Below are 67250 nucleotides of genomic sequence, written 5' to 3'. Positions count from 1 at the left end.
TGCAAAGCAACCCGCGCCCACACACCTCTCCCCTGTAGAAACGGCGGAAGAGGGGAGCACCACCTCTCAGAACCAAAAGGTGGCTTAAGCTTTGCACCTAGAATAGACTAAACGATGTGTCGCCTGCCCTTGTGGCTGTGCTCTGCACAGAAAAAACAACAACCCTACCCCTGACTCTCCTCAACGAGTCTTGCAGCCCCTCGAGCATCCACCACGAACAACCAGCGACGATCGGGCATGCCATCGCCACTGCAGCACCTGTAGCATCCAGACACACACACACACAAAGTGCACAGGCTACTCCACGAAGGCATGCACGAAGAAAAAAAGAAAAAGCACGCAATACGAACAACCCCCTGCCCCTTATGATGCAGATTGTCGCACACCGGGGAGCACGACAGCTCCCGAACGACCCTTCAAGAACAGATGCCAAAAACAGAAGGGAGGGAGACACTCTGTTGCGCTTCAGTGATAAGGGCACACAGACACCGACAAGCCGACGTACAGCAAAAAATCGCCATTGAAATCCAAAGCAATAAAATTCGAGGCTTCCATGCTTCTCCACAACTTAGAAAAGTAACTTGCCTCGTAGCGCTCGTACATATCGCCTTCCCCTAACAAAACACCCCCAAAGCCACACAAAAACACAGGGTAAGCCCAGCAGGGAGGCAGCAGCAGCACCAGCATTTAGCAGCGCAAGCCGAATCTGCAGGAAGCGCGAGGTCAAGCGAATCGCGTTGGATTTTTTTCACTTTGCGTAAAACAACAGGCAACATGGCCTCGGCGGGTGTGTGGGCTATATATAGGCAGGGGAAGGGCATGTGTGTTATGTGTGTATATGTGTATATGTGTGTGTGTATATGTGTGTGTGTGTATGTGTGTGTGTATGTGTGTGTATATGTGTGTGTATGTGTGTGTATATGTGTGTGTATGTGAATATATATATATATATATGTCTCTGTGTGTGTGTGTATGTGTATGTATACATCTATTTATGTATGTGTCTGTGTGTGTGTGTGTATGTGTATGTATACATCTATATATGTATGTGTCTGTGTGTGTGTGTATGTATACATATATATATGCATGTATATATATATATGTATATATATATATATATATGTATATATGGATGTGCGTGTATGTGTGCGGGAGGGGGAACGGGGGGCAACAGCGTCTCTCTGTGCAGCCTCTTAAAACATCGTGCAGCGAGTGTGGTCGCTTATACGCTTACTCAGGTCCATAAGACACGCTGCACCTGTCCCTAAGAGGCATGCGCTATGACACCGCGGAAGCTGCTGCTGCTGCTGCTGCTGCTGCTTGTCGAGTGTACAGTGACCTGCGGCTAGCGCACAAGCCCACGCTTTCTGCAGGTGTTTCCTCGACTCCGTCATACGTTCAGATGCCATGGATAAAGACGCTTCTCTGTGAGGATGCTGCATCTTAAGAAGGATCATATTCGCTAAAGCCTTGCTGCAGTGCCTGTACATCAACTGTAGCTGCTTCGTATCCTCGCAGCGTCGCAAAAGCCGCATGCTAATGGCCACTGTGTTGAAGGAGCTCCGACCCGCGAACAGGGAGAGCTGCTCGCTCCCCATACACCGCAGAGACGGCAGCTTCCACTGCACAAGCTGCACCTCAAAAAATCAAACAAATCCCAAACTAAAGCCCCTTAAGAAACACGCTCTTTCCTGCTTTTTTTTCTAGCTTTCTCCCCTCCTTCCTCGCTTTCTCCCCTCCTACCCATGCGTTCAGAACACTGACGCAATTCACGCTCTAGCTTTCGCTAGTTGACTGCTTCTTCCCACAGGCCGACTGCTATTTCGAGATTAAGCGAAGACAAACTGGCAAGCTTTTTCGTGGCTTACATCAGACGCCCCCATAATTGCCGTGAGGTAGGAACTGTCCACCCAACATATAGCGACGCCATCATCGCTGTACGCCTGCGGCAGGAGCACCTGCCCTTTTATCGCTTCATTCTTCTGAGACTCTCCAAATAGATGCTGCTGTGGCAGCTGCACTGTGGCGGAAGAGTCGGTCCCGTAGAAAAGAGAAAGCCGGCCCAAATATGTGCCAGCAGCCACTCCAACTCTCCTATTAACACTTAGGCAGGCAAAGGGATCCCCTAGAAGGCAAGGCAGCAACAACTGGTGTTGTTCTGCCTTGCCATCGCTGCTGTTGCCGTCCCCTCTAGAAGCGGCGAAGATCCTGGATAAAATACGTGAGAATTTGCTGGTGCGTTGTTTTTCGGGAGCAGCCAGCGCTTCCGCTGCCATTCTATTGCTGCGCCTTCTCCGCACGCTCGTTTCTCCCTCTAGGGATGCAGAGAAGGGCGAATCAGGCCCGTTGGTGCTGCCGCTGCCTCTGCAGCGTGAGACGTAGCTGATGCGACTGCGCTCGCTGCTGCGGCTGCTGGCGCTGCACGCAACGTCGGCTATAGTGGTCGGCAGTGCAATAGCGGCGTCTTCCCCCACTGGTTGGCTCGGGACAGTCGAGGCAGCAAAAGGCAGCAAGATATCAGATGCAAGAGCTAATGCTGGTGGAGAAGTTGAATGCTGCTGAGGGAGAGGGTGCGTTGCTTTCGCAGCAGCACAGGGCAAAACCCCTCCATAGCCACACTGGAGCATCCCCTCCTCCACCGGCTCTTGATGGTCTTGCTGCTGTTTCTGCTCTAGCCGGCGGAGCTCTCATGCAAACAGACGTGACGTTCTGCATGGTTTAGCCACCACTAGGGTCCCCTTACTGGCATGACGGCTGGCATCAAGAGAGTTTTGCCGTTAGAGATGACTAGTTCAGCGTAATTTGTGGTATGGACTACCTATGAATCAGCATTTGTCCGCTGAGTTCGGCACAAACCGCATGACTCGCCAGGTAGACTTGTGCAAACTACGTGCGCCACTGACGAAACACGGGGCAAAAGGCGACTTCGCGTGACGCATTTGGATGCATGAGTCCGCCCATTTCCAAGTTTCCGGGGGATCTTCCGACGACAGTAGTCTCGGGGATTCATGCAATCTTGAGTTTGGGACGGAAGGGCTGTCGGCGCGCTGCGGCAACCAGAGGTTCTCCTGTTTAGGTTCTGGGCTAGGCGGGATGGTTATTTGCGTAAGACAAGGAGTTTATGTATTAGAACAGTGACATATACCATGGAAAAGGTGAAAGAAGTTCTGGCACCTGTGCTGAGGTGGAGGTTCAAACAAGGTGGGGGGTCTTGGAGGCCTCAGAGAGACCTGCTGCTCTTTTTCTATGAGAAATAATTTCTACCGCATCTCAATAAAACAAAGGAAAAAGCATTTCTGCGCTCCCTTCTTCATTGTCTGCACTCGTTCTCGTGCGCTGCAGTTGCGGCCATAACCCCCAATGCCTAGTGTGGCAGTTCGAGAAACTTGCACGCAGAAGGCTTTACACTTCATAGGGGCACCCAATCGACTAACTCTATACTCATGGGGCGTAGCACAAAAGTCTAGGGCTGAAACTGAATCCACACTATTCGTGTATCAAAGACATGGAGCCGTGGTGCGTGCACGGGATAAGTTTGCACTTTCATTCTTACTACAGAGGCCTTCATTACATGAATGCAAAACTCCTGTAATGTCACAAAAACCTGCCAGCGGTCGAATTGACCCCCCTTCCCAAAGCAGTCGTAAGCCAAAAATCTTCCCGGGCAACGAAACGGCCTATCAGATTGGGTTTCGTGCGTTACATTTGCTGCATACTAGGGTTAACTCATTACCGTCATCGTGGAGGCTGCCTGCGGAGAGATAATTTTACAACTGCATGCGAGTGCTTAAGGTGCTCCGCGATCAGGAACACGCGGTATGGCTGTTCCCTCTCAAATCATGCCGGAGCCATGACACGAGAGGAATCAAGGACCTCTTTGGAAGCAGAACTTGAGAGCTTTCCATTAGGTTTTGTGTCGAGCTTGTGACTAAGGGCCTTCGCATCAGGACTATCTCAGGAGTGCTCAATACTCTGCGAATGTCAGCTTTCCGCCCCTTGTGAATCGTCAGCACTTCGTGCAAATATAGCATTCTTCAGCCAAAGTTACATGTGCACTCCAGAGCCTTTTTCCCTATTTCCTATATATGTGGCTATGTATAATTCTTTTGAGTGATTTTACAACGAGCAGTGTAGCTCAGCCCGCTACATAGCACTTTCTAATACACTAGTTCTCTATAGCCGAGAATTAGTGTAAAATTGGCAGAGATTTGCCTGTCGGTGACCGTATTTATTGCAGGATGTTGTTCACTCGTACAAGACGCAATTTTCGCTAGGTGCCGTGTGTAACGAGCTGTGAGTGTTATGAACTGCTGACAGGGTGCTGAATTGTACACCCTAGCTGTCCTCCCTGCACGCCGGAGACCCTGAGGCAAACGGTCAGGGGAAGGAGGACGATCTTTCAGAAAAACTCAAGAACCTTCTATTGAGGGTTTGCATTTAGTCTGGCGTTTTTTGTCACCCCATCGAGACCCTAGATGAAGGGTTGCGAAGAGTTATTCAGATTTGTTGGGGGTTTTAAAAGGCTAATCAATGATTCTGCCGAAAGCGCACAAGCCACTAAAGTCACCCGGTCCATTTTTCTAACATACTAGGTTACACAATAGAAAAGCTTGAAACGGCTGGATCAGGGTGCCTAAATGAAGCATTAAGATTTCTTTACCATTGTGGGTTGGGGCCTCCAACACCAATTGCGTTCCCCACGCACCCGCAGCAATACATCTTGCTCATTTAGCAGAACCATTAGCTTATTTCGCGTGCTCAATCTTTCTACGAATGGCGAGAGTGCGTCTAAACGAACAATAATATACCTAACGAAATGGTCGAGTGACGTGAAAAATCAATGCCCGTATTATAGTCAATACTGGCAACACAGTGGCAAGCGAATAATTGAATGAAAGGCGAATTCTCGGTCTACAAAAGCACAAGCAGTCACAACCTTCTGGATCAACAAAAGCAATTACGACTTAGTTTTACTGCTTGCGTGACTGTGTGTGTGTGGCAAGCCTGATGCATTCAGCGCGCGGCAGTATGCAAGAACCAGTAACCAACGACAAGAATGAATTCGCTTCCTTTAGGGGATTCGGCAAATAAAAGACCTTAGCAGGGTGGTGAGGTAATCGATAGTCAAATTCATCCTGGGATAAGCTTTTATTGTGCTTTTGAAACTAAACAGGTTGTGCCGTGGGAGTTGTGATGCATCTTAGAATAGGATTGCGGTGCGGTGCAGCAATGGCTAGATTCCCTTATACAAAGTGGACACAGTACTAATAGTACAAACAATGGAACTTGCTGTCAGCTGCCTTTCGCACCAGTTAGCAATCACTAGGAGGCTTATTTTGGGCCTCAAAATCCAGTAAGATGTGTGGATATATCTTGAGGGCCTTGTGTTATGTTAAGTTCTTCAAACATTTTGATTGTTCACAGCACCCTTGCGCACGCCCCTGTAAAGACGCTGAAAGCGCTCATTGTTTCCAGGCCAAGATTCATTGTTGGCAATAGGGACTTACGGATAAAAAATTGAGCTCAATAAGAAAGCAAGTAATCCACGCAGTGGCTAAAAAGGAGTCCTAGGAACAGAAGGATCTACTCTCGGGCAGATAGAAGGAGGATATAAACTGTTTTACTATAGCAAGCCTCGTAATTACCACAACCATCATTCTTTGTTCCGTTTTTCCCTCCTTCAGGGCTGTTTCACAGGTTCACAATTTGTTCATTACCCCACAAGTACTGAGCAGCGAAATCTGGAAAGTTCTGCTTAGCTTGGGTGAAGCTATTGAGCCTTCTTTCTTCAGGCTTTCGTTTTGTTAGGCCCATTTGAGGTTTACCTATAGAAAGGATCTGGCCAGTAAGCTGCACTTACCCGATCACTTAAATAACAGAAATACATTTAATGATCCATAAATCTGATCATTAAAGCTTATATTTTTGTTTTGAAGGGGCCCTCAGCACGTGGTCTGCTGAGTCTCTGCGGTGCTCGCTATGGCGAAGTAGGGAAGGTCACCACCACTGAAGAGCGTAGCCTAGGTGGGGAATCTCTGGACGAAATATGTTGTTAAGGACTTGTGCTGTGAAATAAATTTGAGGTTTATGGGGTGACGTTTCCTTAAACTTTGGAAATGCCCCTTCATCCGTGGAACCTCCGTCGGTAACGCCGGGGGTCGCCGGTCCGTTCAGAAAGGGCACGCAAAATAAGTTCCTTCGTCCTTCCGCTAGTGCCTTTTCACAGAAAGCGTCCGATTGAACAGCATATAGTGCATTCACGAAGCCTCGCTGAGGCGAATTCAGTGATTTCGTAGCCGCTCAGGCCGACCTGCATAAAGAGCTGGCCCACGAAAAGGGTTCGCAGAGCTAACAGCTTGGTACTGTGCTTGGACTGATTGGAGCACACGGTCTATCCCGCGGTGGCGGTCATTCAACATGGTGGGCTGGATGAGAAGCTCTGCTATGCCTGGGATACGCCACCCCACGATAGCACCACTTACTGGCCCTGGGAGCCAGTCCTTCACAGGGGCAGCGGGAGCTCAGGCGGAGGCTGCGCAACTGCCACAAGCAGACAGCTACAAAAGCTGCGGAAGTGCGTCTGAGAGCTACTCGGCAGCGTATTGGACTCCCTGGGACTGCTGCCGGTGTGCGGCGGAGACTCGAGATGCCATGCTAGAGAAGGTTGCTTATGTTTTTGGACGATACGCGCTCCTTGTGTACCGACACCCCTTCAAGGTGCGCAGACGGATAAGCACATTGCACGCCTTTCTTTGCTGTGAAATCCCTTAAACAACCTCCTTGTGATTTCTCAGGTGATGGTGCTGCCTGTTTATTGCAGTTCATCGTCTTCAGCCTGCTGCTATCCCTCAGTCTCTCTTTTGGACTAATCTGCAAGCGAAGCACAACTGACGGAGTAGTTCAGTACACTATTCCCAACAGTCGAGCGCAGATGGTACGGGTCCACCCGGAGTCTTCGCTGCCACTTCCTCCCCGTTCCAGCTGTGTGCATTGCAGGGATTTCGGATCGTCACTACTTTACATCTTGCAACACAAAGGCCTGATAAACTGCCCCTCTTATTATAAGTTCCGTGTGTGTGCAGGACGCCGACGAATTTAGAATGCTATTTCAAGGGAATGTAACGCGTAGTGAGGTTATCCTAATCGCGGCGAACGATGGGCGCAGTAATTTGCTAGAGAAGACCTTCCTTGATGCGGTTTGGGACATGCATATGCGAATCTTAGATATCAGGGTAACCGAAGAAGACGACGGTGATATGCTTGCCAACGCAGCAGCCGATGTTGCAGCGGTCGGAGATACAATAGAACTGCCCAAGCGTCGGTTACAGCAGCACACACCGCGCTTGCAGCATGACGGGGAACTGGCCCCAGCCAGCGGCAGGCATATCCAAGATCTCGCAGGGTGGGAGAGCGAGCAGCAGACCCTACCCAGGCGACTGGCATGGGGAGACCCTGTTGCTGCTATGCAGCAACACTTTGTGCAGGAGCAACTCATGCAACAACAGAGGCAACAGCAAATCCAGCAGCAGTGGCGGCAGACGGGATGGCCAACGACGAGTGGCGGGCGCAGGCGCCGCGAGGCGATGGCTCCACCTGCACAATCAAGACGTCAGCCTCAAACGCAAAATCAGCCGTTCTCGATTCCTCCGTCTACACAAGAAGAAGTGTGCGACCCCGAGAAACAACTGCCTCGGCTTCGAATTACCGGATTGGGTTGTCTGCCTTCATTAGGTCCTGGAGAATATGGATTTCAAAATCTCTGTCTGAAGGATTCCACGGGGGCGTGCGAAGCCCCTGATGGTGTCATTTTTGTATACGGCCACAGACGGTACGAAAACGTATTCTGATTAGGGGTGTTGCAAACAACCACCGCGCGGTGTTAGCAGCAACGAGACCTCTGTCACAGGACATGCGATGCACTGTACTGCAGCTCCATTCTTCGAAAAGCCACATCGATGATTTGCTCTCAGAGAATTCGGCTCCATGGTTGAATACCCTTTACATACGTCGTTCGTGCTCGCTCGAGGGTTCCCCACAGACATGATGCTCTCTCCAAAAGGCCTGCGGTTGACGCCCTCTGGCAAATATGCGACGGGAACGGCTGCCTTATCAATAAGGCAAGGCGGCTGCGCGTGAAGGCTTGCTTTCCTGTTGTGACGGCTTAGTTCATGCAAAAAGCAAGCACATGGTCTTAAATAGAAGCGTGCTTGGTTACACGCTTCCTGCCTTCAGATCCTGGCCCCCCGCGGCCCTTCGAGATAAAAAGAGTTTTCCTTGCAAATGCTGGGGAGCTTGCCTTTCGCACAACTGATGTAGCTGATATCCGCACGATTAGTGTGTTTATTGCACTGTTGGCGGGAGTGTGTATCGCTATTGAGCTAGGAAGATTCGGGTATTCTTTACTGGACTGCACGATGTGGAATGCAGGTATCAGATATCGGACGATGCCAAACTGCGGCCATACGCGTTGCGTTGGGAGCGGCGGCTCTTGCATCTGCTAGAGCAAGAAACATTGCCGGGAGCTCACATAGGGCTTAAGACAGAAAGGAGCCTATGTAAGTTAGCATGCTGCCTTCTGAGTCTGTCCCTTGCCATGCGTGGCAAACTTGCTTTAGGGGGGGTTCGCAGACAAGCATCTGCTGTGCTAGGACTCAGTAAACAGTGAAAGTGCTTTGTGCGTGTGCTGCAGCTGACGAGCTGGCTGCGAGTTCCTCTGCAGGGCAGGGGGGGGAAGCCCTGATGGTGGCTGCTGCAGGGTGTTTGATTGGGGTGTACGTGTGGGTGGTGAATTTTTCCCGGTCTCATTTGCGATCTAAAGCAACCGTTTCTCTGACAGGTGCAGCGGCCGCTCTCTTGGGGTTTCTGGGGGGGGCAGGAGTCTGTTACATGTTTGGGGTGCTAAACACGGGAACTGTAGCAGCAGCACCGCTGCTTGTTGTTGGCATAGGCGTGGATGATACGCTGGTTATCCTGCATTCTTACAGTCTCACGGTGCACAAGCGGTCCGCAGCAGATAGATTGCAGCTCACGCTGCGGGATAGCGGCGTGGGGATCACAATAACGACCCTTACAAATATCACGACCTTTGGAATCGGGGCATTCAGTCCATACCTCGCAATTCAGAGTTTTTGCCTCATCTGTTTATGTGGGCTGTTCCTCGGGTATGTCATGTGTCTCACGTTTTTTCTGGGCTTCCTCGCGTTGGACGCAAAGGCAGAAGCAGCAGGCAAGGTAATGGGCGTCTACAAATGTTACCCCATGGAGGTGATGGCAGATTCTGCGAGGCCTAAAGCAGGAGACGCTTCGAACCCCGGGAATACCCAGCTGAACCAGCCAGTGAAGCAGCAACTCAAAATGCCACTGGGAACCTTGAAAGCGTTACCAACGCTGCAGTACCTCGATAAGACGAGGCTGCCCGGCGCGGACGCGTCAGCTTTGTCAGCTTGCGCCAGCGATATCTTCCAATGCATTACGATGCAGGTAGAGGCAGCACTACACCAGCAGCAGCAGCAGCGTCTTATCGAAGCAGAGACACGCCGCTTGCGGAAGCAGCAACCCTCGAAAAAGAAGCAGCCGAAAAAGGCTCCGAGAACGCGCAAGAAAGCCGCAGGAGGTACACGGGCTTCTGCTTCCAAAGGACGACGCAAAAAAGGGTGCAGATCCAGCGACTCGGAGGTTTCAGAACGGGTGCCTGCGAGAACAAGAAGACAGCCCGCGCGGAAGGTCAATCAAAAGAAGAAGTCTATGGAAACGTTTTGGTCGGCGAGGGCCTCTGCTAGCCAGAAAAGCGGCAAAAAACTCAATAGCCAGTATGGCACCAGTACTAGCAGCCGCAGCTCTATCAAAAAGGTACAGCAACGTCAAAAGCAAAAACGGGCGAAGGTCCTAAGGCCTGCGCTCAAGGGCCGAAAGCAGCAGATACAGCCTGAAGAACCCTCCGGGGAGGGCATAGGCTCGGTGCAGCAGATCGCATCCCAGCAAGTTGCAAAAGAAAGCGGCATAGTGCCCACTCCGCTGCCGTTGTTGCTTTTAGATGGCAAGGAGTCAAAAATAAATGCGGTGTCTGTACGACTGGCAAGGCCACGGGGCACCACCGTGCATTTCTACAGGAAGACCTCCTCCACGGCTGCTGCGCAGGCTCCAAGCTCCACATTGCCAAAGCCTCAGCTTTCGCAGCGAAGTAATCAACAAGGTAGCGACTGGAAAGACCGAATGGTGGTGAACCTTTGCTACGGCTCTGGGGCTGCTGTAGTCGCAGCAGCAGCTGAGGCAGCGGAAGCCGCCTTCAGCACGACAGGAAGGAGCTGGTCCGGAGAACGGATAGCGCGTCTTCAGCTACTGCAACGCCTTGGGAGGGATGGCCTTGTCGAGCCTCAGGGGAATGTTGGCAAAGGCCTCCGAAAAATACTTGTTCGATTTGGCGCACGACTCCTCATGAACCCCTTTTTCAAGTTGATGCTGCTCCTCCTCTTCGCAGGAGTGCTCATTACAGCGCTGATTGGATGCGCACAAATACAGACTGGACTTGATCCTCGAAGCCTTACCAAAGAGGGAACGATGCTCAAAGTAAGCCTGCATGACGCTGACGAAGTACACCCTGCATCTCCGTGAGTCGAAGCGAGATCTGGTAGGAGCGGGTAGGCGCATTTCACTGGACTTCTTCTCCCTTGGAAGGCCCTTTTGATGCTCTGATTTTGCAAAAATACTCATCAGCCTGGGTAAGCGCGTCTGATAGTGCTCCACCTTCTCACGTTCCGGGATGCTTATTTGCAGAGATTCTTCGATATGCAAGAAGAGTACTTTGGAGTGCACGGAGATCCAGTCATGGTGTACTTTAGCCATCCGGAAACCATTTGCGGGGCCGCTTTTCGTGTGAGACTTTAAAATTTGTCAATATTTTGACACATCGGGTTCTGAGGTCAGGCAATTTGGGCAATTCAGCGACTTGGCAACGCCGCGAGGGTCTTTTTAGTACTGTTTATCCTACTTCACGTTAGTGTGGCTGCGCGCCTCTTGGCTCTTGCATGATCAATTTGCAGGTTGAATATGGAAAGCTTCATGAACGCTTGAAATCACAGAAATACACGATGGAGGTTCACGACGGCCTGTCCATGTTTCTGCAGTCGCCGCTCGCCCGAAACGTCCCGGAACAGAGTACCATGACATGCATGCAAATGTGCGATGAACACATTATTAATATTATCGTTTTGTCGGGGATGAGCCACTTGGAATTGCCGCACTCGATGATCAGCTGCTGGGGTTCATGGGAAAATGTGATGCTCCGTGTTTTGTGGCATGCTACCTGCTTGTTGGAGTCTAATGAACAATGCTGTTTTAAGCCTATCCAAGGCATAGCTTGTCTAGTGTTAAGTATCCCCAATAAAGCCTTCACTCACACACGCGCAACTTGAAATTGTACGCCTTTAACCATGCCTAAAAAGCTGCTGTGCATGTAGACTACTTTTTTCCAAGGCCTTGACAACCTGACACCCAAGTTGCACTGGTCCCCCTGCCCCCTCCGATGTTCGTCAGGCTGTATGCGTGGCTTCAGACTCCCTTTGGCTCCAGTTTTGCCAGCTACTTTTCGTGGAGCAGTGGCTTCAGGCTACGTGCCTGGGCGCTTTTGCTGGTGCCCAAGTACTTTCCTAGCACGCAAGAAAACAGCAACTTCATGCACACACTCCGGTGGGGAACATAGAGTCCCCACGCACAGCTAGCGGATCACTGCTTATAAAAAGAGGCTGAAGCCTCCGCATCTTGTTAGTTAGCGCACGAAAAAGGCTCTTATCGTGCTATTTTCAATGCCTGCTGGTGCTGCTATTGGCACTGAACATGTGTGCGTGCTTGTTGGCCATGCGCTCCAACGAGAAGTCACAGTATTTCCCGGTGTTTATCTTTGCTGGCAGAGACGACTTGGCACAATTTCCTCTATTGAATGGGGCAGCGTATAACAGGAACTTTGTGTACTTTGAAAGCGACGATGCGATCTTGCCGCAGACAATTAGCAGCATGGCCAGTGCAGGATGCGCTGTTATTGTGGTAAGCTGCAAGAAAACTCCCCCACGAGGCAGGCATTTTGCTGACTGGCTGGAAATTTTTTTTAGCAAGATGAGGTCATATGCGCAGTCCTTTGGAATGTCAACATCGGAACTTCAGCTATACAATTTCGTTCCAAAAGCGCGAGGCTGTTATTCTTGTTGGTTTGCTTGTCAGGTGTCGTTGTTCTTGTTGCCCTCACTCTGGGGAGCGCTTCTTGTTGTTGCAGTGTTGTTACTCATCGACGTTGTGATTTTGGGCTTTATGGCTCTATGGGGCCTTCCCCTCAACTTACTGACGATGGTGAATCTCACCATTTCCATAGGTACGCGCACTCATATTTAGTCGCCACCGTTAGGCGTACGGCGCTCGTTCAACAAACAGCCCTATTTTCAGCATTCCTCGGAAGTGCTCATGTAAAGACTATAGAGTCTCTTCGTTCTGTTCAGGGTTTTCCGTGGACTATGCAACACATACAACCCACGCCTTCTGTCACTGCATGGGCCAGAAGAGGGGCATGCGGGCCTTTGAGGCGGTTTTGCTTGTCGGTAGTCCGTTGCTCCACGGTGCGATCTCCACCCAACTTGCTGTAGTGCCTTTGGCATTTATTGACAGTCCTGTTCTTGACGTGTTTTTTAAAATGACCACACTGGTGATTATCATTGGAGTTACACATGGGCTGATGCTCCTACCAGTGCTGCTGTCCCTACTCGGCCCCCTTCAGCAGTCGCAACAGAAATTCTTACAGCAACTAATGGTGTTGCAAAAGCAATACGAACAGCTAGAAGATCAGATCGTTGCACGTGGAGGCAGCAGAGCCAACCCAAAACTAAAACAACAACGTAGGGCCCTTCGGCGCCTCATTGAACAGCAGCAACAACCACCCGAGACCGTCAGGGATGCTTGTGTTGAATTCGCCAGGGGCCTGTGTCCAAATGATCCAAAGAACCCTTTTTTACGGAACAGCCGCATTCGCCTATGGGTGCAATCGCGGTGATGCACGCCTGAAGTGATTTCCATATGCCAGTTGTTTTTCTGGTACATATGCTTCCCTTTCAGATCAATCATGAGCTGGTTCTCGGCTGGTTGCATTTGATATTATTGCATTCTTGCTAAGGCTTGAGGGCTAAAACGTTTTCGCATGGGTATTTCACATGCTGTTTGCACTACTTCATCGTCCATATTACGACACAGCAGCCCTCACAGCGCAGGCTGCGACCTCCTTGAAAAGATTGCAAGTGCTGTCGTCTTTTGAATTTGGTACCTGCGCCTCAGACGTAATCTTCTAAAATGTTTCAACAAATTATGTTCTACATGGAGACTGCTCTGTGTGGTAAATGTCTGCAAAGTGTTGCTTTTTTCTTTCCCATTAAATACTGACGTGCAAACCGTTCCTCAAACTTGGGTATGGGAGCGAAAAACCAGTCGAAGCACCTAGTGGATGGTTTTCTTCCAAAGCATTGCAAACAGGTGCCATCTGAAAACAGGTGCCATCTGAAAACAGGTGTCATCTGAGGCCAGGCCAATGTCACACTATCAGAAGCCAGCTTACTTCTGCAGGCTTGTGCACCGAGAGATCCACCGTGCATAGGTTTTTAATATACTTTGCTACTAGCATGTACTCGGGTTTGCTGTAAATATACGTATACTTAGCTCTACTATCCTTCGGTGTATCTGGAAGAGACCTGGTGTGCAGGTCCTATGGCGTTCGCCATAAATTTTGTTGAATAAAAAGGGGTGAGCCTGCAGTATATTGAAACGCGGCTATATCAGTTCATTCAATCCTCTTGAAGGCTGTTCCCACACTTGGCACAGCCGACGCAGGTGTTGTAGCAGCTGCCAGAAATTCGTGTATCCATGTGTGGCGCTTCTGCTGCACCGACTTCGCCAGTCGCTTGAATACTCCCTTTTCTTTCTAGTTTATGAAGGTGACTCCAATACTCGTGTGTACTGCCAGCTAGCAAGTGTTTAAAAGTGCCTCATCGGCTTCTTGATGGCGAGGGGTGTCCACTACTTTCCGATCCAGTACATCCTGGAAGGCACGTGCCTATTCGCCTCGGCACTAAAAACATATTTGGTCAAACCGATACTAAAGCACCTTTATTTACACCCCTTTTAGATAGTTTCCACTTCCCCTTGAGGCCCACAAAACATGCGGGATCTGTTGGACCAGTTTGGTAAAGCTGCGCAGGACTACCTGTTCCAGCATTGTACTGGCAACGAAATAAAACATTTCTTTTAGGCTGGCTAGCGTATGCAAAGCGCAGTGCTTAGCCATCCTTGTGTTCAACGCGAATTCATGAGGAAAACTGGTGCTGCGAAATACAAATGCGCGCTACCTTCGGCAGCCACATTTTACAGAGCAACATAATTAATGCTGAAGAGCCCAAAATCCGGAAGTTTTTGCGCAAGCTTGTTAATTAGATAGAAATCTAACGTAATTCCTTTGAGGAAGGGTGGTCATCTGTAGTGTCCATGCCAGGTGACTGCCCTACACATAGTAGGGGAATGTAGTGAGCCATCTGAACAGCCACTCTTCTTCTCCTGCTTCTATCATTGCTTTTATATTGTCTGCAGGACAAAATGTTGCCATTTTCCAGGCGAATGCATGACCAAAAGGCATGAGCTGCACTTACCTCAACAAGAACTACCCCCATTGCTTCGAAGGAGTCCACCAGTAGCTTCTGCAGTCCAACACATTTGAAGCCGCAAATTCAATTAAATTCGCACAGACATATCGTTGCGTTGCCATCTGATTGCTAGCTAAGCCATAGAAAGGGAATTAGGATGCACCGAGTGCCCTTGCCTCGATCTTCAGTGTCCTGAGCTGCAGGAGCTGGCATCCGGCCTACTCCAGAATTATGCGCGAAGCTACGTGAGGTCTCTAAAGCCAGATAAATTCTATCACATGAGCATAAGCTACATTTTCGCTGACAGCCGGGCTGGATGATGTAGTGTGTGCTGAAAGGGTTGCTGATAAGGCGCCTGGTGGTCATCGGCACCCCTTGACCTCTCTTAGGTCGTTTACTAAAATGATTGTGGCCATGCGCACCTTATCAGACTATTGAAAAGCTGCTTTCATGGAAGTAAGCGCGCAGGAAATTGGTTATTCGAAGAGGAAAAGCCTATTTCTAGCAAATTCATTTCTCTCAGTAACATACGCTAGTAGTCGTACAGTTATAAAATACACTACGTGAATGGCCCAAGCAACAAACAGCGTACCATCAATTAAGCTACTCAGGTCGGCCGGAAGGTTTCTCTATCCACGTGCATATTTCCTTGAAAGTACCTGGTTCTGGGCCACTTCCGAAGCGAAAACGATCCCGCGGAGTTTACACTCCGTATTAGGGCCATGACGAGTGTTTTAAAGAAAGCGTGGTATTCCTTGATGCATTTAATATGAACACACGCTGCCAAATGATAAGGAGGCAGCACCTTATCCTGATAACGCTAGGTACACAGTGCACCTCGTGGAGGGAATTTTGGGAGGCTTTTGAGCCTCTTGGATACATATGTTTTGGGGCTTTACCGTGAAGGTAGTGTTCTGAATATGCCAGCCTTCCTGTGATCGCGGGTTTCAAGGTGGTAACGTCTCACGAGCATGAAAACGGAAAGCTCTTTTCCCTGGAGGATAGGCCAGAATCTCTCACTGGCGTGTTGACTCTACACTCGTCTACGTAAGCTTCAGAGCTTCGAAAAATGCCCGAACAAACTCGAGACATCCCTGCAGCACTAGATTCAAAACATGAATTTTCTTATGCACAATCTCCTTTGCTTCCATAGAGGTCCGGCTGCTGCGCTGCAAGCTCAAAAACGTCTTGATAAATTTGAATAAGTAAAGGCTTCTGCCTGATGATTCCTAGCACAGCGACAGGCAGGGCAGCAACGATGTCTCCTTTCTTATCAACACTCTCTTCCGTCGTTACAAGGCCTGAATCACATGCAAGCGAAGTACCGACCCTGCGTAATCCACTAATGCATAGAGCTGCGAACGATTCTAAAGCTTGCAAGCATTCTTCTTCTAATTAAGCAGAAGTCTCTGGAGAGAAGCCACTGCCATAATATATTCACCAAGCCCGGAGAGCCTTGTCCGAGTAAGAAGGAACAACATACATGCACGGTTGTACAACCTTGTAATCTTGCTCACAGCACCTTTGTTACCCAGCAAAGCAGGCTCTCTTAAGCGGATTCTCTCCGAATGGCAGCACGGTTTGAGCAATGCCTTTGCTCTGTAGCATCACTCCAAATAGGAAAGCCACGTCTGACAGAATAACTGGCGTCTGCCTTTTTCTGAGACAATTAAGGTTCTAAGGGCTATAGATGATTTTGTAGATTTGCTTGTGCCAGGAGATCTGTGACCTGGCCCCTAAAGAGCTTTCACTTGCCCTGTGACCCCAGACGATTACGAGAGGAATCCGCTGCAAAGGACGCTCTGGTGTTCAAATACTCGCAAGCTTCCCATCGAGAAAGAACAACCGATTGCTGCAAGCGCTTCTCTCTTCGGCGAAGCGGGGGCTCCAGTGCAGCACTTTTGTAAGGGCGTCTATAAAGTATCCTTTCTGCAGCAACACACGGGACAGACGACGCTGCCCCCTGTCCAGTCATCCACACCAATAACTGCTAATGCAGCCTCAACCTCATGGAGAATGGAGCCTAAAACCACTTGCTGCGTACTACCAAGCTTCGCAATAGAACACAAGGGGCTCCTGGGAAGGCACACGCCCTACGCCGTGAACATGACAACCACGACTTCGTGCCTACCCGAAGCAGCTAAAGAAGATCGGCGGGAGTCTTGCACTACCACTACAATGCGAAAATAGCCTATCTGCTTGCTGTCTTAAACTGGTATGCTCGCTGCTCTATCCTCAGTATCGCAGCTCGTAAACGAATTCCGATAGTCCATTGAACTGGTCTGCTGCTGCTCCTCAATTTGCACCCATTTGTAGCAGAAGCCCCGCCATTCTGTATCTGCTACGTGTGAGTGCACTGTGACTTACCTAATACCATATGTACTCCCGTGCAAGTAAATGCTGTGCAACAATGGTTCCGGTCTCTTTCACTGCCGTTTAGGGTGCATATGAAACCTTTGCTAGAGATCTGATCAGAGAAGGGTTCCCAGGTGGCTTGTTTTCGAGTTCCTTATCTCGTATCAGCGAATCCTATTGTAGTGGCTTTCTAGAGCTTTCCAGCCTTCCAGATTTGCCTGCTTGGTCTCTGTGTGACTTGCTGTCTCATGGCAGCGGGTTTCGTTGCAGCCGCAGTTTCGGATTACCAGCAAAATTTAGCGAGACAAAACAGTAAAGTGTATTCAGGTGCTGCACATGCAGCATCCTTATTACATAAAGCTCAGCGGAGCATTATTTCTTTTCTCTAAGCGGCAGAAGCGCCCTGTACAAATATGAAGGCCAGCTGGAAGCTAAATTTGCAATTGCGGCTGCTAAGTGTCGGACAGGTCCGGGCTTATGAGAAAACTAGAGCAATCATAGCTTCAGGAGGATATTTTTAGCATAGAGATCCATGTGCCCTCTAACCTACATCCTTCAGCAAGCCTCCATTTGACGCTCAGTAAGAGTGATGCACTTTACCTAAAGGTAACGCCGAAGCATCGAGAGCGTGACCGCTAAGCTATTAGATGATTGACGTCTCCAGCACGACGTAGCTTCTGTGTAATGCGTGTCGCAGTGCGTGCCTCCACACACCTACAAGCATTGCCTGCTGCACCCTAGAGATGCGAAAGAGGCTCAAGCAACCCGGTGATTTTATAGGGTGCAACACAATAATTCCGACTAATGCTCCTGGACAGAATGCAGGCATGAAGGGAGCAGCAATGTCTTACATGGACAGCTTTCCACCTACCAGCCTGAGTTTGTGGTTGCAGTAGATTCATGGTCAATGAAAACCTCGATAGTATTCTAGCAGGGGCCACTTTCGGCAAACGCACAAATGTAGCAAACGGCTGTGAACGCAAGCATGGGGGCTTTATTCGCTAAGTATCTATGCTAAACCTCAGAATACCGTAGATTGAGCTTCTTTGAGTGGCGGACAGCTTGCCTATTCTGTTTGAGGGTGGTGAGGCTCCTCAGCTACTGACTGCTTTCAAACCACCGGACACTATGAATAATGTAAAGAAGATGAGTGAAAAGGAAGTGCACTACCTGTTGTTACACTGGAAAAAGATTGCTTTTCACCTTGCCGACTAGACCTGTGGAGAAGACGTGCAATGGGCCATTTCCAGATTGATGTGTATGTAAGCCAGGGCTTCTTTTTTTCTATTTGAGAAAAGGCCTCTAACGGCCAAGATTCGCCTACTTCTACACAGTTTAAAGCAGTAGCAACTACGATAAACCTCCTGGAGAGGAGATCGGCGGAGGTAACACGTGGACAATCGGTTGGTCTGTCGTTGGTGCTGATAGGGCTGTAGCGCTTTTGGATGGTGTCGCACGGTGGGTTCACACTCTGTAAAAACGAGAAATTTTGTCTCAAGGTGTGTCAATGAAGATGTCCTGTCTACACTTGGATTCAACGGCTCTAAATCAGGGAGTGCTCGCTCCTATCGCGATCAATAACCACCGAATTCTGAAAAGCACAAGTAGAGAAACACGTAGAGCAGTCGGCAGAAGGAGACACCAATCATGCCCCATTTGCAATGTAATTACCTTTTTCAAATGCATTGCACATTAGTAGATACTGGGACACCAGTGGGTCTGGCGGAACTCTGTCACAAACCTGGCGGTCTTGGATATTGAAAAGAGCATTGTAGTGTTTCTGAGCTTGCCGAACAAACGTTGCAACGAAGACGGGAATGGAAGTCCTTGTGCATCTATGACTGGCCAATATCCTTAACAACGCTGGACCCACTGGAGCTGTTCATCCATGTTTAGGATGGCTGTTATGAAGTCAGCAGAGGGTTCACCATTCTCGAGTTAACACAGCTAATCGGTGTGTTCGAAAGTATTTAGAGTGTTCTGAATGAACTGAATGCCGGTTCTTGGTGACTAGAGAGAGGCAAGGAGCGTGGGGTAAGAAACATCGCGTACTTCATGACCGCAAATATTTCGAAGTGGTTCGCCGACAGAAAATTCATGGAATATAGGGCATTGTGCGTTGTGTCTACACTGATTGCGTAGCGTTTAGATCTACTACTTACACAATTTCGCTGTCATTACTAGTGCTAATGCAACGAAGTAAAAGGAAGCAAAGTGGAGATACTTGCATAACGGCGCCTGTCGACAGGCTGTCGACGATCCGAGGAACACCGGGCTCTTGAGCACGTTTTGTTTTGAATTTCTATGTGCTATGAGCTCTTGGTTAGCCAAAGCTACTAGGACTCTTTTAAGATCAGGAAATTCCACCCTCCCAGGCTCCGCTTCCTGTTCCGTTGTAGCTTTCCTCAGCAGCTACGCCGACCCCGTATTAGTCCGTTTCCCGTTTCCACTCCTGGGAAATTACTGCCAGTACAAACCAGACTAAATTACCATTTTAAAGCAAGGACACACACAATAACTCACTATACTGGACTGAACAAGCCCTAGATGAACGTTGTACACGATGGCTCTCGGCGCCTGGTGTGCTCTGTTTCTGCTAGGCTGGTTGACCGTGGGAAGCGTGCCTTCACACTGGAGTAACTAAGCTGCATAGCTACCGCACTCTCTTGTGTGGTTTGACGAATAACTAGGATAGAAAACAGTGTGTACCCATGAAGAGGGGTGACCGCGCTTTCTCAATCTGTTCGACTTTGATGCTGGTCGAAAGGATCACTAAGACATATAGGATTTTCAGGCAATTATTGTCCTATAAGTACAGCTATGAGTGTTTATAATACTTTTAGATCTAGTTAATATGACATTTGTAAATAGAGAGGTGAGGAAGCAACAACAGGTGCGTTTTCTGCTTTTTCGCTGGAAGCTGAACTGGCAATGCATCGGACGGCTGGTGTTGTCGGGGACACTGGAGTGAAATGAAGAAGAGATCGTTTCCTACTCTATTTTCCTAGCTGTGAGTGTATTTCAATTACGTTTTAGGATGTTTTGGGGGGCACAGTATCCCTGTATAGAAATGGCCCGTATCTGGGCTCTACAGGATCGACTTACAAGATTGCCGAGGGAGAGCGTGCCGCGGCAACAGACGAGTTCAAACTACTGCTTAGGTCGCCACTATATATGACCAGCTAGACATTTGGCTTGATTGTTGCCATGGGGTCACAGATGCTGAAGCCGCGATTGCACCAGCGGCTGCTGAGCAGTTGCATTATCTCTGTCTTGACCCTAGTTCTTTACCCCACAGCCTACCTCACCAAGCGGCATCAAGTGGAGCACTCGCTCGCTAGGAAAAAAGGATTTAATTCCAGTCATTCTTTGGGACCCCATTTAGGTTCTGGACCCCTGGATACGTCTGAACACGCCTTGGAGCTCAACACTGAGCACATGACACACGGAGGTTTTTCACGCATTCCTCTCGAAGCATCTTTGCACGATCAAGTATCTAATACAATAGAAACCGGTATCAAAGCACATGTCATAACTTCCCCACATAGCGAGCCTGCTACAGTGAACCAGCCCAGGCAAGCGCCACTTCCTTTAGCCCGTCAACAGCCACGCTTGTCTCATCCACCTTTCTCTTCACCATCCTCTCCTTGCTTTGTGCATGATGTGCCTATTGCAGTGCAAAAGACCTCAGACGTAACAACTGCGGCAACACAACGCTCTCGTGTTGTTTCAGCAACTCCTGTTGGACAATCTTCGGCAGAAGCTGCTCTTCCAGCCGTACCATTGGGATCTACGCTGTCCCCTACTTTCACTCAGACTGGTGCCCCTGGAAGCCGTCGAGGAGGGCTGGTCTCGGTTCAGCAAGGTGCCCCTGCTGGAAGTGCCCTAGGAATCGCAGCAAATGGAACGTTTACAGCCGATAGTGCAGTTGCAAGGCCTCTAGGGGTGCCTCAAACAACAGAAGTTTCACAGTCTTTTGCACCGAAATACGTAGGACATTATGAGGTCCCGAAAGCCTCTACAGCCCCTGGCGACGCCGATTATTCAGCAGTAGGCGCTGCGCTCAGTGTCCCACAAGATGTAGTGCAGCACAACGATGTGTCCACTGAGGATGAGGATCACACTTGGATAGTCATGCTGGTGTTGTCGGCTGTGGGCGCCCTTTGTTTGGCATCAGGCTTGATGTGCGTTATTGCTTGCCGAGGATCTGAGGGAAGCACGGAGACGATGAAAAGAGTCAGCTCCACTCTTAGTTCAGAGAGAAATCGTCAGCCCCGGAGCTTCGAACACATTCTCTATGCCCGTGACTCGGATGTAAGATCCAAGTCAATGCGGTCTCTAACCAGTTTATTCAGCAAGAGCCCCAGGAATACGAGTACCCCATTTGTGCCTATCAGTAACCTTCAGGAAACTGTTGATGCACCTGTCTCCACGTCGTTAAACCGATAAAGCTAAGTTTAGAAGATCTCCTGTCAGGCCCATCAGCACTTCAAGTGATATTTGGGGATAGCTTAGATCTGGAGCTCCTAGCAAAAACGAGCTTTGTATCTACGTGATAGATGTTCCTGTTTTCCATTATTGCAACGTCATGCCCTGGTACATTACGGGCCCGGTATGCAATTTTGTGTCAAGCGTAAAACAGACGTCAGGGTTTCACCGGTTGCGGTGGCTGTCGTGCACTAGGGTCAGACAGAAGAGCCAAATGTTAGATTTGGGCATTCTTTTTATTTGGGATAATCATACGCCAAATAAGAAATCAGGCATGTTGTAACTTGACACATGGCCAGCTACCAAATACCCTTGAATAATGTCAGATGAATCGCATACCCGGTGAATCGCATTAATCTGTCATGTTTGTCTGATACTCACTCGTGTAAATTTTTTAGCCATTGAGAAACAGTTCCTTTTAGTGCATAATTTGCTGCCGGATTTGAACAGTCCCCGACATGTTGTAACAAGAAGTCTCCCTCCATTTCGTTGCCCGGGGCTCGTGCCGGGCAATTCCGGGGTGTATACATAGGTCGCATATGTTACTGGAAAGCCACTCATCAGTAATTTCGTGAATGCCAAATAAAAAAGAATAATGGGGTGAAAGTAGGTAGATGTGGTACATCTGTTATGGGTTCGTCAGGTGTTGACATACATGGAGATTTGCCTGCAGTATGATAAGACTACTTTCATCCAACACATGCTGGAAGGGGGATTACAGATATTGCGGCTGAGTGGCTGATAGTGGAGCTTGCTTTGCCTAAAACAGACACTTGGCACGATATGTGTGTCAGACTTGCATGCAGGACTGTCTACACGGTGATGGCGCTTATATGGCACTACGGCCTCGTGGAAGAGTCCAGGCAACAGAATTGTAGAAACTCTGCGAGCTAGTTAGTGTATGACCCTTTCTCTGTACTCAGGGAATATTTGCTCTACCCGCCGTAGACGTGAGACCACGACTGTTCCCAGATGTGGAAGTAAGCGAGATCTACATCGATTTCCCGTTCGGTGCCCGTAATCAGAACCAGGGGAAGAGAGAAACGCGCAATTTCGCAATGCGAAACAGGAAAACCATAGAACGAGGGCAGTGCCGATCTTCCGCTAAGTGTAGTGTCCGAGTATTTGCGTGTTCAACTGGATAAATTTGGTCCAAGTGGATAGTCTTCCTCTTAATTTCCTCATAAATATTTGAGAGGAGCGTTTGGCTAAAAGTTTGACGCTATCTTTAGAGGCGTTTCATGCAAAGAGTTCTGGGCATGCGTTTGGTGCTCGGAGACAGCCGGGCTCTCGATATGGCGTAATGAACCAATGCACTCTGTTGCCGCCGCTCCACGTGTTCTGTCTATCGGCTTTTTCACCCCAGTCAAAGTATTCAAGCATTTTCATGCAATTTTAATGCATGCGCTTCTCCAGCGATAAGAAACCCTCAAGGAAGGAAGCCACGGGTCGAAGGCGCAAGCCGCAGGACTCGACGGCTTCTGCCTGCTCGCGGCCCCCATTATGCGCTTTTTCGAAGTGCCTCCAAACCGCTAACTTTTGGTGTATTTGTTTCCGTGGGCTACAGGCGTTGGCGAGGGCGCTAGTTCAGCCGGGACCGATCATTGCTGCAGCCGACACCTGACAGAACGAGGGTGCTGCTACAGCACTGGCCCACGGGAGACCGCAAACATAGTTTACCCCCTGTGCATTCGTGGACAAATCGCATTGATTCTTTGCCGTATTCTCTGGTCTTGTAGCCTTCTCGGCTGAGGACTGGGAAGAAGTCAAGGGAGGCATGTGGCTCAGCCGGTGTTTTTGCTGAGCGTGGTTGCCGCAAGAAAGAGCTCAAGATAAAGGGTCATACACAGCTATAGCTGAAACATTATCCACATGCAGCAATGACCGTGGCGGGCTGCTGTGGGTTGGGGGCAAATGCCCACCACAAGACATTCTGGTTGATGCTGGGTTTGGTGCTGCTGTCATCCTTGCTTTTGATTATTAAAGAAAGAAGCTTTGCACGGGAAGTCCATAAGCTGACGCCTATCCTGGCCTCGCTGGTGCCTTCTTCTTGTGTCCCAAATCCCCAAAATGACGGATTGTACGTCCATCTGGAGTGTCCAATTAGAAACTCTTCGACCTTCTACCCACCCTCAAATTTTGCAAAAAACATTTCTGCTTTCCGTGGAGTATTCTTTGAAATAAAGGCGGAGATGTTTCAGTTCACTAATACTCCAAAACTCCTCTCCACTAGCCGAACGGCGGAGTGGGTAGACCACCTCGTGAGTCAGTGCTGCGTACTCTGGGTCCAGGGGAAATAACTAAGTGCCATGCATTCTCTTCGACACAAGACGTTTGCTCGTTCTCGATAGGCAGCACCCTTCTAAGTCCTATTTCATACCTTACAGGAAAAAGGAGTACTTCAGCTTATTTGAACACGCCGAGTGCATGACCAGTCTTCCGCGCTGTGGTGTACGCAGGTTGCTGATTCATCGTGGATTTTACTTGGCAACCAACGCAATCCGGATTTCTTCCCTCAGATTCCCGGCATAGGTCGCCAGGCAGGTCTAAAGCTCTTAAGACCACGGCAGACAGGCCTGTTGCCCTTACAAACAAATACTTGTTTATTCTTCACTGAGCACAATCGGTGGCTTATGTAAACCCTTGTTGAGCGTTCGTTGGTTTTTTGCAGTTAGCTTCGGGGCTTCGTGCTGGCGGTTATACGCTTCCTGGTAGCTTTTCTGGCTTCTTTAGGGAGAAGCAGCAGCTCTCTTTAGAGGACGATGGGGTATTTGAGCCGGAGCAATCACGGCCACCCCGAAAGATAGACTCTCAGAGCACTCTGGTGTACAACAATCATCTATACACTGGCAGCCCTTTGCGGCCCCAAGTCGGTGATATCCGCATTTCATTTTGGGGAAACAAGTCTACTCACGTCAGTCTTATAGGCAAACAGCTAAAACCCTACTTCGGATCGGGAAGGACCATTCTGGATGCACCCACGGATGCAAGGAAGGTACGTGAGACGCTTGAAGCTACCTAGCCAAATAGTCCTTCTGTTGAGTAGAAGGCTCTCGGAAAGAGATGAAGTAAATAAACGTGGCTCTATGCATCGCTAGCTACGGCAATTAAAAGGGACAGCCAATGCACTGCATTGCATGCACCTGGCCAGCTGCGTCTCCCGGTTTTACGCACTTGTCACTATTTATTGTGGCATGCCTTCTTCCCCTTTGCTCGTAATTTGACTGAGCCATCTCGCACTTTCTATATGCCCTTTCACCAACATTTTTAATGTGCTTGCATTGTGGTCTCTCCAGCCAAATTTGTTCCCTTCCTGCTACCTGTGCTGCTTCATATTCTATCTGCTTGATATTCTGCTTTTTCACATATTGCTTTTACCCTGCCCAAATTTCTTGTGCTTGCCTCAATTTGACTGTGATTCAGGGGGAGCCAATAACTATACTTGCTGAGGGGGACTACAGTCCACAGAGCTTGATAGAGCACCGTCTGACGGAACTAGGGTTCCCAGCCTCTTCTGTGTGGACGTGGAGAGCCGTGGCGTTCCTGACTTTGTTTGCCTTCGTGTTATTCTTCAATGCATGGGTTGCCATGTGGTCTGAGGAGAATCCACTCGTAAGCCGCATGGCAAGCACTTCCAATGGAACATCCATCTGCTATATAGTCACTTAAATTCCACAAGTACCACGTGCAACAATAGTGGACGACGGCAGTTAGGCCTAGGCTTTTTATTGGCCAATGCAAATGCGTTAAAAGCTGCTTTATTGTGTAAAGGGGCAGACTTCGGGTTAACGTTCATGTTATAAACCTGAAAGGAGAAAGATTGGGCTCCCCCGGTTGGACTGTATTTCTGGTATCATGAACTGCAGCCTGTCTGGGCCCGTTGCTTCCTCTCTGCGCTCATAGCGCTCGCTACAGTGCTACTAGAACTGGCAGCCGGATGGTGGACGGTGGAGGCTACCGCGGCTCGTCGACTAGCGATGATATCTGGCGTTGTTATTGTCGCTGCAGGGCTCTTCAGGTGAGTTGTTTAGCACCTGGTGTGTTACACGAATGAGATCACTAGTAGAGAGAGCGCATTTCTTTTGTCTATTTGCCTTTTGTTGTTTAATTGTTATTTTCAGGCTATTGCTACCGCGAATCCTTCCACAAGTACCTAATGCGGGTTGTTCTCCTCCCGGGGCATATTACGACCTTGGAGTTTGCCTCCAGGCACCGAACCCGGGTTCCGGTTCCGGTATTCGATTACAGGAGACAAGTGCAAGTAGTACGATGCCTACAGAGACAAAGCAAGGGACCGTTATACGGTGGACAACCACGCCTGCACGGGCACACTCCTCTGCCGAAGATGCCCTGAGGAGGAGCACAGTTACCGGCACCGCCACCTACGTGCAGCCTTCTAGCAAAGACGAATCTTCTACAACTAGTTACAAGATGTACACAGCTTCGCCCATGCAGCCAGTAAGGGCATCAAGCCTAACCAACATGCACACTCATAAAAGCTCCTCCAATACTTCTCTCTAAGGCTTCTAGGGAAACGGGGTAAACGTTGGGCCAATAGGCTAAGCGTTTTAGCCACCCTAACATTCCCTCACAGCTTTTTACGTGCTGACATATATACGCAATAAAGAGGAGTGTTTTACTGGAGGAGAGCGAATAATCAGCGGCCAATTGAGTGCGTTTGCCTGGATGCGCTCCAGGCGCAGGGACCTTGATTTGTTGGAGATATGAACCCACTGAGTAGAGAAAAAGCTTCTTTCAAATGTTAAACTACATTATCCTGCAATAGTCTGCCATAAGGTCGGGCGCACCGCGTGGATTAATAGGGACAAATAAACAACAGGCACAAAGTGTATTTTGCTCTGGCTGCTAGCCTTGAGCAGCTGCAGAATACCGGGGAAAGAAGGATGCAGCTGAACCATTTTTCTGGCTTTCGTAATCAAAATTAGGCTCAGTGTTGTGGTGGTGGGGCTTATGCATTCCCAAGCGCTCATAAAGTCTCCACATATTGGTGAACAAAACGGCCTTAGAGTGTTGCGTCATCTAAACGAACATGCTCCCTTCTGTTCAACAAGTCTGTGGCCATTGATTGCTAGAAGTACATCCTGTAGAGTTTCGCAGTGTGTACGGAATGCCTTTAATCGTATTCTGAGCACAGCAGATTTCCGTTTGGTGTGCTTAGAGGGCTACGTGGAGTATACGTCTGAAAGTAGCCACAAACAGAAGCTAGGAATTCTTTTACTAGAGTGAGTTGCTTTGTCCACCATATTCTACATACATTATTAGACCTTTTTGTAATTCCACTAGCCACAAAGAAGTGGGTCACTAGAGGCCGAAGTTACGGTGAGCAAACGACGCAGTCAGCGTCAGTAGTAAAACAAAACAAAAGCGAAAAGCAAGGAGAAAAGTAGAGAATCCTGATTAAAGTGTCGGCGAATACACCCGTTGGTTTTTAAATTCGTCAGTTGACGAATCAGGCCTTGTAGAGTTAAGTGGCGCACATTAAAAAGCTAGACTAAAGCATATTTTATATTATAATACCTATAATAAAGAGTAGTTTATCTGCAGTGCTGGCTCAATGGCTGAAACTACGGAGCTTGGTACAGTGGCCCGAACACATCCTTCCATTTCTTTCTCGGCTCTCCTTTCCCAATCATAGCGTTTTTATTATCTGAAACTTTTTATTTGATTTAAGTTTTGTTATTTTGTTTGGTTTCAAACAGGAAGTTGACTGCTTCCAGCATTCAGAAGCAGTCCACTGGTCTGTCCGTCGGCTGTCATTCAGTAGAGAGAAGAAACACGCCCATAGCGGCAAAGAGGATAACCGAATACCTCATCAGAAAGCACTTCGTTAGCCGGGATGTTGCAAAACATCAAACGGAATCTATTTGGAGGAGATTCCTCAGACGCACTCTCAGGTGACCCCAAGTTTATTCTCTTAGTCACTGAGCATTGCAAGTGCATCAGATCCTTCATTATGTGTGTCCTCCGTAACTCGGACTCAATGCATTGTTTCCCAGATTTAAAGCTTATTGATGTGCTGATGCTGCGCCACATAGACTTAAAAACCACGCACCCTCAAAATTGTTTGCACACAGCACACTATTCACCTACTTACCCCGAAAGTGATGCTTGGTTTGATCCGAGCGCTTCTGCCTAGCTGTACCGTCCTTTACTTTCTCAATCTTAGCAAAGGTGCACACCTCTGCATCTCTGGCTGTCCTTTCCGTGCCCATTTATGTTGGATTGATATTCCCATCTGCGGCTTTCCCTGCTGAGCTCAGAGGCGGTGAAGGAGCAAAGGCGCCACATCGCAAGGTCAATCAGAGCTCTAGACAGGCAGCATCAAAAAGCAGAAGTGGAGGAGAGAAGGGTTTTCAACGAACTCAAGACCCAGGCCATGTCTGGGGTAACCGACATTCCTCAACAGTGATTCCTGCATTCTAAATCGAAGCTTTATGCAGTGAACCGTAAATCGAGGATGTTATATGTGTCCTTTCCTGCCACAGCGGATCGATAAACTGCAGGCGAAACAGCTCATTGTAGTCAGAAGGAGGAGGGGAGCAATTCTTCGCTGCAGAGCTCAGCTAGGGGCTGCAGACATACAGGCAACACCTAAATCCTGAAACACTCGAGCTTAGTTGTTGTTGTACTACAAAGCACTCTTGGTCAAAGCTTCGTAAAACTTGGAAGGGTGGCATCGTAACAACAGCATCTGCGATTTTCCTGGCGCCCAAGTGTTTTTTTATTCATCGTTATGAGCAATTGTTTGACGTGTGGTGCTTGCTGTCCGTCTACCAGGTCCAGCAGCAACAAGCGACTCAAGAACTCCACAGGCATTTCACCGGCTGCGCCAAGGTGCAGTTGCCCTATTGTATCATCGCTAGATGTTCGACAATCCGAATTAGACACAGATTAATCGGTAGATAATTATTGAGATTTTACGAGCTGTGCTGTTCGCTTCAGTTACTTTCACTGGCCAACAAAGCCGCAGATCTTCAAACAATGCAATTGGCTGTTAAAGGCTTCACGCGGGAGTCCCAGAAACTTGGCTTACTGGTAAGCAGCTCATATGTCTAAAGCCTACATGACAAACCATAGGCTTTATACTTTTGAATGTATTTTTGTGCAGGATGAAATGTTGAACGAAGTCCTCGAAGATGGAACCGCTCAGCTTGTCAGATCCACATGCACAAATAATTCTGGCCCGAATGCCCAAACTCTGAACTCATACAGTTGCTCACGTCTGCCTTTTGAGTTTGGGCTCCCCAGTACAATTCTAAATGGGGTATTACTGCTTCTGCATAAGCAGGTACAGTTTAGAGCGAACAGCGCCCTTTTTTGTTGTCAGGAAGACGAGGAGGAAACAGAAGAAGAAATAATTCAGGAAGTCATCGAATGTGCAACTGCAGAACTCGACAGACAGGTGAAATCTGAATCTGACCCGGTAATCTTAAGGCTACTCTTCGAGATGTGCCATACCCACGAACTGTAAATCGCAGGCCTAAAGTTTTTTTCGGCGACCTTCGCGCGCTGTGTCGCAGCTTTGAATACTTGTATCCAGCATAAGCACGCAGCAGTATTTTTCACCAACCATTCATCTGTTTATCCAATAATAAGGCAGAATCGCTACACCAGAACCAGAATGCTCTGCCTTACAGCATTGACCAGTGAAATGCCTCGCCAATAGCCCGTTAAAGACAGCGAAATTTCCGAAAGCTATCAAAGCATATTCTATTGTGGTACATGTGCATTGCAGCTAACGCAGCCAGAGAACTTCCGCTTGGTGGACCCTCCGAGAGAAGTATCTCTGCAGCGCCACGAGAATCAAGTGGATCACCACCAACAGCAACCAGTGCGGCACCAAAAGCAACAACCGCTATGCAATAGTCAGAAACAAGTACTACTACAGAAGCTCTCGGGCAGCGCACGAGCCACAAGAACACCATGGCTAAGTACTACAAACACAAAACTCTATCCATGACGTACAACATTTGAGATGTCAAAGTTGAACCTCATCCTAATTGAGTTTATTTGTTCTCCAGTGTCAACCGAGATTTCATGCCAGACAGTAGAAAATTAAAAAGGGTCGGAGTTTGCGGTTTGCACTGTATGGACTGCAGCAAAGGACGAAGCAGCAATTGCCGAGAGGCTGGACCAGCGTCTAGGATCTCTCCTTCGCTAAACTCAGAACGATTAGAAACGCCATATCTTCTGTTGTACACCTAGCATGTTCTCGTGGTCACCAGTATCGGTTGGAGGCCCTTTCACCTGCAGATGGCTCTCTCGACACATGATGAAATTGCTTCCTTTCCCAGATGATCCCACTGATTAAATAGCTCCTTTTCATGAGCAATATCTCCTTTGATTGACACTTTATATCTTAGCGACCAATCCCCTGCACAAGATCCTGCTTTTAGGCAGTGCACACTTTGGCTTAAGTGGAAACACTGTAGCTTCAGTATATTCTTTATGGTCTGCAAAGAAACGTTCATGCCCACCAAAGCTTGACTCCTTTGATTCGCTGTCGCCATAATGCGGAGGCTCTGACTCTAGGAGTTAGAGAATGGGGAACGCGCAAACTTTTGTGAGTCCCTAACTGCCCAAGGCTTCTCCACGCTTGTAGCAAATCTGAGGTCTAAAAGAGCAACTGGGCCTAAGGTTAAGGGGCTGTCAGCTGAGAGCTGGTTGGAGATTTAGGTAGGCATGCAGCCGTAGATAAAGAAGCGGGTCACATAGGAAAGGCAAGGGAAAAGTTGTAAAAGACAAGCAAAAAAGTGCATAAAGAGATCTATGGAAGGACACAGGAATATACTGGCAAACAAAGGGAAATACTGCAATGTGTGTTATGAAGCAGAAAATCAGACCTCCATCTACCATCTTTCGCCAGAGAGGCAAATGATTTCCTTGGTGCTATTCATCTGGTCATCTGCCCCTTGGCTTTTCGTGCCCGTTGCTGCAAGCTCTAAGATGGTACATTTTGTATTGCTGGCAGTAGTGGCAGCTCTAGTTGCTTGGTGGGCTAGGCGAAGAAAGGCCGAAAAGATAAGAGCAGTGGGGCGACGAGGAAGCAGGTGCACAGAAGGGAGTGACAGGTCAGAAGAACTCTCCATTAGGCGGAACAGCTGCTTTTTTCGTTCAGGTAGGTGAAGCCATCCTCGTTCCAGGTGAGCCATTATCCAATCACTTGCTTTGTGCGGAATCCATCTAGCAATTTCATGATGGAACCATAGCTTGATGCTGCTCACAAGTCGCATCCGCTTGGGAGAGCATATTCCACATTTGCGGCGTCTTCCCTTAGGACCTTCGCCGTCCGCCGTTCTCCACTTGGAGCCGAGAAATTGACGGCTGAGAAAGCGGACTGAGGAGCGATCGGGATTTCCCTGATGCCTGCAGGGCAGACGTAAACGGCCACAAGGCAAAGGAAGAGGAAATACGTGAGAGTACGCATGCAATATGCGCAAGATTCTGGTTACCGATGAGCAGGCAAGCCTATGTGCACGTTATTATGCTATAGGGTCATATTCCGGCCCTGCCTTCCCCTATTTTATACTGTTCCTCTCTGAGGCACTCTTCGTGGCTGCGAATGCATCGGTGTTCCTTCTCACCCTCGGGAGCGGTGTTGACATATCGCTGCATCATTTCCCTAGTAAGTTGCTGCTGCAGATCTTCAAACCATTTCTCTCCGACGACCCCGAGTTGTGCCGCAGCTACTGCAGCAGGTCCACCGCTGGGCCCAGCCAATGTTGCCAGTTCAGCCAGCTGAGGACGCAAGGGGGGGAGGGGGTTCTGCTGTGGTGGCTGCGGCTGATACTGCATAGACTGCTGCTGAAAAGGCGAGAAGGGCTGCTTTTCAGGCGTGGGCTTGACGACGTCTACAGAAGGTAGAAGCAGCAAGCCGACGGTACACAACAAGCTTTGCGTCCTGAACGCGCACTGTGGTGCTCCAGTTCAGAAGGTTCCCATACAGAGGTTTCAGCCCTCACAGCCGCCCCTAGCTAGAGCGCCCTTTCGTAATTATAGCTGCGTAGGGTGTATAGTGTCAGGATAGTGCGAGAATATTACCGTAGACAGGTCTAACGATGCCAGGAGCTCTGATGACATCGTAGGTGTTCGCTTGGGGTCTCGCGCCTATGAATCGTCCCTGCGCCGAACCCGGTAGAGCTCGTGCCGCCTTCGGAGGGCATATTCCAGGAGAGACTAGTGCACACTCAGGAATATCAAGCTCTTCCTCCTCCTGAACATTAAACCGTCAATCCAAAAGTGTCAGTCCTTAGACACTACACAAGCTGATGCCCTAAAGCGGATGCTGGGAACCACACATAACGATTCCCAGATCGCAGAAAAACTATCTCTCAGTAGAATTGCACAGCAGCCCCCTAATTCCTTGTACAGCGGTCTGAACGAGTCAAGAGTGACTCGAAGCCTGTTGACTGACTGTGGGATAAGTAGGCATGCGGCTTCCTGCTTCTTCGGGGAAGACGGCTTGGAAGGCTTCGGTTTGTGCTGCATTCCCTTCTGAGGTTTTGGTTTTCACCTTGAAGACCTCAACAGTTTGCGAGGTCTTTGAGACACGGGCCACGGATGCCAGCTGCACAATGCACATTGTTGGCTGTACGAATCGCAGTGGCTAATTACAGCAAGAGGAGATGGCGAGCGCACAACATTTGCTAGATACGGCCTGCTGAGCAGGGCTTTTCCCGAGACCAGATAAAGACTGAAGATGCGCTAATACAATAGACGGATCGTAGTATTTAAAGGAGGTTATGTGGGAATTAGGGCTAGGTTTTGGCCCTAAGGAACGAAAGAGGGCGGATTGTTTCCAAAACGCAGCACCAATGCCAGGAATACCAAAGAGGTATTCTACGTACACTTGGAAGGACGACGGTGTTGTGGGTTCTCGCAGATTCTGCCGCAGCCCTCTGTAACAACTCAGAGACTGTTGGGACAGGGTCTGCTCCTCTCATAGTGGAAGGCAGCTTCAGCTGTCCTTCATCGCGTTGCTGCTCTTGCTGTGGCTGTTGCTGGGGGAGCTGTTGATGCGGCAGGTTGACTGCGGTGCCTCCAACAATGAAGCGGCACTCTGAAGGGTGCGCCTCAACGTTTGCTCCGCTCTGAAAGGACATAACACCTCTACGTGGTGGTTGAATACATGTACCTGGCAATGGAATCTTGGCTCCAGTGAATTACGGAAGATTGAGGGCCCATAGCGCAGAAGTTCACTTAAACCGCCATACCTGCAGCCTAATAAGCAGATTGTTTGACTTTGTGATGGCAATGACGCGGCCGTGTCCGCCTCCTTGCAGCTGTACAGACACCTCCTCCTCGAAAGGGCCTTCTGTGGTCGCCTTGCTGGCAGTGCTGCTGCTTCTGTTCGGCTGCTGTGGGGTGCTACATTCCCTGTTGCTGCAGTTCATGCTACCTCGGTTTTCTCCTGCAGACACTGGCGTCACGCAGCCTCCCTGATCGGGGAAAAGCACCGGCAGCTTGATGGGGGGAAGCGTAGTTTGTTGGGGTTTCAGCCTGTAGCATAAGGAACGAACGGCAGCGCACGGGGCAGCCGCAAGAGTCGACACAGTCAGTCAGCTGCTGCACAGGGAGAAGTGGCACTTGCAAAAGAGCGAAGTAAGAGCTAAACTCCATCACGAGCAGAGTTTAATAACTATGATTTACGAGTTGCAGAGGGTTCGGATGCCTTCTTTGAGTGTCCAGTGTAAGGGATGCTTCCTCCTCTGTTGCTGCTGGAGCTGTTGCTGCAGCTGGAGCGCGGCAGCGGCAGGGCTAACAGCTTCTAGAGGGGCCTCTGCAAGTCTTTTGATCTCTGCAGCACTGTGAGCGAAGGCGGCAATGCGTTGGATATCCTGCAACTCCCCAATGTGTGGCAGCAGGGAGATCATGAACTGTGGCCATTGATGCCTCTCTGAGCCATCAGGATTAGCAATGGCTGGCGGCACAATCAAGCGGCCTTCACCCCCGTCCCGTTGTTGGCTCGTTTGTTGTCTTTCCTCGCTCTTCTGATGCAGATCGGGAGACTGAGATGCAGTGCTCTGTTGGCGAGCGGCCGCCTCGTCCTCATGAGGCTGCTGTTGCTGCTTCTCTTGCAGGACGGGCGGCGTGTGGCTGACCTGGCGCGAAGACACCTTGTCGGTGGCGAATTCTTCTACTCCCTGCTGGGGAAGCTCCTGCGGAGGGCTGAGTAGGTTACCACTGGCGCTTATCTCCTCTTCACTGCTGCCTCTAAGGGGCGAAGCGACACAGCTGTTGCTGCCGCCGCTGCTGCTCCCATCGGTGGAATGCAAAAGCAAGTAGTCGTCGAGGCAGCCGGAATAAGTGGTCACTGCAACAAGGCGACCTCCCTTTGCAGCTGCTGCGGCCGCTGCAGAGGCTGCAGAATCGGATCGACTGAGTGCGCTGTGTTCTGGAGACAATGCCCCCGCTATTTCATTCCGAGCTTGAATAAACAACCCCTGCTGATGCCGTTTGCTGTGGGTTTGCTTCGGCTGGTGCTGCTGCTTGGAGGGGCGCAGGCGTGCGGGCCTTACCCGCTGCGGGGTGTCGAACGAAACTCCGAACATTGTAAATATCTGAAGCTGCTCAGTTGCAAGTCGTATTTTTGGATCAGAGATGGCTGCAATTCTTCGTTCTTCCGTGGAGTGTCTGAGCAGGTAGCCAGAACCGTCGGCGACACCTGATGAGGCCTTCGATACGGTTGTGGTGTTGCTGCTCCCTCTTGGGTTTTTTTTCGTAGCTGTAAGGCTACCCTCAGAAAGAAGAGGATGGGTTTCCGATTTGTCGCGCTTGCATTCACCTTTGTGCGCTCAGTTGTACGGGCTGCAGGCAAATCGACCGCGCCGCCGCTGCCGCAGGCAGGGGCAGCCGCACTCTCTCAGATTTGCGGCAAGGGTTTAGGATTTATGGTTTAAGGAGCTGTAACAAATTCAAATAATTGGAAATACTCGGGTCAAAAGGAAGGAGAGCGAACCAAAACCGCAACCTACCACTGGCTAGTTGCTGCCGAGTCGTCCCTGCCGCTGCTGCTGTTGCAAGTGCTGCTGCTGCCGAGCCTTCTACTGCTGCCCCAGCTAGTGCGAGCACACTACCGACTAAAAAAATATACCAATTGATAGGGCTTGGTAAATTTGCTGCAGCGATAATCGCAACAGGTACTGCAACAGCTGTTGCCGTTGCCACCACACCCGTGCGTTAGAAGCAAATCACCCTGTCAAAAGGCGGGCGCTACTGTTGTCCCCATTTGATGTTCACAGAACCGAAACCATGTACTATAGCCTCTAAGTGGTTTTATTATAGCCACATCAAAGGACCAAGCGACATGTACTTGAGGTGTCTGAACACCCGCCGCGCTCATGCATGCTGAAGCGCAAATGCTGTACCAAAAGAAGGAACACAGCTTTGCGTCAGTCTGAAGGGTCTACAGGCCCCGGGCGCCACTCTGCACATACTCATCCTGGCTAATGGCCGCTCACGAGTCTCTAACCACCAAGAGAAGCCCGTGCAGCAGGAACAACAAAGGCCAGAAAGGACGACAAATCACTAGCAGTTGTTGCGTAGGAAACTAGCCCCATTCTCCGGGCTACTCTACAGCATCAGTGATAAATGTCGAAGCCTGGGGCCTTTGAGCTTCAATGCTTGGGCCGCAAAACCCAGCGTAGCCTGAAAAGGCATTTCAAAACGGCCGAAGGAAAACAGGACTAGAGAGGAAGCGAAAGGACACAGGGAAACAGAGAACCCACAAGGGTGAGGACTTGTACGCCTGCTACTTGTTGCATAAGCTTCTACTAGAGAAGCCGGTTTGGTGCAAAATACTGATTGAAGGTAAAGCTTCGTAACACTCGCACGCTGTACGCCGTTGCCAGCAACTTGACATCTCCGTAGTCAACAACGGTGCATATCACTAGGTATCCAAATAATTATCCGTAAAACATTTCATTAAGCGCCAACGCAGCTACTTAGCTCTGCATATAACCCGTGTGTCGTAGAGGGCTATGCTGCAATCCAGGCCTTTTCATAATGACTCGATGTCTAGCTAAGAAACAGCAACCAGTGGTCGAAGCGGTTTGTATGTTCGTATATCTTGCTTATTTCAGCCCACTGCAGCCTTCATACAAGTCGACTAAATGTTGTTTGGGTACGCAGTAGGCGTTAGGTGCAATCAATGAATGTGCGGTGTGCTCAGAAGATGCCGCTACGCGCATGCTAACTGCCTCTTTCCCCTAATGTCGGGGATTCTGAGGGCACAGGCAAGGGAAAAGGGAAGACTATGAAACTGTGCTCAATAGCGTGTAATGAATTTTGTATTCCGCCTGAGCTAAGATGCCTCTCCGCGGAGATCCTACGTCGAGCGTTACGGACTCTAGCTAGAGGGCTGCAGAAGGCACACCCCGTTTAAGTTCGTCCACGAAGGGACAGAAAGCCACCACAAAGAAAATACAAACAGCAACTATCACTAGGTCTCAGATATCTAGCCAGATTTGAGGGGGTCGGCGAGATGGTTGACAGCGTAAAGCAAAGATACGTGAGCAAGCCAGGCGCATGCGTGCAGCCAGCCAGCCCAGAAAGCGGCCCAGACATCAGAGGGCAGTTATCTGCATTCTGTGATGCGTGCACAATCGCCTATGCAACTTGACACCTAAGTATCTAGATGGATAACTAGCTAGTGGGGATGACGGCCTTCTGCAAGGGGGAAGAGTTGCAGGAGGCTGTAAGTGCAAGAGCCTCGAGAGAGCTGCTGCACAGGCCGTCACCGTTTATGCTGCTGCAATCCCGTATGCTCTTTCTGATGCAGTTTCTCCCGCTGCTGCTGCTTCTGCTGGCAGCAGAAGCCTCCGTAGAGGCCGTGAGGCCCCTCACTTCTGACACTGAGGGATTTCCTGCTGTTTCTGCAGGTGTCGACGTTGCGCTAGGACGCTGTTGTTGCCTTGTAAAAAAGGGTAGCAAGCTTTCTTCTCCCTCAGTATCGCTACAGCTTGGATCTGCGGCCTCGGGATCGCGAATGTCTGCTGCATCTGCTGTTGCTGCTGCGGCGACAGCAGCAGCTGTGCGTGCCAGCTGTGCAGCGCATTCAGCTGTCTCACGAGGAGTGCCACGCCCTGCCGCCTCAGCTGCTTCTGCAGCAGCAGCAGCAGCAGCCGCTGCAACGAGAGGCTGCACTGTTGCCGCTTGTTGGGCAGCAGCAACAGCGGCCGCTGCTGCTGCTGCCGCAAGTGGCTCATAACAGCTTATCTGCTCTCGTGAAGAGATCAGGCTAAAGCCTGCATGGGAAGCCTCGGCTGCGATTACCCATTCATCACCAGCAGACTCTGCGTCTTGCCTTGCAGTGCCGTCCGACAAAGACACAGAGTTCGCATCCGCTAGACTCGAAAAGGCGTGCTGTTTGGCCTTCTCCGTCCGCTGATGCCGCGACGACTCCTCTTTAGACTGCTGCCCTTTCTGCAGCGGCGTTTGGAGGGGGGGGCGCTCCTCAGCAGGCAACAGGATTTCTTTTGCCGTCACCCTACTGAGCACTTCTGATGTTGCCGCTGCCCTCGGCGATGTTTCAGTCTTTCTCCCCCCCTGATTCTGTTCCTGCTGAGCGCATGCGGCAGGCACAGCCGCTGCAGAGGGGGCCGGAGGGGGGCTGAAAAGCGGAGGTGTGGTGGCGCCTTGTTTCATGGCAAGCTGCTGCTTCTGCTGCTTCTGCTGCTGCTCGAGAGGCCCTCCGCGCATAAGAAGTCTTTGCCGCAGTTCCTCGTGGAAGGACAGCCCCTTTGTCGCGGTTCCTGCTGCTCCGGATTTCACTCCAGACGAGCTTGCAGGCGTTGATACTTTTGCTGCATTTGCCTGCGACTGCTTCTCTGCCTTTACTGAGAGCCTTGGACTACCGAAAGGAATTTTCGTACTTTGAAGAGGCTTTGCGGCTGCTGTGGCGGCTGTCGGTAGCTGCAAAGGCACCATGTCGGTGAGTTGCTGCTTTTCCGAAGGTCCATGGGGTCTTAGAGGGGGAGACAGAGCAGATGGTTCCTTGATGAGGCAGCACTGCACCGTTTTTTCTGGTTCTTGTGCTTCTTGCGCCGCCGGAGGCGATGTTTTTTCCCCTCTAGGCGTCAGCTGCTGCCCCCTCTGATGCTGCCGAAGTTGCAGCAGCGTCAAGTCTTCCTCGCATTCTCGTTGAATGGCAGCCAGAAGCTCTCCAGTGGGCCGCGTGCCTTTGCTGCTGGTGCCGCTGCCGCTAGTCTTGGGGCAGCTGATGCGAGTGCTGCCTCTGCTGTTCATTCTTGCATCTAGGAAGGACGGCTGTGATGGCTCATGGCATGGAGAGAAGGCGCGAGTCGCAGCAGTGCTGGCTAGGCGGTGCGTGCTGCTCTGGCTGCACGCGTGGCTCTCGACGCTGATTTCGCTGCTAATTTTGCTGGTGCTGTCGATCGTGTCTGCCCGTGTGGGCGCCGCGTCATTTCTGCTGCTGCTAACATGCTGGCTTGCAGCGGCAGCAGCAGCAGATGGTGGTGGCGCTGCTGCTGCAATTGTTGCAGCAGGAGAAGCGCCCTCCGTCATGCGACTCCTCCTCAGAAGAGGCTGTGGCTGGAAGACGGGGAGGTCGGGAAGGGCAAACCCGTTGCTGCTGCTGCTGCTGCTCTCCCTGGTGCACGTTGTAGTGGACGGTTGATGATCCTGTGAAGGCTCTCTAGATAAAGGCTTCTCAACAGAGGTCGCAACAGGTGCAGGTGCTGCCGAGGAGGCTGCTGCTGCTTCTGCGCGTCCAACTGCACTTCCTTGAGGAAGGGGCAGCAAGACAGGCACGCCGCTCGTCACAGAACCTGTAGCAGCAGCTCCTCCTCCTGCTGCTGTTGGCGCACAAAGTTTGGGCAAGAGATGCTCAGTGAGTCGAGAGGCCTCAACGGCTGTAGAGGTGCTGCAGTGGCTGTTGTTATTGCTGCGGCTGCTGCTGTTGGCGGTGGTGCTGCTGTTACTGCTGCTGCTGCTACTGCTGCTGCTATTGCTGCTGCTGCTGTTGCTGCTGCTGCTGTTGCTGCTGCTGCTGTTGCTGCTGCTAATCGATACACCTCGCGTGACAGAGTGCAGTCGTGGGAGACTTTGCTGCTGCGGCTCCTGCAAGCTGAAGGAAGTAAAGCTGCTGCTGCTGTGTGCCCTCAAAAGCAGCCGCCGCGAGGCTGCTGCCCCCTGTTGCGCGCTTCCCGCTGCAGCAGCTGTCGTTGTCGCAGTAACAGGGGACGCCGCAGTTCGCGAAAGACTCCCAACCACGCTCAACGAAGCAAGAGAATCTAGGGGAAGCAGCATAGACCGCCGCGTGCTACTTCCCCCGTGCTGCTGAGGCTCCTGCTGGTGCTGTTGCTGTTGCTGTTGCTGTTGCTGTTGCTGTTGCTGTTGCTCTTGCTGTTGTTTCTGCTGAGAAGCCTGCAGAGGAGCCAACCTTTGAATGGTCAAGCTCAGCGACGGGATGCCAGCTGTTTCGGGGGCAGCCGTTGTTGAGGCAACGGTCTGTGCATTCGCTCTGGTAAGCAGTCCTTCCTTGCTGAGGCTTTTACTCTTCATGCTGCAAGCTGCCGCAGGCAAAGACATAGGGGGGGCGTGCAGCACCGAGGCTGCCGCCTCGTCAGTTGCCTGCTGCTGCAGCTGTGGCGGCATCTGGTGGTACTGCGCTCCCTGCTGCAGCTGTGGCAGCTGCTGGACCAGCGGAAATTGCTGCTGCTGAGGGATCTGCGCTGGCGATATTGCATGCAGCAACTGGTCTGTGCGGGGTGGCAGCGACTCCGGCTGCCTTACCAGCCGTTGGGGCTGCATGTGTTGCTGCTCTTGCTGCTGGTGCTGCATGTGTTGCTGCTCTTGCTGCTGGTGCTGCATGTGTTGCTGCTCTTGCTGCTGGTGCTGCAGCTGCAGCAGAAACAATTCGACCGCGTCGCTGGAGCTGCCGTTTGCGGAACTGTCGGAGGAAGGCCAGACGTGCTGCTCTTGCCGCTGGTGCTGTGTCTGCGACATTTGTTGCAGAAGATTTGTCTGTGGCTGGAGCATCATGGATGGCGGCGACTGTTGCAGCAGCTGTGCTGCGTCTGCTGAGACCGTCACATAGGTGTGCTGCTGCTGTTGTTGCTGGTGCTGGTGCTGCTGTTGCTGTTGCAGTTGGAGCTGCAGTCGTACGAGTTCTTGCTCAGCCTCTGCCTGCTGGCCTATGTGTTCATCTGTGAGCTGAAAGAGCTGCTGCTGAGGCTGCTGCGGCTGCGTTGGCAGTTGGAGAGGGCTGGCACCACCCTCGAGCAAAGGACTGCCAGCGCTTCCACCGATTCCATTCGATATTCCAGCCGCATGCAAGGACGGCTCCTGAGGCGGATAGTAGAACTGCGGCTGTCTTTGCATCTGCAGGTGCTCCTGGCCAGGCGGCACGTACTGCAGGGGATACAAAGGGGGGGCATGCAGCATCATCCCCTGGTTTGTCGCCTCCTGCCACTCCAGTAGTGGCAGCTGCTGCCTATTCTTGTGCAGCATCGGCAGGGAGGCGAGGGGGGGCGGTGGGGAAGACCCTTCGGGGAAGAATGGCAGCACAGGCGCAGTAAGCCCATTTAAGACAGCACTGTTAGCTGGTGCTGATAATCTGGTGCCTCGAGGAGCATGTAGGGGTGGCTGCGTCAGCGTCGATCGAATGACTTTTGGAGGATACGGCAAAGCTTCCAAGCCGAAGAGGGGTTCTGGTGCTGCATCGGCACTCCCGCTAAAAAGGCATATCCTGAAGAAGCGGGAGGTGCCTCTGCAACAAGCCAGCAGACAAGCACAGAACGGACTGCAGGATAGTCCACCAAACAGTGCTCGTCGCCACAGAAAACAAATACATCGATGCAGCACCTCCTCCCCTAATCAACACCCCCACCCCGAAAATGCAGACAACATTGCACCGATGTGCCCTCCCTCTTACAGCCAGTGTCGATCTGCAAGCGTATTCCTCCAGATCTACCGCGTGCAGCTACTACGCGTAGTGAGGGTCTGTGCATCACGGGAGGAAATAATAAGCGAGCAGGATGCATTTCATACTTGATGACATTGCTTCTGATGAGAGCAACAAACTGCGGTTCCAAAATCATTGTCGGTCCCATCGAGCAACGGAGCGCTTCGGTACATTCTCGAAGGGAGACAGGGAGACTTTGCGACTTCGCAGCTACACGCATGCAAAGTCGTCGCATATAAGCACCATGCACAACCTGCGCTGCGCTTTATTTGGGAAAAGGCTACTCTGAATCACCATTTTCTTCGAAAATAGGATACAATGCTGCTTCTAGACGAGTGCAAAGGCCGACGAACTGATCACAGTTAGGAATCGCAGCTTACGATCAACGGCGTGAGAAAGCGTCATTGCCCTCCTAAAGGCAGCGTAACTCTTCTCCGTCCACACTGGAACCCTTCTCCGGCAATTCTGCTGCTGCTGCTGCTGCTCCTGCTGGTGCTGCTGCTGCTGCTCGTGCTGCTGCTGGTAGACGCACACCGAGTCATCCGCAAAGAAGCAGAATACGAGGTGCAGTCGGAGAGCGCCTGAGGCTTTTCCAGCCTCATGCGCTGTCTGACAGTCCAGCAAAGCCACAAGCCGCGTAAAGACCAAGAGACTGATTCTGCCCTCTCCCCCAGCAGCCACGCGAGCCAAGCGCTCTAAACAGCAGTTCTTTTTGCAACTGCTGCCACTGCTGTTGTTGTTGGAGCTGCTGCAGTTGCTGCTCACTGCGGCAAGACAGCAGCAGTAAGGCGCATCCCCCATGGCGGCATATGCTGCCCAAAACATTCCGACTTCTGCTGCGCTGATAGTTGCCGGAGTTGGACTTGCTGCTGCGGCTGCTGCTGCAATTGCTGCTGCAGTGGGTGTATGTGTATTGGCTCCAACAGCATCCGCTTCTGCGGGGCGCAGCAGCTGGTCTACTTGATGCAGGCGAGAAAAAAGAGCAGCGATGTACTCGAGTTGCTGCTCGCCGTATGCGGCTTCTTGCCAAAACCTTTGCAGCAGCGATGGTTCCCAGTGCATTGAGCAAGGCTCCTGAGCTCCATGCGCTCCTGATGCGGTAGACTCTGCTGCAGCCGTTGCCTGGGGGCGATACAGAGGAACTGCTGCTGCGGGGATGCGCACTGAGGGAGACAAAACAGCGGCACCTTGGACTGTGGGCATGTGCTGCCACTGCTCCACCGTCGTGGTCTTTAGCGGGGAAGCGCTCATGTTGCTGTGAGTGTGGAAAGTCGGCAATCCAGCAGTAGTTGGCACTGCTGCTGCGGGTGTTGCCGCAGCATCCAGTTGCAATGAGTGCAGCTGGCGATGCTGCTCTTGATGATACTGCATCGGCTGCTGCTGCTGCTGCAGTGGTCCACTCGACCGTACGAGTAACCCGCTTAGAGGGGAATCCAAGCTGCTGCTCCGTCGATGCTGCATCAGCTGCTGCTGCTGAGGCTGCGAATGCTGCTGGTCGTGATGCTGGGAAGGGGCAGAGAGACAGTACGAGGCGCTGCTGCGCCCTAGTCCTCCCCCACGCCTCATAATGTTCTCTGCCTCTGCGGCTGCACTTCTTGACAGATTCGGGGTGCTCGCAGGAATGAAAAGACTCTGATGATGGTCCTAGGCTGCTAATACCCACTAAGCTCCGCAAAAATGCACTGCTGCTGCCCCCTTCGAAGAGCCAATCCATTAAAAACAAAGCCAAAACATTCAATTCATGTTAAATTTGCTCCTTATGCTGCGATTTTGCATGTTGTAGCAATGTTTAACAACAAGAGCTTGCGGATTTGCTGCTAAAATGCCGCTGCTTTGGCTGCTACTGCAGTGGCCGCTGCATCCGGTGTCTGCAGCAGCTGCGGCTTTCAGGCCAAACCAAAAAGTTCCTTAGAGAGAAATTGAATTCCGAATAGGAGCTCAGCAATCAGCAAGCCAGGAATACCAGCAAGAAACAGGGGCAGCTGCTGCTGCAACTGGTACTGCGTGCTGCAGTAGAGGCGGCCGCGGCGGTCTGTAGGCGGTTGCTGCAGTGCGCGTAGCTTTGATACTCCGACTAAATCAGCGAAGTACCCCAGTTAGACTTAATCGATCATTTATTCAGGTATTTTTTCAATAAAAGGCCCTAAACTAAGGGATATGATCCCTAGCCCCGAACTTTCGGTGCATCCAGCGTGGCTACGTCTCTTCGGGGTTACCGCAGCACGATGGTCTCTTTGGCCTTCGTTACTGAGTTAAGCGACCGAAAAGCCGTTATGCATAAATTTTTCTGTGATGATATCTGGTGTGAACGGGGTAGGAATTCGCATTCGGGCTGACGGAGTGCAAGGGGCTGACCGAGGGCGGGCCAGATTGCTCAGCAAAGCGGCCGGCGAATACGGTCTATTTGCGCCTTGGCTTCATCCCAGTGCCCGTTTTGACTGAAATAACAGGCTGAATACGCCTCCCTTTGGCTTAATGAATCAATCACGTTGATAAAAACATTACAGAAAGGGTTTTCGTGCATGCATCTGGAATCAGGAAGCTCAGCATTGAAACCTGACACTGCCAGCTGCCAGGCTTTACCCAGCTTAGTACAACAAGGTTCGGAAAAGCATCGAAAGCAAAAGCTTCAAAGATGCCATAGATAAAGGCTCCGCGTCAAGCCACAAGATATCTAATATTTCGGAAACGTGTTGCAGCAACTGGAGAAGCCACACCCAACTCCGCTCCCTGGTTTCTGCAGGCGGAAATAAGCGGTCCACGACATATTTGGGCGCCTGGCTCTGCCTCAGCTCTGCTCATTAAATACCATTCATATTGTGCTTATTGGTCAGGTCTTCTTGCGTGCCCTCTGTTGCGCAGTAGGCTAGCCCTGGTCGATTAGACTGGTATGCTAGTGCCTGCGCGTCAAGCTTTATACGTGCAAAGGGGTGTGAGTAGTTAGAGGATGCAGCAGCACGAATCCTAACCGTCCTCTCTCGTCTCACGCCGGAAACAAAATGATATCACAGGAAGGGGGAACTCTGACAGGGGATTTGCCAAGTCGCTCTCTACTATTTTGTTTTCTTGCGGATTTTAGATAAAGGCCCTCTTACGAAAATTATACGATGAGTGCTACAACTATTCCCGAAATTTTTACAACTGATAAGCGGTCTGCTAGCCTCATAGTGTGCGTCACCTGTTCTATGACCGCCAAGGGAAACGCCTGCAAGAAGGGTCGAAGCGGGACGCCCTGTGGCGAACGCATGTCCTGCAGGGGAAATATTAGCCCGTTGCATTCCAAATCAGGGCCCCGATTACACCAATACTTGCATACTTGAACCGCTTGGAAATTTGGCATGGCAAAATCCAACAAGACAAATTACTGATCATTGCTCCAACTTTCGTAGGACACAATTAACTCCAGATACAATGCAAACTCAGTAGGAAGTAAGTGAGCGTGGTTTCATAAAAGCTTCCTGCTTCTCCTGCCGACGCTCCTCGGAGTTCTTGACCTAACCGAGGGCAGCCAGCTAGAGTGCGCATTGCTGCACTCTCTACGGCCTTTGTACATTCACAGCTAGCTACACTTAGCATTTCGCGCCGATACACATAACACTGCGCTTTATTCTATCGAGCTAGAGTCATTATGAAATTAGTAAGGTACACAAGCTTGCAAACCGGATTTGAAGATGCTTACCAACATTTTTTTAATAGAACACCAATATGGGATGCTTTCAAGTATAGCTAAGGCCCCGATTTTATAAGCACACGCCATCATGTACCGTGCCTACAAGCCGAGGTCAGCTATGTTCAGAACAGTGAAAGAGGTCTCACGTTATCGTCACTCCTCAGACACGTATAAATGCCGACTGGTGGACGCAAGGAAATCAGAGTGCGCACTAGCCCATAGAGAGAAACAGGAAGGAAGCAAAGCACAAACGCTGGCCAACAACAAACGGGGAACCGAATAGACCGGAAAAAAGGGGAGTGCTCTCGCGCTACCATCGAGGCAGTAATATGTGTGAGCCTCTTTCTACGATAGGACAGACAAGTAAAAGGTGTTTAGGAAATCAAAATACACAAATACACCGCAGTGCGGAAGTGCCTCCATGCCCCATCAAGCAAACAGTGTGTCTTCCTCAGCAATGCAGTTGACATTCTTGTCCATTTTACTAAAGTACTCGTCTAGCGTGCCATCGAAGTTCATGGTCCCAGAACCCAGCACATCTACCACTATGTAGGCATTCTGCTTCTCAGCACACATGGTTTGCTTGCACGGCAAAGTCTGCGAACAGCTCGAACAGTGTTGTCACTACTATGCGAGGCCAATATTGATCGTTAGGTGGCTTATTCGGCGTCGATAAAAAACGACACGGTAAGGAAGGGCATCGAATCGTGAGTGGATGGCAAATGTTGCTAGCTGCCTGGCCGCAAACCTCTTCGTCGGGTCACTTTCTGGCGCACCTCTCAGATCAGCCTGCTGATGTAACCGCAAACCAATACTACAAGTTCCAAACATAGAGCTTATCGCCCTTTCTTATAACTCGGTATGTGTCGCTCTTTAGCTTTGCACATTCAGGCGCGTGCACCAACCATTTATCTGTAAATCGCTCCCCCACTAAAGTTGAATGCTAAGCTCTGACTGCCACGTCGAGGCCTGGACCACAGACGGGCTTCTTAGTGTATCCCAGGGATGAGGTGGAGAAACGGGCATACAAGGGCAATATTAAATCACGAACTCACATAGCGAAAGAAAAAAAATTGAGTAGCACGCTTGCATTTGTATAAGCATAGACTCGCAAAGGCTGCTGGGAAATGCGGTTGGTGGGTTCTGTCTGTCCATCCGCCTCAAAGTGATTCCCTTTGCCAGATTATGGTCGCTGTGCATGGTCGGCATAAAGCCGCTCCGGAAATCACTGACTGACGTTGGATGCCCATCCGTAATGGTACCCTTAGGGAATCCATGGAGCCTCCAGGCATGGTTCAAGAAATATTGAGCGACTGTCTGAGGCATGCCAGAGCTGGGGCAAGCAATGAAATGGTTATACTTGCAGACTTTGACTACTACATAAATGCTATTCCGACCCTTTGCAGTCCAAGAAAAAGTTTCACAGTCGGATCAGTCCAAATGCTTTCAGAAGGCGGAACGCTCTGCAAAGACCTTATTCAGGCGACTTGCGTGGCTTCAGCGGTTGACAATCTGGGACTAACAGTGCATATTTCTCTGCCGCAGGACGCATATTAAGTAACTAGAAGGGCCGGGAGAACTCAGCACTGTAGTTTAGCTTTCACCTGGGCTCGAAAGGAGATTAGCATGCGTACTGGGCGAAACGGTGCTGTGAAGCAAAGTCGGAATCTACAAGCAACGAAGTCACCGCTTTCTTTGTAGCCACATCAGGTCATCATAAAAGTGGTAATGCTTTGCCCTTTTGGCATTCTGATACTGGCAAAAGTAGCTGATGCACTGGTATCACAGTTTCTAAGACTCATACAATTTCGATAGTAGTTGTAAAGCACTGCAGACCAGAGCGGCTGCGCTGCACAATGGTGGCCACTGAGGCATCGCGAGAGCGCGTCGTCGACTGCTGCGGGAATGCCCTTTGTACTGGATAGTACTGCAGGAGAATTCCAAGCCAGCGAACAACTCTAAGATTATCAAAATCTTGAAACACCTTCTCAAGGTATGCATAAGCATGATAGCTGGTCCAATCTGTAAAATGGCGTCTCAATAAACTGTTTTGTATTTTCAAACCCAACCTCTACACCGCACAAAATTCATTCAGCTGCAGTGGATAAAGCTCCTCAGTTTCGGTGAAGCTAGGATGTTCGCAAGGAATAATTTGGAGCTCTGGAGAGTTTGTAGTCTGTAGCGAGAAAGTAACACCACTAATACACCACTGGTATCGGCAATCAGGAAGAAAGGGTGTTCAAATTAGGGTAGTGCGAGTAGTGGAAGAGTTTTGAGAAGCCTGCAACACATCGTTGCTGGGGCATCATGCCACCTCTCCAGATGACAGATGGAATTTCCCCAAGCAGATCATCCAAAAGAGCAACGATCGGAACAAATCTAGGAATGAAATTTAAGCCATAACGTGTAGGCCCATAAAGTTCCCAATACAAGCTACGCCGTGTTTGGCTTGATTTTGCCAGATCCGCATTAAGCCCTCCGACCAAGATGCGGGATCCTAGAACTTTGCTTGTAAAATGCGAGTACTTGCGTGCGTTTTCCATCGACTTCTTGCTCCACAACAACTGAAGTGCTCGCCTTAGGGGCTGTACATGCTCTTGAAGATTCAGGCGGAGTACTAAAATGGTTTCCATGCAAGCAACCCTTCACGCCTCCTTGTTATGCTTACAGAATTCCGGAGTGACCGCTGCAGCTAAGTTGAAGATTAACGAGTTTTGTGCATTTAGTCAAGGCAGATGGGGATTAGTTAGAAGGCGTTCGTGGGGTCAAGTCCCAAGAAGACTGCTGCACATGCACACAGCATTGCGTCTTCTTATATCAAGTTAATAATCCTGTGTATTGCTTTAGGTAATACGAACGACGAAATAAACTCGTCAACTGTTCACTAGTTTTCTAGTGAAATGTAACCAGTGTGCTAGAAACCGCCTAAATCATGGCCTAGCCCAGCACATGATTCTTCTTCTGTGTTCAAATGCCAAGATGTCTAACAGCTGCAGCCACTCTCCACCTACACCTCAATTGCAGAGGAACGTCCTCACGGTACAATACATGAAACATAGAGGACTGAGCGAAGCGAACCTGGGAGAAGCTAGCAATTCTACCAGCACAGTCCAAGCTGACTGAAGGAAATGCATTGCGGGCATAAAGGTACATACGCAGTTGAAGCCTTACGAAACACAGCACTAGGCCAATAAAGCAGCTCTCACTGGGTGGACCAGATTTGCTGGAATCCCCGAAAGAAGCATCCTCTAATGCATCTTTCGGGGATTCCAGCAAATCTGTGTTTATGGACCTCACTGCAATTGAGGACAGCAGATCTGCTGCAAAAAGGTATCGGAAACGAATTGTTCGATGTTGATGAACAGGTGGACTGCCACAAGTACTGTGGCGCGCACGCAGAGACTGCTCGGCGAGTGCAAAAGGATTTTAAACTGTCCGATCTGCGATCTGCTGGAAACTTTGAAGCCAAAAGCTGCAGGCACGCATGCGGTGGGCTGTGGCAAATGTTGCTGGAACACCGATTGTGGTTCTATCTGTTACATTGGCTCCAGCAGCTTCAACGGCTCCCGCTGCGGCAATTGCAGCAGTAGTCAAGGCGTCATTAATATTCGTGAGTTTAAATCGATTGCAAGAACTCCTGAATGACTTGCTGCGTTTTTTGGGGTTGTTGTGCATGGAGCCAGTGACCAGCTTGTGCAACTTCCCGCAGCACAGCGCCTGGGAAGTGTCTCTGTATGGCTGGTCCTTGCAATTTATAATCCAGCCAGGGAGACTGAGAGCCTCGGATAAATAGCGTGGGGGCTTTGTAAGGCTCCCTGTGCCCCTCAGACAGCGACTGTTGTGGATCGTGCACTGAAAGGGGTGCAGCGGACAAACCGAGCGAGCGGTTTCGAGACACAAGGGCACCCAAGTGATGCAAATCCAAATGCCACATCAAGCGTTCTGTCTGTTGCTCCTGTTGTTGTTGCAGCTGTGGCTGTTGCAAATGCTGCTTGAGGCTCTCGTGGTCCTGAGGGTCTGTCTCGGAGGGGAGAACGACCCCCTGACTCATTCTCTCTGCGTTTCCAACGTGTACCTGCTCCCTGAGCAGGTGCTTGAGTTCTGCCTCCCTGTGAGTCTCTGTGGTGAGCGAGAGCAGCAGCCACTGCAGCACTGCAGGCTTGACGGGTGGCTGCAGCTGCTGCAGAGCTTTGGCTGCCGCAGCCTTTGATGTGAATAAAGGCAGCGGCAGATCCAACAAAATACCCACAAGGGCCGCAGAGGAGTACGCACCCTCCCGTGGGGGAGGCACCATCCTCCCCACATCCAGGCAACACTCACTGCTGCTGCTGGTGCTGTCGCTGCTGCTGCTGGGAGTCGCAGCATCAGTCGTCGTCACTGTCGATGCTGCCGAGGGAACGAAGATGCTGGTTGTCTCTTTGGAGGAAACGGACTGAGCCACGGCCTGAGGATGCAGGAGGTAAGGGCTAGGAGCAATATCCAGCACTACCAGTGCCTTGAAGAGCGAGGAGTCTAAAGCATCCAGCGCTGTCTGCATGCACACGAGGCCGCCCATACTGTGGCCTATGAGTACCAGACGAATACCCAAAGCCTTTGCTAGTGCCTGAACATGCTGCACGCCTTCCCCGTGAGGTGGCAACACCTTCCGACTGCCGCTAGTAAACAAGTGTGTCGAGACGCTGGACGGGTGTAAGCCTCGCTTCGCGGCCTCTTCCCTAAGCAGCAAGTAGATCTGCGCGTACAAATCGCGTGCCATCAAGTGGATCCTCAGAGCACCCCGACCGCTGCAACCATGACCTCGTAAGTCGAAACAAAAAGCCCTAGAGACACCGTGAGCCGCTGTCTCAGAGGCGATCATACCCAAAGCCAAACTGCGGAGGTTTCGACGGCCACCCAGGATTCCGTGAAGCAAAAAATACCAGACCTCCTCCTTGCTGCTGCTGTTGCTCGCAGTACTGCCATGGGTGCGGCTGTTGCTGCTGCTGCTGCACCTGAGAGGAACCTCAGTTGACGCAAGAGGCACAGCCTCTGGAAAGAGGCACCGAGCTTCCTCGCTGAGCAAACGCAGGTGACAGTGCGGACTAAAATCACCAATGCCACCGTTGCTACTGCTGCTACCGGGGCCGCTTGAGGTAGTGGTGGCCATGCTTCGGTAAGCGGCAGTTACTGCGGGGTCATTGCTGGATCTGCCTTGCTGATGCAGCTGCTGCCTCTGATGCGAGGCGGTAGAGCTTGATCGCAGAGCGGAGGGAAGGTGGAAACACCGTTGTGTGCGCTGTACCTGTGAAATATCGGGCTGGAGTTGCTGCCTTACACTCGGTCGCAAGACGTGGCGGGCAAGAAATGCCATTGCTGATGGTAGGTCTAGCAGCAACACAAAGCTAAGCAACAGGGAAAGCAGCACCAGGGGCACCTGGTGCCTCCTCATCAGGTGCTCAGAGTGCAGCCAGCCGATTCAAAAATGTTCTGCTCTGTCAATGGACTGCTTTTCTCTGTCTAACATCAAAAAACAGAAAGTAAATTGCAGCGGGGCGTGAGCTTGCTAAGGCAGCTGTATTCGCCCTGTGCCTCCTCGGCTGTTTGCTGACTGCTTCAGTTTTCGGCTGTAGGCAAAACGACTAATGATCCCGAGAACATCGGCTCAACTAAGTAAGGTGGCAGACGCACCAGGAGGTGCAAAAGCTCTGAGATGCGCGACTTGCATACCTGTATGACCGCTGCAATCGGAAATACACGAAATTCGTATGCACTGTTGTAAATTCTAAAGAGGGACTTGTCTCCACAGCTGCTTCCCAGTCTTCCACGATCAAGTACAGTTTAGTTGTTTTATTGGTACTCTTGATGAGCTTCTTTCGTTTACTCCACTTTGTTCACTTATTCTTCGACGCTTTGTCCCATATCGTGGGAGCCGCACACAGCCCCGATGCACTTGCAGAGTTGGCCTGTGCCTGAGTGGCGTTATGAGTATTAAGCCTAATTAGTTAATTATACGGTGCTTCATTCTTCTCTTCATGTTAAAATTTCCCGTGCTGCTTTCTGAGCTTACTTCGAGAGTAGCTTGCAAAACTATGGCCTTCGCAGCCGTAAAGAGACTACGCCACAAAAGGGTTTTCAAACGGGATATTTTTATGAAAAGTTTCGTCCTAGACGGGCAGCTCTACATCAAAATAAAGATATATATGTGCAAGCGCGCCCAAGAAGGCTATCAATGGCTCCCGTAGCATCGACATTATGCGCGTGCTTGTTAAATGCCTCTGGCAATTGAGGATAAAAGCGTTGGTCCTGGGGCAGCGCTGGATGAGGCCTATGCCCAAACACTCTATCGAAGCCAAAAGAGATCCATTAAAGATGCATTACTTCGAGAGATTTGCTGCCCCCACTTTATTAACATCTTTCCACAGCCTTTCGACCGGAGGGCATGAAGTTGAGGGTTTCTGCGAGTACCTACATGTCCTGAGCGGTTGAAACTTTCACACGCAGACACATAAAGCAAAATAAATAGATTGTTAGGGTACAGCGATAACTTCTCACTGTAGCGGCTTACACAAGTCGCACCGGACACTCAGTACTTTCATCTTTCCGAGGAAAAGTGCTCGGTCACGCTAGTGATTGCTGAAGTACCGCTTTGCCCGTTGCATGCGCAAATAATCCTAATGTTTTGTATCCCTTTGTATAATAGTTTGATAGAGCAGGTAGAGCGCCAACAAGGTTCTGCGGGAGGGCTGCAGCCGTCGTTCATGATAAGCCACTAGGACAGAAGGCTTGGGGGCCGAAGTTGTGAGTTGGCGCTCTCATATGCAGATCGTGAGGTTTGGGCTCCTTCATTTGTTAAAATTTGGTGTGGACTTATCCCTAGAAACATTCGAGCTATCGCTTCGGTGCAACAACGTGAGCCGAATGGCAGGCATCAATGTTCCCTACCTGATTGTGTGACTTGGATGGCCTAAATAGTTAGATGCAGTAAGCTACAGCTGTACACACAGCTGGTGCATTGACGCATTATGCGTGCTCCGGCCCCTTGGCAAAGCGTCAGGATAGGTCCCTGAGCCTGTGTGGGCATCGAGGACTAAGGTGTGTTGACACTGCATCCAAGCCTGAAACTTTAGCATCTGTGAACTATCCTGCCATACCCTATGTGCACTGATTATCTACTCAAGGTGCCCTAAATCCAGATAGTGCTACTCAAAAGTACTTGGGTCGTCAGTTTTGTACCCTGTGTTTCTACCAAGTGAATAGGTAAATGACAACTTGACTGTCCAGTCACCGATTTTTCCAAGAGCAAGCAAACGCAGCTGCGCTTGTCTCTGCGCTAAACTGTAAACTGCAGCTGACATCGCCTAAAAAGGACAGCAGTCATGCATGTGGGAGCCATCCTAAAAGGGCTACTGCTCTTTCCCAAGATCTAATTATTGCCGCAAGAAACCCTACCTCATAAAAGGCCACCTGTGTCTCTACATGAGGGGAGGTGCATGAAAAAACAACATATAGTGCAAGTTTTCCAGTGACCTTGTACTTAGAAGATGTCGGGACAGCAACTCCAGTTGCCGGAATCGCGCGCTTCCCAGTATCCCCCCTGAGAATGAATTCACACGCGAATATCGAAAGGCTAAACTTATTAGACAAGCCTTGAGTGTCAGCACTGCATGCAACCCAGCACCAGCAAACTGGTATTCTAGTTCAACGAAGAGCTCATGGGCTTTGCTTTACCTTGTACACCCACTCTTCTGAGTCTGGTTGCCGCATAAACCACATGGGGGTGTAATCTGCCTCTCCGCGTGGCCGCATACGCGCAACAGCTCTGCAAAAGCCGCAAACCCGAGACAATTTCTAGGATGCAACCCGTAGAGCAATCGAGGAATAGGCCCTAGTCTCGACATCTAAGGCTTCTTTCGAACCCCTTCTGTAGAGCGAAGCGCGGAGGGCCACTAAGTGTACTATTTGTATGATATGAGTTTGCCCTAGGGTATTTTTTTTTCAGTGCTCATACCTTTGTTTCTCCTCAAGCCTGTTCTTGTGTTGGACCGCCTCATCCACAGAGCCCTCCTCGTACAGCCGTTGGTCTGGCCGACGCCGGGAGTCGGTCGGTGCTGCATGCGCGGCGTACTCCTGCGACAGCTCGTTTAGCTCCATCGTGAAGTACCTGCAAGGAAACCCCCTAAGCAGCAGCCTAAACAATACAAAAAAGCGCAAGGGCGTTCAGGAGGGGATGCCGCGATGTCTGCCAGGAGCAAAAGCCACCCCTCAACACCTGCGCCACCGGGGTTAGTGTTTTCAGCGTTCGAAATGCGAGCCTAGATGATGACTCGAGTACGAAGGCCGACCCGAATCCATAAAACTGGTCCGCATTAGGAGGGCGTGCCGCTGGACGCCATATAAGGCGCTTTGAAGCTTCTATCCAAGGAATGGACTCCCAGTACTCTGCGAAAAACCCGGCGAAAGCATAGAACAGCCCGAGATCATCCAGATGCATTCAGCGGGCGGGAGCTCGATGGCTTCGACACGCTCAGGCCCCAGCTGTCTAATAAACCTGAACACCTACGGGAAATGACGGCGTCCAGCTGATTGTCGGGGCTATCCGCTGGTGGGCCTGTTTCGCTCCTTCGAAATTCATCCACCTGAATGTTCATAAAGATCCCCCGAAGCCGGCATCATGCTCGGAAGTCTGAACCCTAGGAGCCTAGAGCCACGCAGTCTTGAAGCCTTGAGTGCAAAAAACCTCTACAACCCACCTGAGGAGGAACTTTCCAACTTTTGTGGGGGTTGAAGGGAGGAGCTTCCTCAACGTAGAGGGCGGTGGACCACTGCCCTGCAGCGAACACTCTACGCCCTTGCCTGCTGCTTTGAAGTGCACCCAGCAGCACCCTCGGCTTCGCAACAGTGATACGAGACGAAGGCTGCCGAGGGCAGACGGCAGCGCTGTGTGCGACGAGGAGAGGCTACACAGCGAAGATTTGTCGCCAGTACGGCTGATTCTCGAAGATTTAGAGCATCAAAATCACCGGAAAGGCGGTAGTAAGGTCGCCCAGAGGCGTCAAAAATAATCGCTCGGACGTGATGGCAAGTCTTATCAAGCCTGAGGCACAACACCCCTCAACAGCAGTCCCTCATCGATAGATGACACACCCTGAGCTGCACACCTTTGAGCCACAAATAAAAGAACCGCCTGTTCCATACACACACTAAAGCCGGCCCCCATGAAGGGAGCCGCAAAGCGCATCCTATAGCCTAAAGTTTTGGATTCTGGGTTCGCTTGCCATCCTTTCCTCAAGAATTGCAGCACAGAGAAGTCTCCCGTGGTTTCGTTTTGAACCAAACACGTCCCGTCTCTGCAGAACGTATACTCAAAGCCGAAGCCTCTGAGGATTCAGCGCGATTCGGAGTTCGCCCCTGTTGCAATCGTAAAACACCCGTTAGAAAAAGCCCAAGGCCAAACCCAAACGCGCAGCCACGTGCTTACACTTCAATCCAGAGTTTCCCCCATATGACGTTATGCACCAGCATCTTGATCCTTTTGTAAGAAAATCGTTCTCCCGTCCGATGCAGCATGACACGGGCCATACCCGGCATTGTTACCTGCGAGGCAGAGTTGTGTATTACGTAGATTTACAGGACTGCTGTGGGCTTCATTTTAGAAACGCCATTGCGAGGCAGAGCTTGCACAACTGCCCCCTCTGCAATCAAACTTCGACGTCTATAGCGTCTCTGAGGAGAGCAAGGGGCAAGGCCAGTTCAGGATTAGGAAGGACGCAAAGCACCTCGAGAGACTTTCCAGAAAAACGGTTGCGGACCGTCATCCAACCCTCGCATGAGAACTCTGGCGCGTTTGCCACGTAGGCCGTAATAGGGGGATGATGCCCCACCTTCGAAGAGACAAACCGCATTTCCAAATGTTCATGAAATATAGAATGCTACTGCACACAAGCTCCCGCGCGAGTGCCTTCACCCCACATCCAACATCAGCCGCATGCGGCACAAAGATCAGGAGGAGGTGGCGGGGAGCGGCACGAGAATTCTCCCCAGCGAATGCATATGCTTCTTCGCCCCAGAGTTCAGGCCTTACTTGCTCCGACAGGAACCTAAATCCCCGATGAACGAGCTCGAATGTCTCCCCCAGTAACGGATTGAAGGGCTTGTACGTCCTGAATGACGAGCAAAACAGTCAGACTCCAAAATGGTTAGCGTATCCAAACCTTGATGCTTCGTTCTCTGGATAAAAGCGATGAACGTCAGATTCTCAGGCTTGACAGCCTGCTGAACCTCGCCTTTTAAAGGCGCTTTTCCTCGCCTCGGCTTACCTGCCAACTGCGGATGCATAGGGAGAGAGCGCGAAGACCGTAAGCGCCAACAGCCGATCCACACTTCGCGGAAAACGCGATGCCTTGCGTCGTCAACACACACATGCCCATTCAAACCAACTCCCCAACCCCTTCTGGCTCCTGATGCGCCCTCTATGGGCTGTCGCGCGGTGTAGCGACTCCAACCCGAAGCCTACGACAACTCAAAAAACCAGCTCGCGCACAAGGTTGAGGAGGTCAGCATATTGGAGATCCTCGCACTGCCTTTGGAGGAAACTCGTTGGCTCGTTGAAATAGACCGGCATTGCTATGCGGCTCAGGTCCCGTCCAATGCAATCCTTCAGCACTGACCAGAGGTTCACCTGCAGGAGTGCACATCGAAAACACTGACTCCGCGAACTGTACGTACATTCGCGCGCACACAAACAGCGAGATACCTTGGTCGTAGAGAGTTGGGGAGCTCGTTCTTCACGAGAGTCAGCAAACAGCCAAAACTTCGGACCGCAAACTCCAGCGTCCCTTTAGAAGCTGGCTTTCGTTTTGAACTAAGGGTATAGGGCGTGTCTACTTTGAATTCCGTCCGAGGCTTCGGCAGCGCCAAACGCTGGGCTGGAAAGAGTCCCCCTAAGGGGCAGTTGCAGGCTGCCAGGGTGAGAGGAGCATTCGTTGAAGCCGAGAAGGGGGACCCCCTGCTGCTGCTGTTCAAGCTCTCGGCACCGCTGGCAGAAGGGCTGCTGGAGGCTGGTGCTTCCGTCACGAAAGAGCCATCCTCTTCTTTCTGCCTTCTCTCCGAAGCGCCCACATCTATGCACGTCCCTGCCTGGTCATCCAGGATCTGAACGCGCATCGACGCCATGAGCAGCTGTCGCAGCATCGCTAGCAGCCTACCTACAGACTGCCGTTGCCAACAACTCTTGGGTATGCCAAGACTCCACCACACAATCGCTGGATCCTGGACCGTACTACCTGCCTGCCTGCCTGCCTCACCTCATCGCAGTCGAAGAATTCGAGCGACTCGTTTCCGTCATCATCATCACTGTCGCTCGTGCTAAAGCCGCCACCCACCTCCGCAGCAGCAGCAGCTGCAGCTGCAGCTGCTGCTGCAGTTGCCGCCTCGTCTCCTTCACCAGTAGGCAGCCGCAGACCTGCTATGATGGCGGCAATTTCTGCAGCCGTGAGGCGAGACCGTTGTCTGCTCAACTGCATCAGCCTTCCCTGTACCTGCAGAACCTCACGGGCAAAACAGCGTAAACAGTGGGCTCAGAGGGGCGAATCTTAGGTCGCATTCCCCGAGTCTCTACACAAAACAAGAGTCGCGGCATCAGCGCGTTTCGTCAAGCGGAAAAGCAAGACAAGCAAAAACAAGTCCGTTCAATGACCAACGCTGGGATGTACGAGCTACAGCTTGTGAACACGCCTAAGGCATTCAGAACACGCGACCTATTCTACACGTCATTCAGGCTCTGAACGACCGACGGAATAGTTAATATTCACAGCATAAACTTAGCACTAAAGGTCTAGCCTTAGATAGAGGTCACGCTGAGGTGTTGATCACGGAGGCGCACACCTTGTCAAGCTTGTACGTCCTCTTTGCAAGCGACCGGACAGACTTCTCGAGTTGGCGGCGCTGTGTGTACTCCTCACTCAGTAGCTGCTCCCACTGTTGCAACAGCTGCTGCAATAATTGCTGCAGTTCATCTACCCTTTGTAGCAGCAGCACGACGTCTTGGGGCAATTGCGAACCTCCTTCGAAGCCTGACACAGCGCAGCACACACGGCAGCACATTCCAAAAACTTATACTCTACGCACCAGGCCCTTTCATGAGTATTAAACCTAAAACCTTAACGAGCCAAACGGAACCGCAAAAACACGACGATTGTCACATGCCGCCACCGCTAGAAGAGCGAAAGCATCTTTGCCGCACTTGTTTGAGGAATTTGTGCTGTAGACTTCAGCACTGTTGCCTGCAATTCGGAAATCCGCGAGCACGATGTCTGCAGAAGAACACATAGGCAGATACGCAAATTCACGCATATATGCGTAAATATGCAGACACACACACAGATACACACATACACACACACATACACAAATACACATACACACACACAGGTACACGTACCCATGCACGCACAGATGTATACACATATGCCTAAAACAGACAGACAGACAAAAGACAGACAGAGAGACACGCAGATACACGAAGACTCGAAGCCTTTACTCTCATCAAGTTACGCGTGCCGCGAAGACAAGCTACGCACTGCTAGGAATCAAAAGGCTGATTTCTTCCTGAATTACGTGCCTGGATATTCTGCCTTGCACTAATGACGCTCTCCAGCAGCAGCACAAGAGGCCCCTCAGTACTGGTGGCATCGAGCAAGCTGCTGGTGCTCTCTGCCTCCTGAGACGAGTGCGTTGTATGCAGGGGACTGCCAGCATTGCTGTCTACCACTGCGCATTCTCGCAAGACACACGTTTCTGTACTCGCCATGCGGGCAGCTTCCGAGGGCGGCTGTTGCTGCAGCGCGGTCGGTGGGGACTGCGCTGGTGGTGGTGGTGGTGGAGGTGGTGGTTGCTCCAGAGGTGGTGGCAGCTGCTGCTGCTGCTGCACTGTGGCTACAGACAAGGAGCGCAGCCTGCTTGTGGCAAAAGCCGCCGCAGCAGCAGCGCTAGATGCGACGACCCCTGCCAGTCCGCTAAGGGAACTGCTGCTGCTGCTGCTGCTGCTGACAGCTGACGGAGACGGTGCTGTTCGCGCTTCTGGAGCTGCAGTGGCAGGATCTCGCTGCTCCGGCTGAAGGTTCTTGGGCTGCAACGCCTTTCTACTGCTGCTCGTGTTCCTAATGCGCGAAGTATCTGCTGCTGCAGTTGGAGCTGCTCCTGCTGCAGCTTCTTGCGGCGGTCGCCTGCGCTGCTGCTGTCGCTGCTGCTGCTGCTGTCGCTGCTGCTGCTGCTGCTGTCGCTGCTGCTGCTGCTGTGGCAGTCTCTCCCTTTGGCTTCCCCCTGCTCCTCCCGACCGGGGAATTCGATGAGTGCCGCTGAGGGCTGCCCTTTGGCCTTGCTTGAACGCGGCATACCTACAGTCACATCCAAAATTCTACACCTCAAGCCTTAAAGAGCGCAGGTCCACATGCATATCCCGTACACCCCAAGCTTTGCAGCAACTCACCACATTTGCTTCTCCTCCTGACTTTCAGCCCGGAGAAAAAGGGTCTGCTGATCTACCACGTCCACTTCAAACCGCACCGGGTCATCTGAATTCGCAGCACACTCTACGCGCTAAAGTCTGATCAGCGCCAAAGAAAGCGTGGATACGCGCAATTCTGAAGGCTCGCAGCATTTCTAGAGGCTAGGGCTTTAAGGAAAGCAGCGATTCCCAGACTGCGTAGCCTGAAGAGGCGGCAAAACAGAATCACGATGCCAAAAAAATTAGGCTTAGAGCTAGTGTCTCGGTATTACGGGGGCAAAGCCGGACGCGGCACTGATTCAGCAGAAACATTTCTTTAGGCGGGGAGTTCTTCGTCGTGCTGTACTTGAAGAAGCCCGCGTAGACGAAGAAATATCTAAAAGTGCACACATACACATACATACAACATGAACACACACGTATACATATACACATACATGCAAAACGAACATATACATATACACATACACATACGTACAACACGAACACATACACATATATATATATACGTATAGACCCCCTGTCCTGTTAGTGCCAAACGCATATGCAGATCAGGTATACGGGAGTCGTTCAAAAGACCACAATGTGGTCACTACCCTCCAGCTGCACGCCGCGTAGGTATAGACATCCCAGAGAGCAAGCGGCTTTTAAAACTCACCTTGGCCTCCATGAAGAGAGGAGATTGGTCCACTTCTGAAGCCATCCCTGCAGGAGCAAAGTGCTGGATGCTGCTGCTGCTTTGCCGGAGTTGCCTGGCATCGGTGCAACGAGAGACAAATTAGCCCGCGGCTGTCCGCTGTGCTTCTGCTGCTGCTGCTTCTGCTGCTGCTGAGGAGGACGTCCACCGACGGGAGGACGCACAAACACAGAGTTCAACTGATGGTTTGTGTGCAGTCTTGCTTCCGCCTCCAAGGATAGGGCAGGCGCTGTAGCAGGTATCTGACTACCCCTGCCAGCTCCCGACACCCCAGTGGAAGAAACTCCACTGTGCACCGACCGTCGCTGTTGCTGTTGCTCTTGCCTGTTGCGGAGGTGATGCTGCTGCTCATGCTCATGCTGCTCATGCTCATGCTCATGCTCATGCTGGTGCTGCTGCGGGATGGCTTCGCTTGCCGACGACGGCTGAGGTCTCCACAGACTATCCTGTAAAGAACACCATGCCGACAGCAGATCCGACTGTTGCAAATGTCGCCCTCTTGCAATGCTCTAGAGTGCTGCTACCTACCAGAGGGCTCTGGCAACAATTCTCCTGCTGCTGCTGCTCCTCGAGTTGGTGCTGCTACGCTGTGCATTATTACTGAGCCTTACCGACGGTGGCGGGGGGGGGGATGGAAGCCCTGTTAAAGGCTCAACGGCAGGATCTGGCGTGGTTTCTTCCGTCTGCCTCCCACTTGCTGATTCAGGCTGTAAATGCCTGCCTGATGAGGCCGAAGCGGGAAGCACTGCTGTGTGCCCCCCTGCGGCGGCTGCAACGAGCTGCTGGTGCCTGGGTGAAGCAGCGGAAGACTGTTGCTCCTCCCCCTCTTGCTGAGGATGCTGTGGCTGCTTTTGCTGCGCTCCGCTTTTGACAATGGAACCCGGTACGCACATAGTAGCCTCCTCAGTCTGATCCAACTTCAGATGCTGCTCCTCTTCCTCCTTCTGTCCCTTGTAGCTCTGCTCCTGCCCTTCCTTTTGCTGCACGCCCGGCAGACTGGGCGAAGCAACAACGCCTTCATGCGAAGGCAGTACCGGCAGATTCAGTGACTCTTTTTGTTGCTGCTGTCGATCCTGCCTCTGATGTGTGTGCAGCAGCGGGTCGTGCGGCTGCTGCTGCTGCTCCAGTTGCTGCGGCTCCGGCTGCCTGGTAGGAGCGTCCATCTTCTCGACACGCTACGCAGGAGAAGCAATGACCGCTGTATATTAAATCAACAGCACGGTGCAGCTTGCTGCAGCTGTTATGAATGCTGGTGGCGATTAGGCCATTCGCGCCCCCCCTATGAAGGCTGAGAACAAGGGCACGAGACAGGGCGGTCTTGTTGCTGATATTGCCTTTTACAGGGAAGGGGGAAGAGCCACTACTGTTTGCTGCGTCATAGCGCAGCACAGTAGGCTGCTTGTAGCCGCTGCTAAAATTGCTGCAGGATCATAGAGGTTCTTCACGGAAGTGGCGGCCTGATATTCACTGCAGCAAGTAGTGCTGTCTGTCGCAGTCGCGCCTATTCCGTTGGCATCTTCGGGTGTTACTCTAATACTGTAGTGTATAGTGCGGTTGCAGCGGTCGCGGCAGGGACAAAGTAAGCAAATGTAGCAGCAACAAGAGGAGGACAACAGTTCAGGGAGTTGATGATTTTGTTATTGGTGAGCCAGACATAGCCTACGACCATCTGGGTAATCTTTTTTAGACGGAAGAAGTGCACGCTGAACGGGGTGCAACAGCTGCTTCATTGATTGTCTGCGGCTGCAAGCTAAGCCGACGCACATGCAGCCCCGACACTGGTGTCACTGATATTAGTATAGCGAGAAAATGCTGTTCAAAATTTCGCAAAAATTTCGCGGGGAAAGACCATAGCTGGATTAGTGCTAGATTTTATGACTACAGTATCTGGACCTGTCCCTGATTGCTCTGGTCGTAGACTGTGCACTTCATGTGGGTAGCCTCAATATAGGTTCTTCGGAGGACTACACTTTGGAATTTAGCGGTAGAGCATTTAGCTTTGACAAACGCTTCCAAGCGAGTCTATGGATGATGTGGCTGTACTTATATCCTTGTTGCTATCCAGGAGCGTAATCTCTATTTGACTACAAGTGGATCTGCTGTGTCCTTGTGGGCCAACAGTAACATCATCTCTAACCTCCCCATAGGGAGACCGTTAGCTCCAGGATCCATCGAGAGCTAATTAGAAAGTCATTGCGTATCTGTCCAAGAGACTTCCCCGCTTTCTCCGCTCTTGCACCTAATGGTTTGCCGACATACGGACAGATGGACAGCAAGTCTAGCGGGATACTCGGTTACGCTAGACTTAAGCATCGTCCACTACGCTAGTTTTATTTAATTAAGAACCAGTAAATAAATGAATAATCGGCTTGTCTACCCGTACATCTTATCTATTGCATACTACTGTTAGCTTGATACAAGAAGGCACAATGCTGTGCGAGTGTGAGTTAGACATTATAATATGGGAAACTAGCTGCGAATACCCGCAGTGTTTAGAGTATTTAAAACTTGTGCATCTAAAATAACCTGTTCCTGCATGTCTGGAGCTCTAAAGAATGCAGGCACCGAAACGAGCGAGCTCTTTTGGGGACCACCCAAGAAATTTCTATTTTGAGGTCTAGAGTTGCGTATCTCCCTACAAAGGCCTTCGATGAGGCACTACATATGGTAGCACCACATAATTGGATGCAGTGTTCAGCAACTTGAGTTTCTTTGGCAACAAGCTGGAAAAAATACCTCTGGCTCTGGGAAATGATTGCGGAAAAACGCATTTTGAGGGTGGCAGAGACCTGGCTGCAAGCTTATCTGCATGTGGTGCTCTCATGCCTGGTAGAAAGCCAAGAAGCACACGTCAATAGAATGCTTATGGATGCATCTATGGGCGCATGCCGACCAAATAATTATGATAGCCGAACAGACGGGCACATACACGAAGAATTCACTAGTCGGTTGACGATAGACCCCCTTTTATACCCTGCAAATGGAGAGAAACTAGTACGCCAAATTTTATGAGATCGCACTGCACCTTACTGATGAATGAATTTATTCATGCGAAGGATATCGTCTTCCTGCAGGGGTCTAGATTAGCCCTGACTCGTCGGCTCATGCAAAGATCAGCTCAACAGTAAGCCATTGGAATTCCAAAAGAGCCTTAGATGGGGAGTTCATCAATAAATAAACATATGAAGAAATATGCTAGCTTTGCTTGCAAAGACCACAACAGACAAATGCTCTTTTGGCAGTGGCCTCTCGCGAGTAAACGAAGTGTCACAGGCAGTGGTCGGACGCTCGCCAGCGATTCAGCGATTAAACGAGAGGCCGGTGGGCTTCTGCAAATGATGGAGCACTTGCGGTGTCGGGAACGAATGAATGCATCTTCAGAGTATTTGACTAAGAGAGACGACTTAAGCAGACATCTAAAGTTTGGGAGTATCGAAGCTGGTGCCAACTGACCCTAGCATACAGTCTAAGGTGGACTAGAATAGGAAGCCTGAGAAGCCCGCCCTCCTTAGCAGCTCTGCACAGCCCCCCAACAACGCACCTCATTCTACTGAGGAGGATGAAGCCACATTGGCCTTCGGAGTGAAAGCGCGTGCAAAAGCCCGAAAGATTATCAAGCGGGACCAGGCCCCGCGGCAGACGGCTACTTGGCAAGCAGAGAAGGCGCATCAGGAAACGAATACCCCTATTCAGGATGTGGCGCGCAGAAGGAGGCCGCACTGTCTAGGGCTTTGGGAGACTAAAGGTCAATTTGCGCTGATACAAATACACAATAAGGGCCTATAGTTGCTAACGTTCGGGCCATAATAGGGCTATCGCGATCCATCCTGAGGCAGATAAACAGAGCCATCGCACCAACCCCAATGCTGCACTTGGACCTCCCTTGGCACTATGCTCATACAAATTAGGCTGCCTAACGAAATCTTCGTCCTTGTAATGAGTAGCCTTAAAATACGACCGTATACTTTTCTACCCGCTGCTCTCCCCGATCCCTGGTCTACACTGAAGAGACCCCCTATGATTCGGGACATTGCCTGCAGCCGGGGGTCATCAGCCAGCCTTTTGTTGAAAGGCGATTTAAAGAAGATCTTGCTAGCGCACGGTGAAGTACACAAAAAGATCACGATCGGCGAACAGTACTATTGGCGGCAGTGGGCTATGTGCTGGGTGCGTGGATATTTGGTCTTGTTTCTTCGATTGTATCATGGAAGTACATGTACCAGATATGTTGCGTGTTTCGCCGATTGGACCAATGGAAGGACATGGATTCAGGGCTGCATGCTTTGCGGACTCGTAGCGGAAGGAACAGGTACATAATTTAGAATTAGAGGGCTATCACACGTAGAAACGTGCTCTGAAAGGTGATGAATGACCTGCGCTGGTAGGCTCTACTCGTAGCTCTGCAAGGAGTCTGTCAAGGGTTGGAACAATCAACACCAACATTTGATTAGAATAACAAAGTGTGTTAGTAGCGGAGCTTCTGCATCAGACGATAGTAGGTAGGGTGGTTGTGCCAATGCACAAACTGGATTCCGTAACGGTTGCTCGTTAGCATCTCCACGAGAGGTCCACTGCACATTATTCTTTATTGCGGTTTCGAAGCCGCTGACACACAAGCTTGAGTTACCGATAGGAGCTCTTCAAGTCCCTTAAAACGCCTTTCGAATCCGCCTCGTATGAAGCTCTAGAGCGTCGTGACTTTCTGCGGAAGTGAGAAGCGTCTATAGTCCGTGTCAGTGGCAATCGTGTGGACAGTTTTCTGTAACTCCCTGAATTTCTACACGTTGGAGGTCTGTTACCCTATCCTGAACACACGGGGCTGAGGGAGAAACAGCAGGCTGTATGGGTGTGTATTTACTGATCATCGGTTTTCCTACATCCAGAGTAGAATCCTGCGGTATCTCATGGATGTAATACCAGCTCACACTACGGGAGGCCAAATGTGAAGATAGCTACACAATGTGCTCTTTGAACGAAGCCCTGTAGTCCTATAAGTGACCACAGAAATGAAGATGTATTGGCAACCACAAAGAGTGAATTGCAGGTCACCCTAACGGCGGACGTTCAGACAGCCAGAAACTTTGGCACAGAATTTTATGCGTGTTTATTTACTTCTGCAAATTCGTTCAAACCCTTCGGTCAGATTGCTCCGTGGTCAGCGGCTTCGGCATAGGATGGTGTTCGTCTTATCGTGTAATGTTATCCTGTAATGCAGCAATGTTGGAGCTTATACACCTAAAATACTTGGTTAATAGCTTGCTATAGCTGGTGCGTTTTGAGTGAGGTTGAGGACGGCAGAATGCTTTGGGCAGGTCACTGAGAGTGCAGAAGGCTATCCGCAGCACTCTGGCTGGTACTGGTTTCTCCATAGAGGCGTGCAATCTTTTATAAGTGGCTGAGCTAGTGTACTCGTATGCAATGTGTTTGCTTGCTGTGAACAGGGCATTTGATGTGCGTAACTGCGACACTTTATCCCATATTTCCCTCGCATAGTCTACAGAGAGGCAGACAATAGTTAGCGTGGGCGTTCACAAGAATTAAATACAGCCGCCTTTAAATTGCGATGCCCAGCTAGCTCTTCCCATATTGAGCTGTCAGCTGCTATAAATCAATATGATCAGCAGCTTCTTTATTGTTGCTTGCCTCTGCTGTATCTTTGGACATCAGTTGCCTCCATCCTCCTGTGCGGTGGTGTACACCTAAGGCCATTAAATGGAAAGTGACTTCCTTCCTGATGCGCGGCGTATGTGAGCCGTGGGTCTTTGGCGTGTGGACACACCGCTCCGTCCGCTGAGGTCATACAATTCATAGATCAGTTTTCTATATTGTGTGATGTTGGGAACAAAAGTAAATACTTCTTGGAAAACGAAAGCTGCTTTGGCAGTGCAACGAGGCGCGCACAGAAGTAAGCAATTCGAGTGAAGTGGAATCGTTTAGTATCTGCTAGAATGCGCAATTCGAAGCATATGCATTCCGAATGGGCAGTCAAATGCAACCCAGAGGGTAAATGTCCTTTTACACCTGTGTGACGCACAGCCTTATGATATGGTAAGGTCGTGAAATATAGAGGTCACAGTAAAGTAGTTATTTGCAAGTGATGGTGCGTTGTTTCTGTCACTCCTGCGTCCGGCACTCATAAGCAACCTGCTACGGAAGTGTTTAATAGTCCGGACTTAACGTCCGCATAAGAGGCCTGGAAAGGTTGTACGTGCACGAGAACTCAGTGCGTGTTTGGAGCACAGGCTGTTCAGTGCGGAGGTGTGCTGGGGTTAGTGATGGAAGTGTGTTTGTTGGGATTTGTAGAGGCAGTGGTGTGGGAAGTTGATTACGGAGCAGAGCAGCTTAGTTTATTTGGGATGGTGCATGGAAGCAGTTGAGTGTTGGGTGTGTGTGGATTTGAGGGGGTTATTGTTGGGCAGTCCGCGGCAAGTGGCTGTTTGTTGCGTGTTAGGATTGGGTGCAGCGCGCAGGTATGTGTGCGTGTGTGTATGCGGCGGCATAGGGAAGTAGCATGGAGGTAGGATGTGAATGCGTTGTGGATAAAATGGTATTGCAAATACGAGCATGGAGGGTCGGGATTGGTGTTGCTTGGCTGGAGCGCGTGTGCGTGAAGGCGGAGGCTGTGCGTGTTTGCACCACAGGCTGTTCAGTGCGGAGGTGTGCTCCGGTTAGTAGGGGAAGTGCATTTGCTGGGATTTGTAGAGGCAGTTGAATGGGTTGTGCATTAGGAAGCAGAGCTGGATACTTTATTTGGGAAGATGCATGGAAGCAGTGTTGTCTGTGTGTGTGTTTCTATATCTGTGTACGTGTGTTTCTGTGTGTTTGTGTGTGCGACTGTGTCTGCCTGTGTTGAATGCTGGGGTATGGTGTATGTTTAGCTAAGCTCACCGACCCATGGCTCATGTGGCGGAAATGGCAAGAGATTTATGAAAATGCGTGCTTCACTTTTCTCATGGATATCCTTGTTAATCATGAGTGGCAGATGCTTGTTGACTAACGTTGGAGAAGGAGAAAAAAAGCGCCTACAGGATGACATCGAGCAGTGCTAATTGTGCGTACAACTACAAGGCACATCATGAGTTATACAATATGGTCATCGTGATAGTTGACTATTTTTGTAGGGGGATTCACCCGCCGTGTGTTTCATAAAATTGCATGTACAAGATATATACTTTAGATTCCCAATTACGTATAGATAATCTCGCGAGGAGGTGCCAACGTGAAATTCGCAACATTCGTGGCTACTTCTCTATGCTGTCCTTACTAGTTTCTCTTACGTGTGTGACCTGATTTTGTCATGAATGCATCGATACCACCTTTGACTGCACATCAATGTGCAAATAGGGTTTGCATGCGCTTAAATGGGCATTTATACGACACTAGATGTATTTGCCTTGCAGATGAAAATGACACTGTGAAACACTGCGAGACTACATGTATGTGGCTGCGTAGATGACTGCGCACGCATGTTGGGCACTGTGGTCCGAAGTTATCGATACCTTTTGTTCCGACGTTATTGCTGACTTGTATTTGTTGCTGATTTTTCCAGGTGTTAGGGTCTCGCAAAACTAGCTTTTGCAGAAAGTTTCATGCTGGCGACGACAATGAGGAATTCTTCCATAACGGACCTGGCAAAATACTGATTACGTAATGTTACTGGTGAATCCATACATGGATACATTCTGCTTTCAATACTGTTAAGGGGCACCTTATCACAGACACGACAGGAGGGCTATAATGCACACTTTACCTCTGCGCTGTAAAATATCCTTGCAGAATTCTCAGATCCATTACGCCTGTTTAGGAAAACACGTCCACGCCCGATGCATTGGGACATGTGACCACGGCTGGTTGTTGGGTCATTTGTGTGTCAGATGATACAGAGCAGCCAGAAACAGACTGCCTAGTTCTGTAATTTTGTTCGTCCTTGGATTTTTCTAGTCATACTTGGCCACTTTAACGCCCCTGCTGTGGAGCATAGTAGTGCGCTCCACGAAATTACTTGTTTGACGCGTCCATGTGTAAACCATGAAGGATAGCTGCCTGTGTGGCAGTATGGGGTGCGAGTCCGATCGTCAGCTTGGTTCAGACGTGAATATTATGACGCAAATTCTCGTGGTGTATCTGGGTTGTCACTACTTATATGCCAGCGGTTCAGAAAGAGGCAAAAGTACGCAAAACGAGTTAAAAATACTGAAGTGACATCTGCGGGATTACTGAATATCTGCAGTATACATCTTTGCTCTTAAACGGACCAAGTGGCACAGAATGCAAGTATATGCCTACACACAACAGGGTGAAAGTCTGCACTTCTCAGGGTGGACCTGGTCGTGCAGCGCTGCTATTGAGTCGTTTGCTGGATATGGGCAGTAAAAGAAAGCACAGGCATGTTATATAAGCTACAGCACCGCTCAGGCCGTAAAACTATCCTCTTACATGTAGAAAATCAGTACAAGTTTCCTATCTTTCCCGCTCTTTTCCAGTTTCCTGTGAAGGGCATCTGCATTTGTCACTGCTCACGAATCGTCCTTGCGGCGCGTACACTCCAGTGTGAAATGTGCACATTGCCTGAGAGCAAAATACAAACACTTCCCAAGTTGATAAGGTCATGGCCGAATGCAACTAGAAAACTGTCCTGCTGTATGGATTATTTTTCAGGTCATCAGACCTCAGCATGCGAATGTACTGTTTCATTAATGCCTCGTGTCTTGAAAATGAAATGAGGATAAGTTCATGAGAGCCCTGTAAATCCAGATTTCCCAGAGCGTTTATCACATGGAGGGAAACAAGGCATAGAAATATCCATGGTGTCCAAGTCACAGGCTTGTGTAACGGCCACTGGGGTGGTGGAGAGCTCACTGAGACGGTTAGCCACGATGAAGCCAAGTCAATTACGCACAGCCAACAACCATTCAACCGACTTAGTAAAACACAGGCACAAGCGG

At 50.5% G+C, this 67250-nt stretch overlaps 8 protein-coding genes across 8 annotated transcripts in view; 3 read left to right on the top strand and 5 right to left on the bottom strand.

Moving 5' to 3' along the window:
- Positions 1-2627, bottom strand: part of LOC34623397 — a 4752-nt gene extending 2125 nt beyond the window's left edge. The window contains exons 1-5 of the mRNA XM_026333831.1: positions 2420-2627; positions 1869-2269; positions 1235-1631; positions 506-614; positions 169-258 (exon numbers count right to left, since the gene is read on the bottom strand). Coding sequence (XP_026189616.1) covers positions 169-258; positions 506-614; positions 1235-1631; positions 1869-2269; positions 2420-2627 — 1205 coding nt within the window. The remainder of the gene's footprint in view (positions 1-168; positions 259-505; positions 615-1234; positions 1632-1868; positions 2270-2419) is intronic.
- Positions 2628-6417: 3790 nt separating this feature from the next.
- On the top strand, positions 6418-13033 carry LOC34623398. The gene is given in 10 exon segments (XM_026333823.1): positions 6418-6717; positions 7083-7956; positions 8424-8555; positions 8690-10566; positions 10774-10872; positions 11040-11176; positions 11533-11685; positions 11907-12039; positions 12214-12361; positions 12486-13033. Coding segments are annotated over 10 exon segments (4401 nt in total).
- Positions 13034-23389: 10356 nt separating this feature from the next.
- Positions 23390-26030, top strand: LOC113146429. Its single transcript, XM_026333814.1, has 5 exons — positions 23390-23770; positions 24181-24504; positions 24933-25121; positions 25376-25527; positions 25631-26030. The coding sequence occupies exons 1-5, from the start codon at positions 23390-23392 to the stop codon at positions 26028-26030; spliced, it is 1446 nt and encodes a 481-aa protein (XP_026189599.1).
- A 1336-nt stretch (positions 26031-27366) lies between these two features.
- LOC34623400 lies at positions 27367-29691 on the top strand. Its single transcript, XM_026338758.1, has 8 exons — positions 27367-27424; positions 27791-27915; positions 28308-28364; positions 28473-28565; positions 28639-28683; positions 28825-28964; positions 29307-29461; positions 29630-29691. Exons 1-8 carry the CDS (start codon positions 27367-27369, stop codon positions 29689-29691), a joined length of 735 nt encoding a protein of 244 aa, XP_026194543.1.
- A 1059-nt stretch (positions 29692-30750) lies between these two features.
- Positions 30751-34081, bottom strand: LOC34623401. The gene is made up of 7 exons (XM_026333804.1): positions 33180-34081; positions 32744-33029; positions 32378-32620; positions 31945-32097; positions 31572-31743; positions 31115-31381; positions 30751-30896 (listed from the first exon to the last, which is right to left on the bottom strand). Exons 1-7 carry the CDS (start codon positions 34079-34081, stop codon positions 30751-30753), a joined length of 2169 nt encoding a protein of 722 aa, XP_026189589.1.
- A 2092-nt stretch (positions 34082-36173) lies between these two features.
- Positions 36174-41706, bottom strand: LOC34617898 (protein split ends). Its single transcript, XM_026338813.1, has 6 exons — positions 40836-41706; positions 40542-40665; positions 39180-40260; positions 38438-38999; positions 38016-38344; positions 36174-37688 (listed from the first exon to the last, which is right to left on the bottom strand). The coding sequence occupies exons 1-6, from the start codon at positions 41704-41706 to the stop codon at positions 36174-36176; spliced, it is 4482 nt and encodes a 1493-aa protein (XP_026194598.1).
- Positions 41707-47741: 6035 nt separating this feature from the next.
- On the bottom strand, positions 47742-49475 carry LOC34617899. Its single transcript, XM_026338804.1, has one exon. It carries the CDS (start codon positions 49473-49475, stop codon positions 47742-47744), a length of 1734 nt encoding a protein of 577 aa, XP_026194589.1.
- A 2163-nt stretch (positions 49476-51638) lies between these two features.
- On the bottom strand, positions 51639-61076 carry LOC34617900 (oxysterol-binding protein 1). Its single transcript, XM_026338793.1, has 21 exons — positions 60881-61076; positions 58917-59002; positions 58267-58616; positions 57881-57984; positions 57591-57675; positions 56724-57498; positions 56346-56415; positions 55988-56175; positions 55384-55641; positions 54989-55240; positions 54645-54782; positions 53881-53985; positions 53583-53698; positions 53380-53451; positions 53125-53198; positions 52855-52931; positions 52665-52740; positions 52447-52543; positions 52113-52265; positions 51833-51923; positions 51639-51698 (listed from the first exon to the last, which is right to left on the bottom strand). Exons 1-21 carry the CDS (start codon positions 61074-61076, stop codon positions 51639-51641), a joined length of 3423 nt encoding a protein of 1140 aa, XP_026194578.1.
- Between the last annotated feature and the right edge of the window lie 6174 nt (positions 61077-67250).

This window comes from Cyclospora cayetanensis, unplaced genomic scaffold, assembly GCF_002999335.1.
Source record: "Cyclospora cayetanensis isolate NF1_C8 unplaced genomic scaffold, CcayRef3 CcayRef3_contig_106, whole genome shotgun sequence".
NCBI classification, from domain to species: domain Eukaryota; phylum Apicomplexa; class Conoidasida; order Eucoccidiorida; family Eimeriidae; genus Cyclospora; species Cyclospora cayetanensis.
Note: the sequence above shows the minus strand (reverse complement) of the source record. Positions and strands in the feature narration are given on the sequence as shown.

What these genes read in the sequence shown, in the direction of transcription:
- LOC34617899 (XM_026338804.1), bottom strand. Translation starts at nt 49,475, where the DNA reads ATGGCATTTCTTGCCCGCCACGTCTTGCGACCGAGTGTAAGGCAGCAA.
- LOC34623400 (XM_026338758.1), top strand. Translation starts at nt 27,367, where the DNA reads ATGTTGCAAAACATCAAACGGAATCTATTTGGAGGAGATTCCTCAGAC. An exon ending in CCCAGAAACTTGGCTTACTG is followed by an intron (nt 28,566 to 28,638) that starts GTAAGCAGCTCA and finishes ATTTTTGTGCAG; the next exon opens with GATGAAATGTTGAACGAAGT. An exon ending in AAGATGGAACCGCTCAGCTT is followed by an intron (nt 28,684 to 28,824) that starts GTCAGATCCACA and finishes AAGCAGGTACAG; the next exon opens with TTTAGAGCGAACAGCGCCCT.
- LOC113146429 (XM_026333814.1), top strand. Translation starts at nt 23,390, where the DNA reads ATGACCGTGGCGGGCTGCTGTGGGTTGGGGGCAAATGCCCACCACAAG. An exon ending in CACCCACGGATGCAAGGAAG is followed by an intron (nt 24,505 to 24,932) that starts GTACGTGAGACG and finishes ACTGTGATTCAG; the next exon opens with GGGGAGCCAATAACTATACT. An exon ending in GGTCTGAGGAGAATCCACTC is followed by an intron (nt 25,122 to 25,375) that starts GTAAGCCGCATG and finishes CATGAACTGCAG; the next exon opens with CCTGTCTGGGCCCGTTGCTT.
- LOC34617900 (XM_026338793.1), bottom strand. Translation starts at nt 61,076, where the DNA reads ATGCGTTTTTCCGCAATCATTTCCCAGAGCCAGAGGTATTTTTTCCAG. An exon ending in CCCCCCCCCCGCCACCGTCG is followed by an intron (nt 58,617 to 58,916) that starts GTAAGGCTCAGT and finishes CAAGAGCAACAG; the next exon opens with CAACAGCGACGGTCGGTGCA. An exon ending in ACCTTACTACCGCCTTTCCG is followed by an intron (nt 52,932 to 53,124) that starts GTGATTTTGATG and finishes TGTTCGCTGCAG; the next exon opens with GGCAGTGGTCCACCGCCCTC.
- LOC34617898 (XM_026338813.1), bottom strand. Translation starts at nt 41,706, where the DNA reads ATGAGCGCTTCCCCGCTAAAGACCACGACGGTGGAGCAGTGGCAGCAC. An exon ending in TTCCGCTGGTCCAGCAGCTG is followed by an intron (nt 39,000 to 39,179) that starts CCACAGCTGCAG and finishes GCGAATGCACAG; the next exon opens with ACCGTTGCCTCAACAACGGC. An exon ending in CTGCTGCAACAATTGCAGCA is followed by an intron (nt 37,689 to 38,015) that starts GCAGCGCCACCA and finishes CCCACTGGAGAG; the next exon opens with CTTCTGGCTGCCATTCAACG.
- LOC34623401 (XM_026333804.1), bottom strand. Translation starts at nt 34,081, where the DNA reads ATGTTCGGAGTTTCGTTCGACACCCCGCAGCGGGTAAGGCCCGCACGC. An exon ending in ATCTGCTTATTAGGCTGCAG is followed by an intron (nt 32,621 to 32,743) that starts GTATGGCGGTTT and finishes ATGTCCTTTCAG; the next exon opens with AGCGGAGCAAACGTTGAGGC. An exon ending in GCATGCCTACTTATCCCACA is followed by an intron (nt 31,744 to 31,944) that starts GTCAGTCAACAG and finishes TTTAATGTTCAG; the next exon opens with GAGGAGGAAGAGCTTGATAT.